The sequence below is a fragment of the Esox lucius genome, chromosome 18 (genome assembly GCF_011004845.1).
Source record: "Esox lucius isolate fEsoLuc1 chromosome 18, fEsoLuc1.pri, whole genome shotgun sequence".
NCBI classification, from domain to species: Eukaryota; Metazoa; Chordata; class Actinopteri; order Esociformes; family Esocidae; genus Esox; species Esox lucius.
Genome location: NC_047586.1, coordinates 16815713 through 16886620, shown reverse-complemented (window position 1 = coordinate 16886620; position 70908 = coordinate 16815713). Strand labels below are relative to the sequence as shown.

Sequence of the window (70908 nt, the reverse complement as noted above, 5' to 3'; positions counted from 1 at the left end):
CCATGTTTTGTTTTATGATTGTGCCATTCTGTTATGACCTACAGTTGAATGTGAATCCCATAAGAAATAAAATACATGTGTTTTGCCTGCTTTACAAATGGTATATATATATTACCAATTCTCCAAAGTATGCAAACGTTTGAGCACAACTATATATAGTACACCCCTCACATATTTGCAAATATTTGATTATATCTTTTCATGTGACAACCCTGAAGTAATGACACTTTGCTCAAATGTGAAGTAGTGAGTGTACAGCTTGTATAATAGTGTAAATTTGCTGTCCCCTCAACATAACACAACATTTTGAGGGGACAGCAAATGTACATATATCTATATACCGATCAGCCATAACTTTATGACCACCCACCTAATATTGTGTTGGTCCCCCTTTTGCTGCCCAAACAGCATAGACCCATCAAGGCATGGTCTCCACTAGACCTCTGCAGGTGTGCAAGACTTTAGCAGCAGATCCTTAAATTCTTATAAGTTGTGAGTTGGGGCCTCCATAGATCAGACCGGATAGAGATCTGGTGAATTTGGAAGCCATGTCAACACTTTGAACTCGTTGTTGTGTTCTTCAAACCATTCCTGAACCATTTTTGCTTTGTGGCAGGACACCTGCTGAAAGTGGCCAATGCCATCAAGGAATACTGTTGCCATGAAAGGGTGCACATGGTCCACAACAATGTTTAGGTAGGTGGTAGAGTGGGGAGAACAAGTATTTGATACACTGCCGATTTTGTAATCTTTATCATAGGTATATTTCAACTGTGAGAGACGGAATCTAAAACAAAAATCCAGAAAATCACATTGTATGATTTTTAAATAATTAATTTGCATTTTATTGCATGACATACGTTTTTGATCACCTACCAACCAGTAAGAATTCCGGCTCTCACAGACCTGTTAGTTTTACTTTAAGAAGCCCTCCTGTTCTCCACTCATTACCTGTATTAACTGCACCTGTTTGAACTCGTTACCTGTATAAAAGACACCTGTCCACACACTCAATCAAACAGACTCCAATCTTTCCACAATGGCCAAGACCAGAGAGCTGTGTAAGGACATCAGGGATACAATTGTAGACCTGCACAAGGCTGGGATGGGCTACAGGACATAAGGCAAGCAGCTTGGTGAGAAGGCAACAACTGTTGGCACAATTATTAGAAAATGGAAGAAGTTCAAGATGATGGTCAATCTCCCTCGGTCTGGGGCTCCATGCAAGATCTCACCTCGTGGGTCATCAATGATCATGAGGAAGGTGAGGGATCAGCCCAGAACAACACGGCAGGACCTGGTCAATGACCTGAAGAGAGCTGGGACCACAGTCTCAAATAAAACCATTAGTAACACACAACGCCGTCATGGATTAAAATCCTGCAGCGCATGCAAGGTCCCCCTGCTCAAGCCAGCGCATGTCCAGGCCCACCTGATGTTTGTCAGTGACCATCTGGATGATCCAGAGTAGGGATGTCCAAACCATTCCAAGGAGGTCCATGTGTCTGCAGGTTTTAGTTTTTTCCTATAAATTGGTTCTCAGTTCACACCTAAACAACCAGGTAACAGTAGAAACTGACCAGTTAGTAACCTATTTAGTCAATTAAGTACAAGGAGAGAGCGAAAACCTGCAGACACACGGCCCTCCGTGGAATAGTTTGGACACCCCTGATCCAGAGGAATGGGAGAAGGTCATGTGGTCTGATGAGACAAAAATTTAGCTTTTTGGTCTAAACTTTTTGGCCAACAACCTCCTTCCCTCAGTAAGAGCATTGAAGATGGGTCGTGGCTGGATCTTCCAGCATGACAACGACCTGAAACACACAGCCAGGGCAACTAAGGAGTGGCTCAATAAGAAGCATCTCAAGGTCCTGGAGTAGCCTAGCCAGTCTCCAGACCTGAACCCAATAGAAAATATTTGGAGGAAGCTGAAAGTCCGTATGGCCCAGCGACAGCCCCGAAACCTGAAGGATCTGGAGAAGGTCTGTATGGAGGAGTGGGCCAAAATGCCTGCAGCAGTGTGGTCAAACCTGGTCAAGAACTACAGGAAACGTATGATCTCTGTAATTGCAAACAAAAGTTTCTATACCAAATATTAAGTTCTGCTTTTCTGATGTATCAAATACTTATGTCATGCAATAAAATGCAAATTAATTACTTAAAAATCATACAGTATGATTTTCTGGATTTTAGATTCCGTCACTCACAGTTGAAGAGTACCTATTATTAAAATGACAGACTTCTACATGCTTTGTAAGTGGGAAAACCTGCAAAATCGGCTGTGTATCAAATACTTGTTCTCCCCACTCTATGTGTCAAAGTAACATCCACATGAATGGCAGGACCCAAGGTTCCCCTGCAGAACATTGCCCAAAGCTTCACACTGCCTCCGCTGGTTTGCATCCTTCCCATAGTGCATCCTGGTGCCATGTGTTCTCCAGGTAAGCAATGCACACGCAGCCGGCCATCCATGTGATGTAAAAGGAAACGTGATTCATCAGACCTGGCCACTTTCATCATGTTCCGTGATCCAGTTCTGATGCTCACGTGCCCATTATATGCACTTTCAGCAGTGGACAGTGGTCAGCATGGGCACCCTGACTGGTCTAAGGCTACGCAGCCCCATACACAACAAACGATGCGATGCGCTGTGTGTTCTGACACCTTTCTATCAGTACCAGAATTAACTTTTTCAGCAATTTGAGCTACAGTAGCTCATCTGTTGGATCAGACCACAGGGCCAGCATTCGCTCCCCACGTGTGTCAATGACCCATGGCCACCCATGACCCTGTTGCCGGTTCACCGCTTTTCCTTCCTTGGACCACTTTTGATAGGTACTGACCACTACAAACCAGAAACACCCCACAAGGGCTGCCATTTTGGAGATGTTCTAACCCAGTCATCTAGCCATCACAATGTGTCCCTTGTCAAACTCAGATCCTTACGCTTGCCCATTTTTCCAGATTCTAACCCATTAACTTTGAGAATAGAATGTTCACTCGCTGCTGAATATATCCCACCCACTGACAGGTGCCATGACGATGAGATTATCAGTGTTATTCACTTCACCTGTCAGTGGTCATAATGTTATGGCTGATCGGTGTTTATATATGAATCAGTACAATTGCTGTTGTGAAGCAGATATGTCTTAACACCTCTCAATATTTTAGTGTAATATCCCTTTAAGGCTAGAAATCTATTTATGCCTTAGAGTTTAGTTTGTCCCTGTTTGTCCCTGTATCTGCTTATCAGTGCAACTCGGTAACTCAAAGGCCCCTAGTAAAAATAGACCATCTGTAAGAACTGTGGGTTGCAGCTTTGCTGGCCTATATAAAAAAGTGTCTGCTGACACTTTGATGTGAAAAATTATCATAAACTGTACAGACTGTGCTGGTGGAACTAGAGTTTCTTAGCTCATTCGCTATGGAGTGTACTCACACTGTATTCTTCTTCTGGCTCACAGTTTGTCCCTTGTAATTCTTATCTCTCCATGTCTGTCTTTGTTCTCAAACTTTATTTTTCTCTCTGAATCTTCTCTTCCCTCTCTTTCTCCTCAGTGTCTCCTGAGCTGCTAGGAGTCCTGTCCTCCATCGCGGCCTTCATGGCCCTGATGGCTCTGTTTTTTCTCTACCTCAGCAACAAGTTGTCAGTGGAGAATGCCAACGACCTTTCACGTCTCGACCACTATAGGCCTGAGCAGCAAGGTAAACATGTCAAGGGGTATTGCACTTCCAGTCTCTAAGGAGTTTCTTTATAGTGATGGGCCTGGGCTAGTTTCTTTGACCAGTATTGAGCCTAATTCTGAACTACAAACAAATTCACAAGACGATTTATGTTTTGGTCCATGTTGTAGCTGAATCTGGGTCCCGGAAATTGTTGCAAAATGTAAAAAATAACATAAAATAAAAAAATATGCGATTTACTCACAAATTCTCACAAAATCTTTTGAGATGCATCCTTTTTTAACGATATGAATAGATCTTTCCCTATTCCCTACCATAACTGTCCTCCTTGTAGATTTATAGTGCTGGTTGGATTTCAGATGGTATTAATTGTCCCACACACTCTCATATGACCAAATATCCCTGCCAGAGCTGAGATAATCTGAAACCCACCAGTGTGCCAAAGCAGCCTCAGCCACCAGCTAATTCGCACAAAATGGCCTTCTTCAAGAGCTTCGGCCAGAACCTACCATCTGTCAACATCTCCTCCATCTTGGATTCGGTCAGCAGTAAAGTGGATGACCTAGCTACAGCCGTCAGTGACGCCACCTACAGTGTCAGTGACCAGTTGACTGAGCTCAGTGACCAGGTCATCAAGAAAGTGCAGACCGAGGAGGAGGAGTTGGCGGAAGCGTCGGAGAAGGGCCAGGACAGCAAGGTGGGGAGGTCCCAGGAAGGGATCGCTGACTCATTCCGGAGCAAAATCCAGCGGCAGGCTTCTGAGGCCTGCTCGAGCTTGACAGAGTACAGCTCCAAGCTCAACCACTCCAGTGACCACGGCACGAAGAACAGCCAGTCAGGTGACGTGACCACAGAGGAGTATGTTCCGTCTCAGTTGGAATGGGTGTGGAAGGACGGAGGCTGGCGAGTCGTAAAACCGGACGAGAGTTCCGCTGAGGACAAGGAGCAAGAGGAAAAAAGGAAGGAGGAGGAGAGGAAAAAGAAGGAGGAGAAGGAGAGGAGGAAGGCAGAAAAGGAAAAGAGGAGAAACGAGGAGAGGTTGAAGCGGGAGGAGGAACTGAAAAATAGCCACGGAGAGACCATCGAAGAAGAGAGTGACAACAAGGGACAGAAAGAGGACAACGGTAATGGGCTTCACCAGAATGACAAGCACAGTGATCCCCAGCCATCACCCAGCCCTCAGGGAGAGTCCAGACCAGCCAATAAGACAGGGAAGGAGAATGCAGAAGAGGAGGAGGAGCTGAGCCCTGAGGGAGAGTCCAGACCGTCCAATAAGACAGGGATGGAGAATGCAGAAGAAGCGGAGAACGAGCTGAGCCCTGAGGGAGAGGAAGAGCAGAACGAGACTGAACCTGTTGTTGCTCCCACTTCTGAGCCAAAGAAGAAAAAGGATGACAAGAAGAAAGAGAGTAAGAAAGAGAAGAAGGAAAAAGTGAAAACTGTGAAACAAAAGGAGAAAGAGAAAAAGAAGGAGAAAGTGAAGGAGAAAGTGGAGAAAGGTGAGAGGGTGTGTTGCTTCCCTCCGACCATCTCTCTGGATATCTCTCCACTCTTTCTGACCACAGTCCCCTCCCCCACACTCCTCCTCTTCATGGCTGTGGCCAGTGTCTTAACTGAAACCTGTTACCATTGGTTCAGGGTTCTAAATCTGAAATCAATTTTTTTTTTACCAATCATGGATGGATTATGTCTGTCTGTGGCTGTCCTGTTTCCACTTTCAATTCAGTCCCCTCACCGCTTTACCTATTTCTTAACTGATTTATTTTCCTATTTCTTTACCAATTTCTCTCAAATATTTGTTATAGATTTGACATCATGGATACAGCTGAATATTTTAGCAGTTAGAAATGTGATCACTTGTTTCTTTGATGTTTGGCTGAGATCAAGTGTAGTATCAGGTCTTCACAAGTCACAACCATTTATGTTGGCCAGGGAATGTCACCCTGCATTCTGTTGCTGGCTGGCCTCTTAAGATAAGCAGGGGTTGTTCCGGGTTAGTCCCTGGATTGAAGACCAGATGTGTCTGGAAGTGGTGTAGGAGAGCCAGCAGGATGCACCCTTTCCTCTAATCTAAGGAGATCCAAAAGCCCCAGGGTAGAAATTGAAGACATTGCCCTGCGTAAGGTGCTGTCTTTCAGATGAGACTTTAAATGGGGCTCCTGATTTTCTGTGGTCCCTACAGATGCCATGCTGTTTATCATAAGCATATGGGGTTTTAACCCAAGCATCCTGGCTTTGTTTCCAATCTGGCCCCCCCAGTCTTCAACTGGCTCATTCATCCTCTGTATCTATTTCCCAGGTTGTTGCTGTACATGAAAATGGGTTCAACCAGTCCATGTATTAATCTAATACGTCCCCTATCTGAAGACCTGTAAAAATAGATTATTAGAACAGGGAGAAAAAGGTTAAGAAAAGATATTTCAAAAAAGTAAACTCATTTTGACGAGGTATTATGATCTTGTGTATATCTATTTGTCCAGACCAGAGCTGCCCGGAGCATGGTTCCGAGGAGGACAGTGAGGAGGACCAACCAGGGGAACAGTCCGAATCCTCAACCCATCACAAAGCCTCCATCTGGGACAACAGACCCAAAACCCCCAGCCATCACAGCAGTAAGGCCTCCTCTGGACAAGGTGACCAACCCACCCGCACCCACCCCAGTACAGAGACACGCAAGTACAACCCCGTTGCGAGAAGCTCACCATGTCCCGTCACTCTCGTTTCACAGGCAACAGTATCCAGCGGATCAGACCGGGCTCCCCACTTAATGAGCTCCAGCCTCCTCCGTACCAGGACCAGGGTAGCCCGGTCCGAGAGTCGTCCCCGGATGGCGATGGTACGCTGCACTCCAGCGAGGCTAGCCTCGACCAGGACACTGAGAGTTACCTCAACAAGGGCTACGATGAGGATGTGCCTAGCGACAGCACCGCCGTCCTAGGGCCAGAGGTACGGTAGGACAAAGACACTCGTACGCCAACTGGTGGACAGTGGCTCACGCCTAGCCTGACCCTCCCTGGGTGTATTCAGTTGCATTCCAGATGTCAGGCATCGCTAGCAGCATAAGCCTCTTGGCTAGTCCTGTCCTTGGCTGTGATAGGCTTACCGTGGTTCTGTGCGATGTCAGGGACGAGTACGCTAGCTTTACACAATGAAACCCGTCTCATCGTCCTCCCTCTTGTCTTTCTCTCTGTCTGCACACCCCCCTAGGATCCGCCCCCCTCCCGTCGCCCCTTCACCCAATGCTGTGTCCTGCTCTAAGGGCTTTTACCCGCCCTCACTCTGTGATGTCACAGATGGGGATAGATTCAACAGATTCATGCACTGAATGCATCTTTTCATCCTGTCGTCTTCCTTTCTGTCTTCCTTTCTCTTTTCTTTCTGCCTTTCCTTTTCCCACCCCTCTCGGGCCCCCCATCCCGCAGGACGGTTCGCCCTCTCTGCTTCCCATGGGCTACGAGCCCGAGCCACTGGCCAAGTACGGCACGCTGGACGTGGCTTTCGAGTATGATCCGGAGGAGCAACGCCTGGCGGTCACCGTCACAGCAGCGACCGACATCCCGGCACTCAAACAGACAGGCAACATTGCGTGGCAGGTGAGGCGGGGGGGAGGGGGGATGCATTCGTTTTGTAAAATACTTTTAAAAGACTGTGATATGTGGTTGTACCTACGCTGCCTGTAGAACATCTGCTCCAGCTAAAACATATGGTTAAATTAAATCTTATACATCAAAATATATAACAGTATATTCAACTCTTTAGCTGTAAATCCCCAGAAGGGGTGGGGCCGCATTTCTTTAAGTGTGACTTGTGAATGTAGGTGCATCTGGTGCTGCTGCCCACTAAGAAGCAGCGTGCCAAGACGGGAGTGCAGAGGGGGCCGTGCCCGGTGTTCACCGAGACCTTCCGCTTCACCCGGGTGGAACAGGAGGCGCTGGCAGACTACGCCGTCCGATTCCGCCTCTACAGTGTCAGGAGGATGAAGAAGGAAAAGGTTTTGGGGGGGGGGGGGCAAACATATACGCAATGCTTGTTGGAATTCGCTTTTTGTCACATCAAGTTGCTTCTGCTGAATGACGCGTGTCCTTGCTTGTGTTAGGTGCTGGGCGAGAAGGTGTTCTACCTGACCAAGCTCAACCTACAGGGCAAGATGGCGCTGCCTGTAACACTGGAGCCTGGATCCGCGCTGACGGTAAGTCGGCTGGGTAGTGGGGCTTGTCGGTGGCCGCTGAATGTCATGCTGGTTGACAAGAAGTTGTCTGTTTTCAACTATGTCCACGCAAGATAAATGAACAATAACGGTACAGCATCTATATCATGAACTGACTCTTTTGGCGATTCACAGTCCAACACAATGCAATCCCTTCCTTTCTCCACGCAGGGCTGTGGGTCATTGGTCAGCGTCTCTCGCAGTGTGGGGGCTCTGTCGTACCGCTCCTCCGGCGAATCTACGCCGGAGATCTTTCTGGGCCTCGTCTACAACGCCACCACAGGGAGACTCTCTGCGGAGGTCATCCAGGGCAGCCACTTCAAGAACACCGCTTCGGACAAACCTCCCAGTGAGTAGACAGCACATATGAATGATTGTTATGTAGTAGTAATGGGATAGTATTTTATATTTTTCACTACACTGGGATCTCTGTACTCTGACCTCTTTACCTATTTTGACAGTTTTATATCCTCTTTGAACATCTGTCTCTCTCTCTCTTTCACCTTCCTTCCTGGCTCTGTGTGGTCTGTGGCCAGGTGGGCTGTTTTGTTGTATTAAACAGTTAATAGGGGGACAACTTTATATCATGAGAGGTGAGTCTTCTGTTATTAATCTGTATATATCTAATTGTTTCCATCTGTACCCCCTGTTGCTGTCTGTTTCTGATGATAATTTTAGCATAATGTTAAAAACCACAAAGTGACTGGTATGAAAAACCTGCGTGTATACTACTGTGGTTCAACACATGGAGATCATTTTGATAGCAATAGTCCATTGTTGACTGTTATGCCCATTCACCTCCACTAGATGGCAGTGTCTCACCATGCTCCGTCTTCTCTCTTTCTTTCACTTCCATCCACAGACACATATGTGAAGCTGACCATGCTCGACTCCAAAGGCAAGGAAATGTCTAAGTGCAAGACATCAGTGTGCCGCGGGCAACCCAACCCCACCTACAAGGAGACCTTTGTCTTTCAGGTGAGAGAGCAAGAAAAAGAGACTACAGGTATGAGGGGGGACCGACAGTGAGACAGAGAAATTAAGAGGAAGTCAGAGACAGACAAGAGTGCAAGAGAGTCAGGGAAGGAGAGTGTGAGACCGAGTTAGAGAAGCAGAGTGTGAGACCGAGTCAGAGAAGCAGAGTGTGAGACCGAGTCAGAGAAGGAGAGTGTGAGACCGAGTCAGAGAAGGAGAGTGTGAGACCGAGTCAGAGAAGGAGAGTGTGAGACCGAGTCAGAGAAGGAGAGTGTGAGACCGAGTCAGAGAAGGAGAGTGTGAGACCGAGTCAGAGAAGGAGAGTGTGAGACCGAGTCAGAGAAGGAGAGTGTGAGACCGAGACCGAGTCAGAGAAGGGAGATGATGAAGATGATGGAGACAGTAGGAAGGACTCCAGCTGACAGCAGCCCTGATAAACCGTCCGTCCCAGTTATCCCAACGCTGTCTTCCAGGTGGCCCTCTTCCAGCTGTCTGAGGTGTCCCTGGTGGTGTCCGTCTACAGTCGCAGGAGCAGTATGAAGGCCAGGGAGAGAGTGGGCTGGGTGTCCCTGGGCTTCAACAGCACTGGAGAGGAGCAGCAGGCCCACTGGAGCCAGATGAGGGAGGCAGAAGGACAGCAGGTGTGCCACTGGCACACACTCTTGGAATCTTGATCAGGTCTTAAAGCGGCCTGGACAGGTACCAGATTTGATCTCTGTAATGGAGTAGAACCTGGATCAACTAAGGTGAAGGGAAATGGTTAAAGGGCAGGATTTACGATGGACGAAAAGGAGGAGGACGGCGACGAGGAACGTGACAGATTACGTTGACGTCTGTGTTGCGGGGGGATTGGTTACCTGGTCTCCCGTCGGAGAAGCAGATGAGGAAGTTTCAGGAAGAACCATCCGGTCCTTAATGTGCATATCTACATGGTGTGTGTGTGAGGGGGCTTTGTTTCGAGAGCCACATGGAGTCTCCCTGTTTAATACCCTTTAATCCATAAACCAGCCACTTAACCTCAGACAGACTGGTCATCTGCAGGCTGACTGGTTCTTAGGAATGACTTCCATCTCCAGTTATTGTTAGTGGTGGGACTGTCAGACTGACATTTTAAATGAAAAAGCTGATTATCAACTGGTCCTAAAAGGGTTGTAATGGCAACTGACATTAAGACGAGGTCTGAAACTGACTGTTAAGTCTTAGACTGAGAACAATTTTGTGTCGTTCTGGTCCACAACATATTTGCATGCAAGTGTTTACGGAAGATTATCAAAATATGACCATACATATCTTGTACAATGGACCATTTCGTTCCTGAACAGAGGACCAAAGAGTGTGAAGAAGAACCACAACAACAAACCAGCCCCGTCACACTCTGGGGTTGAAATGAACATAGAAATAAAATTGCTTGAAGGAACTGAGCTACTTGACCAAGACAATTTCACTGAAACACTCGTTGGGTACACTCATTGTGGCTGGACATTGTAATTTTATTTCTATGATACTGACTTCAAATGACACCAGCATATCTGATGTTTCTCTCTTGACGCTTGTGGTCATCGGTAACTTTTACCACGACGAGCCAGCTAGGCCTGTAACCTGCTGCAAAAAGTAGGCTAGCAAGCTATGCTTATTTATAAAATGTGTTTACATTTACATGACATTATGCAATTTCCATTTGAATGAGTAATTTTTCTTCTTGTTTTAGAGGTTTCTTTTTATGGCTGTTATGCATTATATGGGTGATGTGTTTTCTGTCATAAAACCTTACGGACATACAGTACCAGTCAAAAGTTTGGACACACCTACTCATCTAAACTATGAAATAACACACACCAAAAAGTGAAAAGTGCTAAACAGATCTAAATACATTTCACATTGTAGATTCACCCTTTGCCTTTATGACAGCTTTAAACATTCTTAGCATTCTCACAACCAGCTTTATGAGGTAGTCACCTGGAATGCATTAGAATGAATGGGTGTGTCTGTTACAAGTTAACTTTCTGAATTTCATTCCTTCTTAATCCGTTAGGGTGGGTATACAGAGGTTGATGAGGTAGGGTGGATATACAAATGACCATGTGGTGCAGTAGTCCTTATTCTGACAAGAACAGCTCAAGTAAGCAAAAGAAAAACAACAACCCATCGTAATTTTAAGACATGAAGGTCAGACAGTCCAGACAATGTCAAGAACTTTGAACGTCTTCACAAGCAGTTGCAAAAACAATGACCAAACTGGATGTCATGACGATCACCGCGGTAAAGAAAAAGACCAGAGTTACTGTTGCTGCCGAGAAGTTCATTATGGTCTCCATCTTCAGAAATTGGCAATTAACAGCACATCAGATTGCAGCCCAAACAAATGCTTCACCGAGTTCAAGTAACAGACATCTCAACATCAACAGTTCATCGGACGTTGCATGAATCAGGCTTATATGGTCCAATTGCTGAAAAGAAACCGTTACTGATGGTCAACAATAAGAGGACAGGCTTGGGCCAAGAAACATGAGAAGTGGACATTAGACCGGTGAAAATCTGTCCTTTGGTCTGATGTGTCACAATTTGAGATGATCGGTTCCAGCCGCCAGGTCTTGGTGAGACACAGAGTGGGTGAACAGATGATCTCTAGGTGTTGCCCATCGTAAAGCATGGAGGAGGTCTGAGGATGTGAGCGATGAATTCAAGTCACCCTCAACCAGCATGGCTACCAAAGCATTCTGCAGCGATACGCTATTCCATCTGTTTTGCGCTTAGTGGGACTAGCATTTGTTTTTCAACAGGACAATGATCCAAAGCACACCCCCAGGCCGTGTACGGGCTATTTGACCAGGGAGAGTGATGGCGCTGCAACAGATGAAGTGGCCTCCACCATCACCCAACCTCCACCCTAATGAGATGGTTTGGGAAGGAATGAGCAGGTATATCCAAACCTCTGACTGGTATTGTATGTTTATGTACACAAAGTTCAAACTTAATTTTCATAGTGGTCTTATATAATATGAATCTCCATTTAGTATCATTTGATAATAGGAAAGCATTTTCTGAGGCTCACTGGGTTATCCCAGTCTTTTCTACATTGTTACAGACTGACAACAACACTGTAGCTTACAGCAACTTTATAAAACAGCCAGAACCATACATAAAGCTGTGTTACAGTACTACGAAAATAAAACGCGGTCATACAGTGTGCTAAGAATCCCTGGTGAGAGAGAATTATGGGTACTTATGCATAACAAGCAGCATTCCAGACAGACGTGTCATGTGCGTCGTGCTGACCCAGAAGCAGGGCTGGACACATGCACCGTTTTACAATTTTACTGTGAAACATTTGATGTTTCCTGCCGAGTAGCAGAGAACTATAGCACCACCCTCCCCTTCCTCTCTAATGGGTGTGGGGATTGGTGATCTCATCACTCGCCCCATCCCTGTGATGTCACAGGCAATAGTTTGGGCGTGTGGCCTTGACCCTCACCCCCCAACTCCTATAGGGTCTGGGTTCTTCGCAGAGCCATGGCGTTTAGTTACACGTAGGTGAGATCCAGACCACGCTGACTAAATTGAACCCTAACCAATTTGCAGTGTCATGGAATAAGCGCCTACAGTGGCTAATGAGCGCTAGGAAAATGAAATGACATGGCATCATACCTGGCGCTTTATAGCTGCAGAACAAAAGGAGACGGGAGTTGGACGACGAAAGAACAAGAGTCTGAGCCACATGTTTTTAACCAACGTTGAGAGATTTTTATTCACTGTCTGGCCTTCAGGGGTTTGTTTTATCCCATCATCAGTCATCAGTCTGGTACAGAACAGGGCAGGCAGTGGTAGGTGCAGGTGCCTGGGAACATTGCCCAGGGTCCTATTCATTAGTGTACACCCCAAAAAGAAAAAAAGATTCAAGTGTTTTTCACAGAAAATGAAAACAAGCTTTTTCATTGGACCAAGTCCAGGTAGTCTTTCCGTGTTTTGGTTGGTCTAGTGCCTAATGAACAACACCCTTGCTATGGGGTGAAACAGTCCTAAGGGCGTGACGTTTCAGAGCACAAACATACAGCCGGAGGGACAGGGAAACGCTTTGAGCACAAACAGACTCTGTTTCCCCATCCCTTTCTCTGTACTAGTGCGACAGGGGAAACCAGCTGGGCTACTGTCCCCCAAGGGACATGGGATGGGGGTTATTGGGGTTGGGACTTCCGTAGTAATGTGTGAGAACCTACCCCCCCACCCCACCCCCCCAAACAGCTGCCACAGGAACATTTTAGGAGTCGGTCGGTCAGACAGGTAATTAAGCAGACAGCATCTGGAGCACTGGAGCACAACCTGAAGCCACTGCATGTGCGAATGCACATCACTGCAAATGGACACAGCAAGTCAAAAATTGGTTTAGCGAGTTCGAGCATGCACCAAGGATCCCATTCTACTTCGAGCGGTCAACGATGAGTGGCTTATCCAGGGTCAGCAGTGCTGCGTTAGGTGAAAAGACTCCGTTGTCCGAGGGGAGAGCTAATGACCAAGATCAAATTTCATTTTATTGCAGACATCTGTCCAGTAACATAACCCCTTCAAAAGAAAGTCTAAGAATATCCTTTTAATATATTCAGTTCAATAAATATACAGAAATGACTGTGCCCATTCTCTCAGTTACCATAAAAGCAGCCTCATAGATTACCCTTCCAGAGTAAAATGGATTCCTATTGCTGATCGACATTGTTGCCTTCTAACATGACTCATATCAAATACAGATTTAGTGTTACAATCTGGACCAGGGGTAGAAAAAGGCCACCTGGTAAGTGATAATTTTTTCTGGGTCAAAATAACTTTTAATCAGCACAAACTCATCCAAAATTGTATTTTTTCTTCTTTTTTTTTTTTAAGAAATCTGTTAGGAAATATCCCCAAGTGATTGTGTCTCAATGTAATCAAGGTATAACATGAATACTTTCAAATACATTTCATTTTGGGGCATTGTCCATTTGCAGTGAACAATTATATATATATATATACACACACATTTTATAATAATTATTACAATAATCCTCTGGGAAGAAAATATCCTGTGGCTGAAACTAGATGGCCAATCCTGGTTTGGATCTGTGAGTTTTATAAATGAAATGAAACCAGGCAAGTATGTACATTAATAAGGGCTGTGGTGCAATGGTGTGTGCTTGGGGGGGGGGGGGGGGGGGCGGGCACAACAGATGTGTACCAGACTACATCCCTTTAATAAGCATTCACATTGTGCTGTTCATCAGCAAATAACATCGTACCTATTTGGCAAAGGAAACATTCATTAAGCATCAAACGTTACTAAATGATACTTGAGGCACCCGACACAGAGACAGTGTACAGACAAGGGTCGTACTTCATGATAGCGTAATCTTTTATGTAATTGGCATGAGGGGCCATGGTGATGAGTGAATGGACACTTCAATACCCCCCCGGGTCCAAATGACTGTGTTGTTCCATTTCCTGGTATTAATGTCTGATATCAATGTAGTGTTTATCCACCATGTTTTTCAACTAGCGTGTCCCTTTTGACACCATCATTTAACAGTCCAGGGAGACGTATCCCATAGATACGGATCTGGGATCAGCTTCACCTCCCCCTTTCCTAACTTTAAGCATTAGTGGGAGGAAATGCTTTATTGACCTGGGCAATTTCCCCTACTCTGTTAATGAACACTTCTTTAGGACTACATAGGAATGACTAATTGGTCATGTAACAGCAACCACACAAAAAAACTACATAAAAACGACAGTAGCCTAATCCCACCTAAATAAAAAATAAAAAAAGGTCACAAATACTCCTGTCAATGCTCATTGACTACAGAAGACCACTAAGATGAAAACACGGAAGTGTTAAGAGTTTGACTTAATAACATTGTAATCTGATGAAGCTTTGCTAATGTCAGGTAATGGATTTCCAATCAAGACGTGACTGACTCCTGGGAAGTGTTAAGTGTGTTTGGCCTTACGGTTCTTTAGTCTCCAACTGCAGTCACCGAGAGACCGTGTGACACACAGGAGACAGTCCGGGGTTAGCTTATGTCTGCCGACAGAAATTAAGTATTGTTTTTCTTGGGGCTTTGCCGGTTCTAGAAATTCTATTTCTATGGGTCAGTCACTTGGAGGCTGTGGTGACTGATAATCTCACGTCAAGATGAGGTTTACGCACAAACACCACATGAAATAAAAAACACAAAACAAAACAAGGCCATCAAATAAAAAACTTGTGCGACCATCAGTGCTTCTCTCGTGGTTTCATATACAGTATATTTATGTAAAATGAGTTTAAAAAACAACAATAACCACAAAACAAGAAGTGCAATGACAAACTGTGTGCCTATGCCCACTTGATTCTCTTCCAAAAAGCGAGAGTCTAGCTAGCGAATCAGGCCTGGCCCACTGTTAGAGTCCACTGTCTTTCTCTGTGTGTCGGTTTAAAACCTGCTAATTTACTTGGCTCGTTTGATTCAGTCTGAGTCATGTTAAATCCTTGCCCTTAGGTGTTAAGTGTCGCCACTCTCCCCCTCTTTCTCTGCAGGCGCACAAAAAGTGGTGCAAAATTCAACTGTAGTGGTTGCTGATGAATAACACATGAACGACAAAAAAAAAAAAAAAGGCTTCTTGATTGGAGGCGTTTCTTCTCAACTTCCGGCCTATCAGAGGTTGTGGTGAAGGTGTTGGGCGAGTCCGAGTGGGTTCAGTCAATTAACTGGAGAAGGATCTTAACCGCCCCTCCCCCTCCCAGAACCAGTCCTCTCCGCTCCCCCTCCCTCCTTTGTCCAGCCCGAGTTCCTCGCTCTCTCTCACTCTGGTCTGCCCAACGTTCCTAGCTGGGCCCGGCCCTGGGCTAGATGAACTTGAAGCACTTAGTCTTGTCATGGGGAAGGCGTGTTTTAAAGAGCACAGAGTCCACACGGAATTGCGTATAAAGTAAAGGCATGTAGCCGTACACCTTGACAAAGAAGTTGATGCACTTGTGGCGCTCGTGGAAGTGCGAGTCGTCATGCGACAGGGCCTGGGGACAGCCGGGGCAGCGGAAGGTCCAACGAGAGGTCACCTAAGGCGGCACGAAAGGGCGAAGGTTATGGGCCGCTTTGCTTAATCACAAAAACAACATAGAAAATTAGTCTTCAAATAACAATATTATTTTCAATGCCAATCCCTAGTCACTCACAATAGGTGTAGCTTCAGTGAGAGTGCATAATAATAAGAAATGCGACCGCTTATGTGGCATATGCCTGGAGCTGGCCCTGTGCCTAAGCTAACATAAATCCTGGAGGCAGGCTATACAGTGTAGTCATTAAAGTGGAAGCTAAGCTCCTCCTCTGAATTTAACACATGACTGTGTGTCAATAGACATAGGTAAAGAATACTCATAGGCACGGAATACCCTTGCATGATTGTATGCCGCAACATCCTAGAGGGAATAAAATTATGTTTAAAGAGTCTCTGAATCTCCTGGAAAATGGAAATGGCTCATTAGTTAGAGGGGTTAACAACTTCCACTACAGGCAATCCTCAGAAGGCTTATCCCAACCAGGACATTTCTGTCAAACACTTCTTCAAAGCATGTCATTCATTCTCTAATTCATTCCAGGAAAATCCTTGGCATAGTCGAGTCTCTGTATTTCAAAGGGGCTAAAACTGAGGGCGGAGAGGAATATTCTGTGTCCCACGACTTCCCGGGCTTGAATGGTATAATTAGCCTGGTAGCCATAAATATGCATATACAATTCAGAAACGTCTCCTAAACATATTTGGTGGGAAAAGCAAATGCAGGTTACAAGTCAATCTAGTCGCTTTGTGATTTACAATGTGCAACAGAATACTGAGCTTGTCAGGTTGACTAATGCTTCGACTGAGCGAGCGTAAATGCTGTGCGTTGCTCACTGACCTTGATCGGGGGCTTTCGTGTGATGTGTGACACAAGGAAGTTCATGGCAATGTCCTCACAGTTGATGTACTCGTCCACCATGTCCCGTATGGCCTGGGGCATCACGTAGGAGTACAGATAGGCATAGTACTGCAGCAGAGAGACAAAAACACACAGGAGACAATCACCAAACAGAGCTGTGTGTAACAGAGGTCAGGGGTCGGAATACGCGTCATGACGGCAAGGGAGAACAGGAGGGCATCTACCTTGTGAAAGAAGGCTGCTCCAGTCAGGACCATAGAGAGTTCACAGGAGTAGTTGGAGTTGTAGAGCCAGGACTGGTGGTTGACGTCCCAGGCATGGAACCTACCGGGGAAGCCCACGATGCGGTCCCTGGCCTCCCGCCACACCCTGGAACACACAACCACAACCAACCCGAGTTAACTAACCGCACCCGGATAAACAGCTGGAAATGAAGTCAGAACAATGATAGAGAGGCTAAGTCCCTATTAAGGCTTCCAGACTAGAAGCTATGGGATGGAGCGGATTTCGGCAATATAGAGCACATTCCTTGTTTCTACGCTTGGATAGAATTCCACCCCCTGCCAAGCGACATTGATGATTTATGGGCAAGTGTGCAGTAACTTGCTGTCTGGAAAACCCTTTATATACGGAGAACAATGAGCTGAGGAGAATTGCATTACAATTTGACCACAATATGTACTTAGTGAGGTCCGTGTAGGCCTATAATGAAAATCATTGAGCTGACAGCAAAGTCTCAGCAGCTTGTCAGCAAGGATGTGATTTATAGACAAGTGTTTAGTATTTGGTCCCTGTAGCGGACATCGCCCAAGCGAGGGAGGTTTCAGTGAAAAGGCAGCTAAGTTGATTTGCTTTGTGATTTTGCCCTGAGTGAGGCTTTAAAAGAAGAAACAAAAACACTAATTGGAAAACAAATGGCCCAGTAAATCAAACCAAAACCCTGTCTTCAAAATCTGCTCCATCTCCAAAGCTTAACCCTGAGTATGCCAACCTTCAACGACGACGAAAGTACAGGAGTGCATCCGACCAATGGGAATAGGCCATTTAATCAACAACCAATTAACATCAAACACTAAAACCCTCAGCACATCTCAAACAAGCAAATGAACACCCCTGCATCAATCAATGAGGAATTCTTTGCAAGCAATGAAAACCTCAAGCATGTAACTGCAAACGTGTTGAATGCGTAAGCAGCACTGTTTATCTAGTTTTGACGTAAGTAGCCTTTTGTGAGCCTAACTCAGTGGCGATGATTGAAGTACTTACATGAGGATATTTCAGTCTTACAGATGAATCCTGACGATGTGATGATTAAGAACAACCATGTGTGAGGCTATGATAACAACGCTAACCTCTCACCACTAGCGATGAATACAGAAGTTTAGCATTGACAGACAGACTACAAGGACATGGTCAGCAAGTGAGGAGTCTGAAATGCTGTGTGTAGTTATCAGACGAGATGTTCTAAATTCCTACTCACGGCAGCACCCACTCAGGAACTCTAAAAGCACCCACCTGTCAATAATAATCTCATATCAAACAAAATTTCCCCATAGACATACGCTAAATACATTCCAGTTGGGAATTTGCTGGTTTCCAGGTGAGGGGATAATTCCAGGATAATTCCATAAAAGTTCAGGATAGTTCATGACTAATGACCCCATTCATATAGTACAGCATTCTACCTGCCAGGACAAGCTGTGAGAGTCATACCCCATTTAACTATAAACAGAGATATATACAGAGAATCACAAGCCAGTAATTAGGCTATGAGCCACAGTCTGGGATTTGGAAAGCTGTTCAATGACCATTTCAACTATTATATTTAACCCATTCATTCTAAAGAATAGTAACTCTTAAATGCCTAAATGCCATTTGGTTGAGACCAAACGTCTGTTATGGCTTTATGGCTATGGCTTTATGTTTCCATTGTTGTAATGAAAAGGCCTATATGATATCTAGGCCTATATGATATACAGGTGCTGGTCATAAAATTAGAAAATCCTCAAAAAGTTGATTTATTTCAGTAATTCAATTCAAAAAGTGAAACTTGTATAATTTATACATTCATTCCACACAGACTGAAATATTTCAAGTGTTTATTTCTTTTAATGTTGATGATTATAACTGAAAACTAATGAAAACCCCAAATTCAGAATCTCAGAAAATGAGAATATTGTATAAAGGTTCAATATTGAAGACACCTGGTGCCACACTAATCAGCTAATTAACCCAAAACACCTGCAAAGGCCTTTAAAACGGTCTCTCAGTCTAGTTCTGTAGGCAACACAATCATGGGGAAGACTGCTGACTTGACAGCTGTCCAAAAGACGACTATTGACACCTTGCACAAAGAGGGCAAGACACAAAAGGTCATAGCTAAAGAGGCTGGCTGTTCACAGAGCTCTGTGTCCAAGCACATTAATAGAGAGGCGAAGGGAAGGAAAATATGTGGTAGAAAAAGTGTACAAGCAATAGGGATAACTGCAACCTGGAGAGGATTGTGAAACAAAACCCATTCAAAAATGTGGGGGAGATTCTCAAAGAGTGGACTGTAGCTGGAGTCAGTGCTTCAAGAACCACCACGCACAGACATATGCAAGACATGGGTTTCAGCTGTCGCATTCCTTGTGTCAAGCCACTCTTGAACAAGACACAGCGTCAGAAGTGTCTCGCCTGGGTTAAAGACAAAAAGGACGGGACTGCTGCTGAATTATGTTCTCTGATGAAAGTAAAGTTTGCATTTCCTTTCCAGAGTCTGGAAGAAGAGAGGAGAGGCACAGAATCCAGGTTGCTTGAAGTCCAGTGTAAAGTTTCCACAGTCAGTGATGGTTTGGGGTGCCATGTCATCTGCTGGTGTGTTTTCTGCTGGTGTGTTTTCTGAGGTCCAAGGTCAACGCAGCCATCTACCAGGAAGTTTTAGAGCACTTCATGCTTCCTGCTGCTGACCAACTTTATGGAGATGCAGATTTCATTTTCCAACAGGACTTGGCAACTGCACACAGTGCCAAAGCTACCAGTACCTGGTTTAAGGACCATGGTATCCCTGTTCTTAAATTGGCCAGCAAACTCGCCTGACCTTAACCCTATAGAAAATCTATGGGGTATTGTGAAGAGGAAGATGCGATACGCCAGACCCAACAATGCAGAAGAGCTGAAGGCCACTATCAGAGCAACCTGGGCTCTCATAACACCTGAGCAGTGCCACAGACTGATCGACTCCATGCCACCCCGCATTGCTGCAGTAATTCAGGCAAAAGCAGCCCCAACTAAGTATTGAGTGCTGTACATGCTCATACTTTTCATGTTCATACTTTTCAGTTGGCCAACATTTCAAAAAAAACATTTTTTGTATTGGTCTTAAGTAATATTCAAATTTTCTGAGATACTGAATTTGGGGTTTTCATTAGTTGTCAGTTATAATCATCAAAATTAAAAGAAATACACACTTTAAATATATCAGTCTGTGTGGAATGAATGTATAAATTATACAAGTTTCACTTCCATTTCACTTGAATGGAATTACTGAAATAAATCAACTTTTTGATGATATTCTAATTTTATGACCTGCACCTGTATATGGTGAAGCAAGTCTAGTATTGTATTTTCAGATGGGGATTGAAAGGACAATTTTCCTCTTTTTGATTTGTCAGTCAGTGACATCAGTTTGTTTGGAACATGCTTTGCTACTGTTCTGCCGTGTGGGTTGATAGTAACAATAAAATATATACACTCAAATAGACCCCAGACCTCCGATGAACTGACCTAAATCCAAACATGATCTCATCGTGGCGGAGGTGGGCATCATCGTCAATGGACAAGATGGCCTCGGTCTCAACGGTGTCCCAGGGCAGGAAGCGGTTGTTGAGGCTGTTCTTCTCCGTGCGCACCACCTGCACAACAGGAGTGTTAAAAGGCTTGTTCAGTAAAAGAAAAACATTCTTGTCATTTTAATTGGCTAGTTCACTGTTAATACAATCCCAACAATGTGCATATCAGTAGTAGATATATCAAGATAAATGGACTTTAAATTCACAGCCAGAAGTGTTTTTGCTAGCTAACCCTCTTTCAAGAGATTTCTAAGGCTAATCTCCCTTTAAAAAAAAAAAAAAAGTAAGTATAGAATGATCTATTAGCATAATTCTATAGTTATGTGGATTTCAAACAGAAGCCCAACCATGGTAAGTCTTCAAACTATCATCCCATATCACCCTTTCCTACAGAAATGTTTTTGCTGTGTTTGAATGTTTTAGTTCTTATCTAACAGCCAGACTTTCCTGTGGACATATTCTCTTTCCTTTTATATCGGCTGGTTTAATTAGGCTGGCTGCCCCGCAACGCAGTAAGGAAAGCTTCAAATTTGCCATTTCAAAGGGAAACAGGGAGAGCAGATCAAATTTGCCTTCAGCAGCGCACGCACTCACAGGTTACACTCCTCCTATTTCACACTGAGACAGACGTACTGCACCCTTCATCTCTAATCCTCCCCCATTTCCCCTTATTTGTTCAGTTCCCGCAGTGACCTCTAGGACTCACCACGATCGGCAGGCCGATGTCTGGCCATAGCAGGTCGTCCGATGGAGGCTTCGGGGAGTTCCACACCACCACCACCTTGTTGAGGTAGGGCAGCCCGTTGAGACGTTCCAGGGAGTTCATCAGCACCTCCTCCCTCTCGTACGTCAGCATGACCACTGTAAACTGCTCCCGGGGCACGTTCCCCCCTAGGGAAGCCTGAAACTCCTTCCCCGAGCCCCCGGTGCCTCCGCCGATGGGCCGGAAACCTGTGCCCGAGCCCAGGAACTTGGCCTCGGAGGGCAGCACGGGGTCCAGCGGTGTGTGGGGGAACAGGTGGAAAGGTCCCGGGGCACGGTTCCACGTCTGGTAGGTGTCGGCCGACGTGTAGGTGAAGTTCCTTAGGAATCGGGGCGAGGCGTAGGGCGGCTCCGTCTCCACAGGTCCAAGGTCCAGGTCGCCATTGTCGGCTAGGTTGGCGTCCGTGCCTGCCATCTTGCCCGCTTTGTGGGGGATCTCCTGGGCGGGCTCCTCGCGGATGGGCGCAGCCGGCACCTGGATGCTTGTCCGGATGCTGGCCAGGATGGTGTTCAGGACGTTCTCCGACGTGGAGAAGTAAGTCTCCCATAGGAAGCGGCCTTGCCGCCGCATGGCAAGCAGGTCGTTGTCCGATAGGCTGCGAAGCAGAAAGTGCAGCTCGGTGATGCGGGGCTTGGGCACCATGATGGTCGCCTCGCTCCAGCGGATCAGCTGATGGTACGGCAGCCGGGTGTGGTCCCCGAGAACCACAGGGATGGCGCCGACCTCCAGGGCCTCAAACAGTCTCATGCCGCAGCCTGCCGAGGCGACCAGCTGACCGTCCCCGGGCGAGATGACCAGGGCAAAGGTGGAGGCCTTGAGGACCTCCAGCCGTTCCTCCCTTTCCCCGCACAGAGCCCACTCCGTGGGTAGGCTGGGTCGCGGGTTCTTACAGGTGAACTCGACAAGCACCTGGTCCAGATGGCTGTCCTGCACCGCCTTGAGTGTGCCGATAATGCGGTCGTCATAGTCGGCCGGAGGGTCTCCTTCCATTTCCTCCTCGAATGACTGGGGTGGCCCCTCTTGTAAGCTGCTCCTCAGGGACTCAACCTTCTCGCCCTGGAATGTGAAAAGATACTTCCTCTTGACGGGCACCTGGGGTGGCACTTCCAGGAAGTTGGGTTCGGAGAGAGCATGGACCAGCGGGGACACCACCAGATCGAAGCCCTCGCGGTACTGCTGCTCCAGGAATGTGGACTGGGCCAGCGCCGCCCTGGCAGTGCTAACATTGTATAAGAAATTCTGTGTCATGGACTTCCTGGAGAGGTGGACCAGGAGGTGGTTGTGCCCATCAGATCTCCAGTAGGGAAGAGCCTTGAGCTGCTTCTCCAGCTCTGAAGGAGCTGGGAGGGGGGAAGAGGGAGACTCCTGCAGTTCCCCCACTAGCACCACGTAAAGACAGGCAACGCTGGGGTTGTCGGTTACATAGATGCTGCTCTTTACTGAGGCCGCGAAGGCTTGCTTTACCAGGGGGTCCAGAGACTCACCCCAGGGGTACGAGGCCGTGTCGTACACGTACACAGGGAAGCCCGAGGTCAGTGGGCAGCGGGCGTAGTCGAAACAGGAGCGCAGTCGGCATGCTCGGAACGACCTGGGCGGGGGCAGCCCAGGGTCATCCTTGTCGGGTATTAATCTCACCGGCAGCGAAAGCTTGGGCTGGTTCTGGGCCATCAGCTCTTTGTACGAGTGCTCCGTCTGACTGATGACGTTTTTCAGCTGCAGCAGGTCCTGCTTGGCACTGTCGATGCTACGCTTGCACGCCTCGATGCGCAGGTTAAGCCGGGCGATCTCCCCGTTCAGCTCCTGCCGCTTGGCCTCCAGCTGTAGTAGCTCCTCGCTGACCGACTCGCGGATGCGGCACAGGTCCTGCACGTGTTTGGCTTCGCACAGTTCGCCGCCGGGCCGCGGCCCGAAGATGCGCTTCTCCGGGCCGCCAGCTTCGTCGATGGTGGTGAGGTAGTAGTGGGCGATGAGCGGGAAGAAGACGAGGATGAAGAAGAGCATGAAGCTGAGCCAGGTGAGGCGCACGCGCCGCAGTACCCATGGCTGGCCACCAGCCCCCACCCCGCCGCCGTTACGCTGCATCACGGGCACAGGTCAGCTCAGCGCTCTACTAGTCCACAGAGATCAGCGGCCATGGTGCCACCTCGTCGGCATGGTGAAATAGTGTGACCGCTAAACCATCACAGGTACCCATTGAATTGTTTTGTACTTATATGTAATGGAAGTAGATCTACTTTATCTTGGTTTTCCCTTACGTATTAGATGCAGGGGATGTTTAGCGTTGTCCCGCTGGTGTGCCATAGCTGAGACGAGTCCACGCCATCGTTCTATGTTCCAGTTGTGTTCCGGACCTATGCGAGCAGGGTGTTGGGGAGAGGGAAGCCCTTCGGGGGAATGCTGGGGAGGATGGCATGGCCAGTTAAAGTTCTGCAGAGTGGCATCATGGGTGAGGTGCTCCTAATCTGATCGTGCCCATTTCCTGGGTCCTTGGTCGGTCGGTCTGTCAAGTTCTCATTCAACAATGAATAACAAAACCTGGGACAGACAAAGAAGAACTGTCAAAATGAGAATATGCAAGTTTACTTTGTTGCCATTCTTACATATCAGAAAGATAATGTAAAAGTCCCAAACATGGATGACTTGCATGAATAAAATTCATAGATGTAACATTGGACATGTGCAAATGTGACTGATTTTGTAACTTCTTTATTAACTTTAAACATTCTCACAGTAACACAAGCTAGGCAACGTGTGTCCCCCAAATGCATATTTGATGATTCAACAATGATACGCTGTCATGATAACATTGCATACTAGCCTTGTTCTCATTTCTTTCCACAAGCCTGACACAAAGATCAGTTACTTCTGATAAGCAGCACTGGCTGTACTTGATCAAAACTGCTGACACAAGGTAAAGTCCCCCCAACAGTTTCTCCTCCATCCAGGCAACATCCTAATTAGGAACTAAGGCATTTTCCTCTTCACTGACTTTCACAGACTAAATCACTTACAAGGCAAGTCTTCCACTTGAACAGCTTGTTTTCTAAAGAGACCACAGAATCACAATACCAACTAGGTTACTCTGTGTTGGGGGAAACACTAACAACAAAGGTTTGTATTTACAATCAGCAGACCATTAGTAGACAGTTCAAAGTGCAGATAACAGAGACCGACAGATTAAACAGCAAGACCATTCACGGAATGGAGAAGGGACCAAAAAGGACATTTTGGGCATTAGTCCTCAGACAAGAATAAAAATAGTCTGCTCTCTGGGAGGCTAAAGATATAGAGGCATGGAACACAAACTCATCAATGCTGGTTTGCATCAGTCTCTGGGAAGGCCACAGAAGACAGGAAAGAGGACAAAGCTATACCTTTTTTTCCTGAAGATAATAGTGCAGTGTAAGGGTACCTATTAAGTCCACCAAAATCTAAGCCTTGATGATCGAGGCTTTCAAAACAAAGTGCTGATAAAATTCAAGATGAATCTCTAATTTGAAGTTTGAAGTATGAAATCAACTGCAGAATATCTTCTTATCAGGTAACGATATACAGTGAAGTACGGGACCTTATATAGACACGTGTGCCTTTCTAAATCAATTGAACTTGCCAGAGGTAGACTCCAATCAAGTTCTAGAGACATCTCAACGATGGTCAAAGGTCAGAGGACGCATCTCACCTCAATTACGAGTGAAATGGCAACGGACCTGAATCCTCATGTACATGAGATATATGCCTGTTTTTATTTTCCATAAGCTGGCACAACATTCTATACATTTGTTTTTTGCTTCTTCATTATGTATTATTGTGTGGACTGATGGCAAATACATAAATTTATTCAGTTATCAATTTGATCTAGAACACAACAAATGTAGAGGTGGTGAAGGGGTCCGAATGCTTTTCAAAGCCATTACACTATGCTCAACGAGCAGTTCGTATGTTGCCATCGTCAGGCAACTACTGAATAATTCTGAATTCCACCAAATGAGCCGCCGTGTTTATTCACTTCTTGTATTATGAAGGAACCTTTTCAGTGCAATATAAACACATGCCAACCAATTAATCAACACCATGCATGTGGTTGATTTACTTAAGACAAAAATACATTGAAATCAGGCCTACATCCTAACACACATCACTTTGTGCTCTGACAGCGCTACCAATACAGAATCGTTTTCAGATAGAGTTCACACTGACATAATATCCCATAAGACAAAGTGATATTCAGTACCTTTCCTCCTTGCCAAAAGGTTCAGTTGTTGATAAGCCAGTCAGATGCCGCCCCCCCCGATAACTGAGCTGGTGCACTTATCGGGATAGTGTAAGGCCTTTGCTGCAGAATTCCCACTTCCACGGTCGCCTTCTGGACAAGTCCCAACTGGACAATTTCACAGCTCATGATGCCAAGAACATCTTTCCCTGGATTTGTTGCCAGGAATAAAAGGAATTCCCCCCACTGATTCCATCTGACTGGGCCTCCAACACACACAGCCTACCCCCTTCCCCACAGAGACAGCCTTTTGGCGATTCATATACTCAAGAATTGAGCAGAATGAGTGAGCATCTAGCACAAATTGGCATACAGTCATCCATGAATTCTCCCGTCACGGATTCACGGGATTTCCAGTGTACAAAAAAAAAATATTTATCAGAGAGCTGACAACACTATGAAGCTCTGTCTCCTTACTGTCCACCAAGATGATATAAGGAAGGGGATTGTGGATTGGTGCGTGTGACCCCCCCCCCCCCAAAAAAAAATTAAAAAATAAGTAGCCACGACTCAACTATAAACATGTTCATTAGCATGCACGCACATACATACAACTGGTCAGGTGACATTTGGCACACAAGGTCATGGATTTAAATGTTGATAACCTATGACAACTAGTGCAACTTGGACTAAACATTGGTGAATTATTTTGTCATAGACCAGCATTTATAAAATTCCACTGATTGGCCCATGGGGCAGTTTATCATTCATGGGGGATGACAGGTACACTTTTGCCTTATTTATATTGTGTTTTAGATTAGATTCTACTTTATTGTCATTGAACAGTACATGTACAATATAATGAAATGCTGTTTGTGTACAAGTGGAATGTATAGGTGCAAATGCATTACATTTGACATTTCTACATGTGCAGTGGAAAATGTACACATTTACAGAAAATGTACAGTTATTAAGTATAATGTACAAGTGAGATAAATAGTTATGAATTCTCAATGGCTTCTGAATTTGCAATCGAGGCAAACTGAAGGAGTAGGGTAGCATGTGCAACTGAGATGCAGAGATAGCAGCAATAAGGTTCCCGAGGTAGACACGTATGTGACAATTGAAAATGCAAGTAGCGTGGCAGTTCTAAATGGGCAATGAAGGCAAGTTGAAGGTGCAAGTCGGCATGTGCAAATGAAAAACAGGAATAGCAGCAATGACACATTAACTGAAAAATCTTACCAGGCTTGAAGGCAGTGACAGAGTCCAGTAGTACAAAAGGTGGGGCATGGTTAGTGATGGCAAGTCACAGAGTTCAGCAGGGTTAGAGCAGATGGAAAGAAACTGTTCCTAAGCCAGCTGGTGCAGGAACAGTGAGACCTGTACCGCCTGCCTGATGGGAGGAGGGCAAACAGCTTGTGGCATGGATGTGAAGGGTCCCTGTTGGTTTTCAATGGCTGGGAGCTGGGTGCCCGTGATATGCTGGGCGGTTTTCACTACCCGTTGCAGTGGTGAAACAACACCTCTGTTAGTCCATTCCGTGAAATATCAAAGTTGTAATTTATCACCCAAAGTTAATATCCATATATCTGGAGTCACCCTTTATCAAACAGCATTTTTATAAACAAAATTAAAATGCATTAATGGCATTCTTGGCAAATAAAACATGTTAATTCAGCTACTTTATTACCTACTTTGTCTCCTGTTGTGATTTTCAAACGAGTAAAAATAGTTGGGCTAGCAGGCCCAGTAGCTCTGAACGAACTAAAAAGCAACATAAAAGATAACATCAAAAGAAAATATTGAACATAGCAGTGACACTGAAAGTACTGAAAACCAAACCTAGCATCACTGCTATCAGCAGTTGGCCATTTCAACACAGCAACATTGGTCATGGCAGCAACATAGCAGGCTAGACCCTCCAGAAGGTGGGGCCCCCTAAGAGACTGAGCGAAGCCCTATCAGGTGCCTCAGAATTGCAGGGCAGAGTAATGCCTGGATCACATCTACACTGTCTCACATCTCCTTTTTTTGGAACACCATAGGTATTCATTTCCAATAGAACCCTGCGTTTGTCTTGCAGCGTCGTGTTGCGGGGCAGTTTAAGTGTATTCTGTGCAGAGCGTACACTGGATTAATCCCATTTTGTGCAATGTTGGTGTGATCGAGGCGTAGGGAGACAGATGTTCCAGAGCCTGTCAGCGGCAAACTATCTTCACCTCTAATCTAGGCTTTGAAACGCACATTTAAAGCCCCAGCTTGTGTTTGCTCTGAAGTGCCACACACACACACGTGCACATGCACAGTCAGATCTACAATGGCAGTACTTCACTAATCCTTAATAGTGCTTAGTATTTACCATCCACTACATTTCTTAATAATCTGTATACAGCAGAATGGGTGTGGAACACAAACATATCCCCATACAGAGGATTGCTAAAGCCAGACAGTTCGTGTGAGAATCAATGATAATCTAATTGTCAGCACCGGACCATGTTGCGAGGCAGTTTTATAGAGCCCCTAATAGGCAGCAGCGCAGCAGCGGGGTGTCCGTTTGCACGTGCACTCTGGGAGAAAGACGAGCGAGAGCACGAACAGACAAGAGGCTGTAAATGGCAGCCCAGAGCTCACTGCATTACAGCGATATTAAGATCCAGTGTCTTTGCCTTCACCTTAGCGTGGCTACATCAGGAGGAATATACAAAGCGCTCGGCTGATACGGTGTCAGAGCTTGGGCCAGCTCTATTTCTGGAAAGCAGAATTCTGCAACATTATCAAATCAGGAGGCCAGGCGCTTCTCCGGGGACAGGAGAGATAGAAGCAGTCTGTTCGATGGCCCAGATAAAACATATTCACTTAGCCACCCGATGGGGACTGTCAGCACATAGCTGCCCAGAGCTAGCTGGGGAACACAGCCTTCTATGCACGCAATTTCATTTCATTTCCTTGCTTTATAGAGGGGCTGGCAGGAAAGTGTGTGCTATTCATGTAACGCTAACTTCATTAAGAGACAGAACATGTCAGGTGACAGAGGTGAGGTAACATGATTATATAATAAATGTGATGAAAGGAGTGAATTTGGCCTAGTCGAGTCAGACGACTACTTCTGCAATCTGTGAGTAGCTACAGAGATATCTATAAACCCAGGCCAGGCACCAGGTGCCAGTTTCCAAATGTGTGAGAAAAGCCAGCATGGTTACATTGTTAAGAGACAGAATGTGTCAGACGACAGACATGCTACATGTAGCATTGTTACCAAACATTACCCAACATTGTGTTGTACCCAAGAGAGAGACAAAATTTGGCCTGGAAGACTTAAATATATTCCATACTATGAAAATGTGCCTTAAGTAAGGTCTGTGTAGCTTGGTCAAAGAATGGTGCCTGCAACACCAGGTTTCTGGGTTCAATATCCGTGGGTGGCCAGTGTATGTACAAACTCCCTACGACAAGTTGGATAAGATTGTCTGCCTAAGTGCCTAAACGTATGTTGAAGATTAGACTATGGTCCAGATCCAGACTAATCTCCACACTCAAAGGTGAGAAGGGTTGGAAAAAAGTTAAGGGCTCCACTGGCTAGTCGTCAAGACCGAGTTTCAGAAGCAAACGGAGGAACAAACTTCCTGATCCCCCCCCCCCCACAAACCCCTTGCCAGAAACAGTGCCAGGCAAGCGACAAGTGCCTCTCTAAATGTTTGAACAGTTTCTCAGCATACTGTCGGTGGGTGAGAGAGGGGGAGTCTTGATGAGAAGCAAGGCTGAGAGAGAACTGGCAGTCTGACCCATTCTGGCGGGGGGGCTCAGAAATTTGGGGAGTATTTTTAGTAAGGCCCAGTGTCCTGGGGGCACACATCCAGAAGGGTATCGGTGTAATTCCATTCTTCATATTTGCATCTGGGTGGAAAAAAAGTGACCATCGAATGGGCGACATGCAACGTGTTAATATAGGTCTTAAATTGCACCCAGCGGACTTTCTAGGGCTACGCTGGCTAACCACGAAAGACAGCGGGTTACCTTGAGGGGGCATCGTTGAGCTGATATACAGCAGCCGTAAAAACTCAACAGCACATGAGGGATTCAGGGACCCAGAATGCACAGAATGTGTGAGTTTGTTGCTTGCTGAGGCAGCAATTGTCCCAGGCCTCTGAGGTACGCTGCCGCTGAACAGATGATCCCAGCAGATGACATGGCCCACTCCCAAACAGCACCCTATACAATACAGGGCGCCATTTGGGACATTCTCCACTGTGGGAGCACTGAATGGCACTGACTGAGAACTGTATTTGTGATAAATGCCCTAAATGGGCCGGTACATGCCTGGTTTCCTAACTCTGTGTGTGGGTTTTTTCCCTGACAAAACTACCTACTGGAAATCCATTATTTGGCAGCACGGGACCCTGAGAAGATGGAGGACAGCTGCGCACCAGGCCACAGGGCTGTCCATGGCTGTGGGAAGGAGCAGCTGTTTCAGCCATGGCTCATGCCTCATCTGCAGCCGGCTGTCTGGCTGGGAGCTGCCCCGAGGGCCTCTCTCCTACAGAGCTACAGCGGCACCACAGAGAAGCTTAGCAGAGCGATACAGAGAGAACCTTGTTGTTCCAGGACTCGTCATTAAGAGCAGAAAACTCAGCGCCATTAACTAACGATGCGCTCACTTGTGATCCGACAGTGTCTGTGTTGATGCACTGGACCTTTGCCGACTAATAGTAGAAGTACTTTTCCCCTCTTCATGCATTGTGAGTGTGTATTTCCGTTTTAGGTGGTGTTGAAATACCTATTTTACGTACTGTCAAATTCTTATATTTCTACACACATTTTCACAGAAATGCAATTGACCATCTCCATGGTCACCACATTTGGCAAACAAAACAATCTACTGTTGATGGATACACAAGGTTTCACCTGACATACACTACTAATGTTTATTGAAAGACATACCTTAATGATTAAAGTAAGTATGTTGCCAAGACCTCAAGCTCCGGGCTTCAGCTCTGGGCTCTACATTAGGTTTGTAGACTTGCTAGCTAACTATTAGCTATCACCTATTGTATCAAGTGCAAAGGATATTTGGAATTCTTCATTGCAGTTGGTTTGCTTGAGCTTCAGAACATTCTAGTGTATACTGTGTGCTGCCAGAATGACTGTATTCCTAGTTATAAAAATACAGAAATCTGGAAACACAAGTGCTTCTGTCGGTCTTGCACAGTACCCTGAAACATTTGTACTTATTCCACCAAAGAAACCAGTCAGTTGTTTTAGTTTTGTTTGGTAGTTCTGTGAAACGTGATTCAGAGAGGCATGTCTATCAGTGTGTAGTCTGCACTGGGTCTGCTCCACTCAGTCAGTGCTGAACACAGTTGGGGCTGAATTTAGCTCCCCGTCACATTGCAAAGAAGTTAGCTAACGCGCTTGAATAATGCAACACACCATGTAGAAATGCTGAAACAGTTTATTGCTGTTTAGCCCTAGAAAAATGTTGATGTAAAAAGATCAGACGCACTATCGTTCAAAAGTTTGGGTCACTTAGACATTTTATTGTTGTCGATAGAAAAGCAAATTCTTGTACATTAAAATAACATCAAATTGACAGAAGTACAGTGTAGACATTTATAATGTTGTTAATTAATACTGTAGCTGGAAACGGCAGATTTTCATTGGAATATCCACATAATACACAGAGGTCCATTATCAGCAACCATCAGTCCTGTGTTCCAGTGGCACGTAGTGTTTGCTAAAGTTTCGCATTTTAAAATTCTATGTAATCATTAGAGAATCCTGTTACAATTACGTTAGCACAGCTGAAAACTGCTGTGCTGATTGAAGAAGCAATAAAACTGGCCTTGTTTAGAATAGTTAATAATAATAATCAGCAATTGCATATTGGTTTACAGGCTCAAAATGGCCAGAAACAAATAACTTGTCAGTCTATTATTTTTTCTGAGAAATGAAGACTATTTCATGCGGGAAATTTCCCCAAAAACCTAAGATCTCGTACAACTCTGTGTACTACACCCTTCACAGAACAGTGCACACTGGTCCTAACCAGAATAGAAAGAGAAGTGGGAGGCCCTGGTGTACAACTGAGGAAGAGGAAAAATACATGTCTAGTTGAGAAACAGACACCTCCATGGCAGGTCTTCAACTAGCAGGTTCATTAAATAGTACCCATAAAACACCAGTCTCAACATTAACAGTGAAGAGGCAACTCCAGGATGCTGCCTTTCGAGTGAGAGTGGGAAATATAAGCCATATCTTAGATTGGCCAATAAAATTTATTAAGATTAAGACGGACAAAAAAAACACTGCACAGAGGAAGATTGGGAAAATAAGTGTTATGGACAGATAAATCCAAGTCTAATCGAACCCACAAACGTTGATGCTAAACTAGTCTAAAGAAGGACAGTTTTACTGCTTCTTTAATCAGCACAATTCAGTTGTGCTAACATAACTGCAAAAGGATCAATTAACCTTTCAAAATGATAAACTTGGATTAGCAAATACAACGTGCCATTGGAACACAGGAGTGATGGTTGCTGATAATGGGCCTATGTAGATATTCCATTAAAGATGAATGACTAGTATATAGCTAGTCATTTAAAGCATTAACAATGTCTACACTGTATTTCTGATCAATTTGATGTTATTTTAGTGGACAAAAAAAAAAATTATTTCAAAAACAAGGACATCTCTAAGTGATTCCAAACTTTTGAGCGATGGTGTATGCTTTCATGGAATACAAGGACATTTCTAAGTGACCCCAAACTTTTGAACGGTAGTAAACACACAAGCTGGCAGATATCGCCTCAGTTGTTCTGCATGTCTCTTGATTACCTGTAAAAAAACAAGAAGCCAGGCAAACCTAGTTCAGGCGGCCCGCAATAAGAAGTGTTACCCTCTCAAACCCGGGTCTAAGAGCCAGTGTCCTTAACCACTACACCACAGTTAAACATTTGACAGCTGTCAGTATAGCCTCTGTTCATCTTGAACAAATCCTTGTTTTAACAGTTAATTGGCCATCTGTGAATGACACTGATACAGTTAAACTGACTAACGTTTCTTACTAAGTTAACCTCTGAAGTTTTAACTGCGTATTAGCCAGTAATAGGCTTTACCGGTATCTACTAACTTACTGGAATAGTCATAAGAATTGAGTAATTGCTAGCGAGTCTGCCAAAGCTATTTCATTTCATGGCATAACAACGTACTTTTTTCTTTCATTCGTGAATAACATTTATGTAACCATCAATAAAGGTGACGATAACTAACTTTTTCATCATGAAAAGACGAGAGAATCGTGGAATCTACCAGAAATAATTCATGAATGACATTGCTCTCAATAGATTCGAACTTGATGTACAAAGATGAGAGGTACTGTCCTTAACCACTATACCACAGAATTACACATTTCAGCAGTCGCTAGACTCCTTTGAGGATTGTGTTAAACTGACTAACGTTTCTTATTACGTTTATCTCCACCATAGCGTCTATGGACTGTATTGCTTTTAACAGCTTATTAGCCAGTAATAGGCTTAATAGTATCTACTAACTTCATAGGAATAATTATAAGAATTTAGCAATTGCTAGCGAGACTGAAGATGAACTATTCCATGCCAGAAACAGTTGCAATATAACCGTATACAGTTTCATTTAAGGCTAACGTAACTACTGTATGTTGTAGGCAGCAAATATGTTTGTCTATACTGACCCAAAACGCATGCACGGATGCGTACTTTGAAAATCCACCAGAAACAATTGTAATATAACCGCAAACTGCCAGCTAAGTTTTCGCCGATACGGAATAATTCATAATGCGTAGTTGGCTTCGCGGTCTGGCAAAAAAATAAGATTTCCTCTGTGCCATGTTGTAAACATGGGTTTACATTGGAGCAATTACACAGAGACATAATTTGTGGTTTTATAACACTTAGACATGAGGTGATGCATTATAGCCAATCATGTAAAGAGTCAGCAGAATATCAAATACCAATCGGACGGTTAAATAAGAAGCATTTGGCCACCCTAGGGCAGATGAGCGGTCAGACATTCCACTCATCGCTCAAGGTCCTCATACACCCCTCCAGGCGTTCAATTACCACATTTTCTCTCTCTGTAAGGAAAATAATCAAAAATAAATCTCCCTAAGCTCACATCCGACCGTGTAGCCATTTAACCTTTATATTCACATCTTTCATGATGTCACACCTGAGGGCAAGACATAAATAGTTACAGGGAATGGTCAATTAATTTGGATATAAACTAAACATTTCATGTGGACATATAAAACTTAGTTGTTTCGACAGTTTATTGCAGTTACATGATTTTATTCCACCCACTTAAAAAAAAAGTATATATATTTCACTGTTGTTTTGTCCAGAACTACCCATCTGGTATTCCTATCAACATTAAAATGCTGCTTTAATGAGTATGTGAGCGTGCGTCTCTGTGTACACACATGCCCTACTATACTTGCAAGACACACAAGTCCTACCCTAAAACTACAGCGTCCAATGGAAAATAGGACAAATTGAGGAAACTGATGGAACACTGAAAGGGGATGTTTAGAGGCTAAGGTTAGGGTAAGGGTTGTTGAGTTTTAGGGTCAACATTGGGGTTAGGAAAAAAATATATTTGTAACATCCTTACAAATACAGTTAACCTTTATGTGAGTGTATGTTGATTACAGTGGGTTTCCACTGACAGATGCCTTCTAAGCCAGCTCTATGAATACAAGACAGATTATAGAGAACTGTTTCAGTGTCAATAGACCAATTGGGAGACAAGAATAGAAGCAAAGCCATGACGCATCAGATAGTGTTGTGAAAGACTGCACCATTACCAACATTCCTGTCTAGACAGTGGTTTCATCAAATGTATTCTGAAAGTAGTAGTGGTATGATACTCCAATATGGTTGCAGTGGTAGTGATAAGTCTTCTGACACTTCAACTAAAAGCCTATAAAGAAAAGCAGTTAATCTGCTAAATGTCTGAAAGAGCGCGTAACCAAACAAATAGGCCATGCACTCAACCTGTTCTTACACGAATGTTGTAAAATAGAGTCCATTAACGAGGCATGAAATGGAGTGTGATAAGCTTCTGAGTTGGAAATGGAAAACGGCACTAACAACCCCTCAGTCAGGAGCCAAACGTCAATAAGACATGCTTTATGTTTAAAACTGTGAGAAGATGCCAGGGACAGACTGGCCTCAGGGTTCCCCCTGATTTCACAGAACAGCTTTCTTACAATGCCGTCTCAGTGTTTCCCCTACTCTTTTCCCAACAGTGGGGGGTGGGGGGTGTGGCACACCACCCTCAACGACACAAAAGGCTCGATATGAGAAATGCAACAAACATGTTTTTAATGTTTTGCAAAAATGTCCTCCCTGTACACCAGTCTCTCTTGATGGACAACTTCATTTTCTTAAAATTATTTGACAATACTTTCTTAAATTAAGTCCTTAATCATAACCTAAGCACTCCCCTAAATCGACCAATTCTTTAAAACTGTTGAATGAATCACCTACCAGACTCCTAATAAAAGTAACTAGCTAGAAACTAAGGCGGCAATATGAATTCCATATAAAGTATATTCATGTGTGTTGCATTGGGAGTTAGAGGGGGGAGAAAATACAGATTTGCTGGATGTAGTACACACTGCCCCAAGAATTCACATTATATTTCTAACTTCACAAACTTTCCAGAGTATTTCGGAAAGTTTTTGGTTGGATATATATGGTTGGATTTATAACACAATGCCTCTCGAAAGCTAATGAGCACAAGCAAATTAACAACAATAACATCAACATAGGATTTTTTTAAATATTAGATATGTTCTCTACACGAACCTCAGCTCTAACCATTTCTCAATGTGTGCCACCTTATAATATTCCTTATGTCAATTATTATTGAAATAGTAATTTTGTTTTATATTTCTCCCAGTTTTTCCTTCTACACAATCTACACAATAAATATATGTACACCGATCAGCCCTAACATTCAGACCATAGACAGGTGAAGTGAATAACACTGATCATGTCGTTATCATGGCACCTATCAGTGGGTGGGATAAATTCGGCAGCAAGTGAACATTCTGTCCTCAAAGTTGATGTGTCAGAAGCAGGAAAATGGGGAAGCGTAAGGATCTGAGGGACTTTGACAAGGGCCAAATTGTGACGGCTAGACGATTGGGTCAGAGGATCTCAGAAACTGAAGCCCTCATGGGCTGTTCCTGGTCTCCAGCGGTCAGTACCTATTAAAGGTGGTCCAAGGAAGGAAAAGCAGCTCATTGACGCACATGGGGATTGAAGGCTGGCCCGTGTGGTCTCATCCAACAGACGAACTACATTCCAGTCAGGGTGCCCATGCTGAACCCTGTTCACTGCCGAAACCGCCTACAATGGGCATGTGAGCATTAGAACTGGACCACGGAGAAATGGAAGAAGGTGGCCTGGTCTGATGAATCACGTTTTCTTTTACATCACATGGATGGCCGAGAGTGTGTGCGTCACTTACCTGGAGAACACATGGCACCAGGATGCACTATGGAAAGAAGGCAAGATGGCGGAAGCAGTGTGATGGTTTGGATAAGTTCTGCTGGGAAACCTCGGTCCTGCCATTTACGTGGATGTTATTTTGACACGTACCACCTACCTGAGCATTGTTGCAGACCATGTGCACCCTTTCATGGCAACAGTATTCCCTGATGGCATTGGCCTCTTTCAGTAGGATAATGCGCCCTGCCACAAAGCTAAACAAATTCAGGAATGGTTTGAGGAACACAACGACGAGTTCAAGTTGTTGACTTGGCCTCCAAATTCCCCATATCTCAATCCAATCGAACATCTACTGGACATGCAGGTCCGATCCATGGAGGCCCCACCTCACAACATACAGGACTTAAAGGATCTGCTGCTAACGTCTTGGTACCAGATATCACAGCACACCTTCAGAGGTATGGTGTAGTCCATGCTGCGATGGGTCAGGGCTGTTTTGGCAGGTGGTCATAATGTTTTGGCTGATCGGTGTATACACTCACCTAAAGGATTATTAGGAACACCTGTTAAATTTCTCATTAATGCAATTATCTAATCAACCAATCACATGGCAGTTGCTTAAATGCATTTAGGGGTGTGAAAAGGGAAAAACATCCAGTACGCGGCAGTCCTGTGGGCTAAAATGCCTTGTTGATGCTAGAGGTCAGAGGAGAATGGGCCGACTCATTCAAGCTGATAGAAGAGCAACTTTGACTGAAATAACCACTCGTTACAACCGAGGTATGCAGCAAAGCATTTGTGAAGCCACAACACGCACAACCTTGAGGCGGATGGGCTACAACAGCAGAAGACCCCACCGGGTACCACTCATCTCCACTACAAATAGGAAAAAGAGGCTACAATTTGCACCAGCTCACCAAAATTGGACAATTGAAGACTGGAAGAATGTTGCCTGGTCTGATGAGTCTCGATTTCTGTTGAGACATTCAGATGGTAGAGTCAGAATTTGGCGTAAACAGAATGAGAACATGGATCCATCATGCCTTGTTACCACTCTGCAGGCTGGTGGTGGTGGTGTAATGGTGTGGGGGATGTTTTCTTGGCACACTTTAGGCCCCTTAGTGCCAATTGGGCATTGTTTAAATGCCACGGCCTACCTGAGCATTGTTTCTGACCATGTCCATCCCTTTATGACCACCATGTACCCATCCTCTGATGGCTACTTCCAGCAGGATAATGCACCATGTCACAAAGCTCGAATCATTTCAAATTGGTTTCTTGAACATGACAATGAGTTCACTGTACTGAAATGGCCCCCACAGTTACCAGATCTCAACCCAATAGAGCATCTTTGGGATGTGGTGGAACGGGAGCTTCGTGCCCTGGATGTGCATCCCACAAATCTCCATCAACTGCAAGATGCTATCCTATCAATATGGGCCAACATTTCTAAAGAATGCTTTCAGCACCTTGTTGAATCAATGCCACATAGAATTAAGGCAGTTCTGAAGGCGAAAGGGGGTCAAACACAGTATTAGTATGGTGTTCCTAATAATCCTTTAGGTAAGTGTATATATATTTAGCAGCAGAAGCAGGTCTGGGGAACGTGACGGCCAGTCAATGGCATCAACGCCGTCATCACTGCACCAGAGTAAGGTCTGACGATGGGTTTGAGGATTTCATCCCGGTACCTAACAGCAGTCAGGGTATCACTGGCTAGTATGTGGAGGTCTGTGCAACCCTCCAAGGATATGCATCTCCAGACCATCACTGACCCACAGCCAAACACAGCCAGTTCAATTTCTCTGTCCTCACACGCTACATTGATACTCCGAATGTCAGAAGCGGGAGTTTGTTGCTCTGCTTTGATGCTTGTGCAAAAGTAAACTGCATGCAATGGTAAACTGTGCTCAGCTTGCTAACTGTTCTGACTTGCTTTGGAGTTCAACGGTAGCCTTGTTTTAGGGTTTCAAATAACTATTAATGAACAATTATAGGCCCATCAATGGATGGAATAAAAGATGAGCTGTAGCAATCATTACATGGCCTTGTAATGCTGTTGCATAATGAATTTGGCCTAATTAGACATACTAATGAATGCCTTGTTTAAACGACTTGGTATCTCGTTTGACGACTTAGCAAAAAACTATTAGCCTTAAAAAAGTAGCATTTTTGTTTTTCCTTTTTTCTTTTTTACCAAATCGTTCAAACGAGACTAAGTCGTTCAAACAAGGCTATCATTAGTATGTCTAATTAGGCCAAATTCATTATTAAATTGGCCAATGTTGATATGATGTTACGTAATTTCTGTACTATGTACCCGAGCTTAAATTAAATAAAGAAATATTGCTTCTGACGATGCTTCTAATTCAATAAATGCAAAATCCATAATACAAAAGCTGATTTTGTAATATTTTACCAACAAGTCTAATAAATATAAATTGTATGACAATAAATACACATTTAATTACCATTACATTCTGTAATTGTACATTATGACAAAGCCTGGATATAAAGTGTAATAAAGTATTAGATGTCAATCAAAACAAAAAAATTATTATAACAATAAAACAATATTTCACATAACTTGAGCTATATATATATATATATATATATATATATATATATATATATATAATAAAAATTACTGGAAGATAACAGATGCCTATTCAGAAGTGCAATCTGTCTGAAATAAATGATTAAATTTAAAGCAATCAATACCCATTGCCGGCAGATGTATCGTTGGGTTCCTAATTAAAAATAGCCAATAGCCTAAAAACATGCATAGAGACAGGATTGGAGATGAGGGGAGCTATGTGAATCACAGTTTATACCAGCACTGAGTAGTAGAAAGAGAACCTTTCCAGCACATCTGCCTAAAATTAATTATGACACTTAGAAACAGCAAAAACATATTTTTAAGGCCTTTTGCTTAATGCCTGATTAGCCTTGCAGGCAGCTACATTAAAATCATTCTGAATCAAGGGAAACATCAGTTACACAGGGGTTAGCGAGGACCCCTCCTGATAAATGCATTACTGCTCTACCCACAGCAGTAATGCAACATGTCCCCTCCTATCACGGCCCTCTTATTTCCTCATTATCTCAGTCTTCTCCAGAAGCGTGTGGCTTTAAAGATCAACACTAATTTCCTTAAGTCATTGAATGCCCTCTAGAATGTGTATTCTATGAATAAAAACAAAACATTACACAGAACTGTAGACGAGGGTGCTTTACCGCCCATTAATCACTAGCTATGGAGGTTTCGATGGTGCACGCGTTGCAATTTGAAGGGCAGGGCAACCTTAATTAGTCAACTGGGCTGTAATCAAGTGTTATCTCCAGCAAAGCGAAGCCAGCCATTACACCAACCCACAACCACTTCAACAGCTTGATGTAAACAGCATTACAACAGTTCATTCAGGAGAAGGGACAAGACAATTAAAGACAAGAAAACAGGGAACAGTTTTGTATTCTAGAGTGGAAGAAGTTGCAGGGGATGACTGGAAAGGTTGTCCGATTGCCCAGGGAAATTTGTCTTGAAGGTAGCGTTCCTTCGCAGTGACTCTAGTGTTCTATTTGTACATGTGCGTTAGTGGGGCACAACAGAAGAAGATGCCAAGACAATCCTCACAGCATTTTTTTCTAAATCCCCTGAAGTCCAAGTCAGTCAGTTGCGATCCAAACGCTGCACTTTCCACACAAGTGCTGATTGCCTGCACATGCTCCAGTTAGGGCCTGTGGAAATCAACGCCTAACAAAACATTTAACTGACCACTAACCACCTACTAAGGAATGGAACACGCAAAAGAGATGAAATTAACTAAATTGGATAGTTTGGTTAAAGACATAAGTGTACAGATGCATTTAAACAATGTTTCAACCCATGGCACTCGAAACCATTTATGCATGTTACAGATCATTTTATGTTTTAGGCAAATAACTTTGAACTTTGGAAGAGTAGAACATAACCTGCACATTCCAGTGCTTTTGAGAGGTTAATGTTAGTAGATATTAATATAAAACTCTCCCTGCAGCTGATTCTGGGAGAGTCCAGGTGGAACAAAAAGCCACACACACACACCACTTGGTCAGGCTTGACGTCGGCAGCGGTGCGAGTTGCAGCCGTCTGAGACAAGGCATTGCAGCAATGTGCCCAAGGGCAGAGGGCCCAACAGGAGACCATGGCTGTCTCTCTTAATGGAGAAACGGAACAGGAAGACCAGCAGAAAGCCCCACAGACCAGGTGAGAAACAGCACCGACAGCACTGCCTAGTGAGGCGTGCGGAGAATCCAGACATGCCCACAGACATCTGTCAAGGTGAGAAATATCGAACAGGCGCCTACACAGAAGAAAGAAGACGCTCTGAGTGTTAAGGCACAACGGGTTAAGCCTACCTGCCAAACAATGATAGTACCTGACTGGAGATCTGTCAACCTGACTATAAAGGTGCTGTAGTAGCAGTAACCCACGATTACATTTCAACTTAAATCCAATTTTATTAGTGGAGAACAGTGAAATGTTTACCTACGTGCCCAGTTCCAAGAAATGTCATTTAAGTAAATAAACAGAAAGATAGACAGTTCTAAAATGGAGGAGAATTTACTGGGACTCACACTCCCCCTGTCTTTCCACGGGTTCAGAACAAAGATATCTGCCCTTACAAGTTACCCTGGAGTGTCAGCTAACCACGTAAATGTAAAGCAAATATGTGAGTGTGGGCAGAGTCGAGTGTGCACGCATTTGGTGTTAGATGTGACTGACTGACCATTTTCCTTCAAGTTATTCTGACGTTTTTAATCGGTTTTCCTGTAACTATAAGGGAAAGAAGTTATGAAATGTAATTTCAACTGGCACATGTAACTTGTTGTTGGCATGTAATCACCGCAATCAAGCCAGCAGTAGACTAAATTCTTGCTAGAGCCTTCTTGTGGAATGTAATCAGCAGATATCTGGCTGACCAACGAAAGGTGGAATTATAAATGACCGTACACCGGTCACATGACCAACAAAATACAAACAAACTGTTCTCAACGCACACCTATCACTACCAATCCCAATCAAAACGAGGACCAGGTGTGCAGCAGTTTGTGGAGGTGGATGAATATGGCTGTCTGTTCCAATAACATGGAATTGGTCATCACTCTCATTTCATCTTCTAAACCAAAGACTGGAACCTTTTAGGTGGAAGTTTTCAGATAGATGATCATGTGACCGGAGAGTACCTTTATTAAAATGAGTACAACAGGCTACAGAGGCAAACAGGTACACCGGGTATTTAAGCCTAGCTAATAATGTGAATGGAGTAGGGGCAAAAAACACAAAATGTCAGACAGCTGCTTTGTAATCAGAAGACAAGACACATAATAAGCAATACATTCGTTCACCAGGTTAGTGAGTGGACCTGAGTGCTATCTCTACCCTTCTGTTCCCCAGGTTTCTGAGACACCCAAGCGCACGCTGTCGGCCTCCTTGCCTGATGCTGATCTTCTCTTGCCCGGCAGCTCCAGCTAATCTGTTGCTAATACACGGTTTCCTCCAGCAAATGTGAGAGCATTAGTTAATACGAGGTATTAGCTCCATTTGGACAATCGTGTCCTGGTGGTGACGGTTTTGTGATAACTGCACAATTTTTCATTTTGCAAAGAAATATAACAACAACAAAAAACTATACTAACCTGAAGGGAAATTACGGCTTATCTGGTCAAAAAAAGGTGAAAATCCAGACGCTAAGTGTTTTTTCTCCTCCATTCTTACTTCCAGGGCCCCCTGTGTGTTACCATAGCAAGCTGCTTCACACAGCTTTGACCTAGAAACCATCTCTAACAAGTTGAATATATTTTATCTCCTAAATTCAGTGCCATTGACTACATATTGACACAAACGGATATTTACCCATCTCGCCCCTGAGGTATAACAGAGCTTGTGTAGACAGCTCGTCCTGAGAGCACAGCATTGTAATATTTTCACAACCATTTTCAAGTTGTTGTCGGTGGATTTACCCTCAAGTTAGAGACATTCTTGCACCACGGTGGAACCAACAGTCAGTTCTAAAGTATGATCTCTTCTGCACAAACATGAGAGTTCTCAGTTGGAACTAGTCAGCAATTCTAGTGAAAAAATAAATGAAAAAAGAGCATAAAAAAAGAATAGTCAACTGTACATCGCTAGGCGTACCAACGGTGTCTAATTGGGTTGTAATGGATCAAACATTAGTATCAACCATCTGACATAGTGACCGCCGTTTGGTATGCTTTTTGTACATGAAAACTAGAACTGTCCAATGGCAAATGATGGCAGGGTCTACACTATAACAATACAATCTAAAAACAATGACAGTATGTCATCACTACTCAAAGGGGTTAAAAACAATTCATTTTCCAAGACATCTTAAAGAAAACTCAAGATGCTACATTATTTTGTAGTGTAAACACAATATTGATAGCTCAAGATGCCATCTTCCAAAGTAGCATGAACCACATTTTCGATAAAGGATAAGAAAAAAGTCAATGCATCATAATCCCCATAAAACCAAGCAACAAAATTAGATACTGGTACTTTTTGCATTTCATCATTCACATCATGCCACAAACAGTTTGACCTCCTACCATCAGGCATGCGCTAAAGGTCTCTTTGTTCCCGCGCCAACAGGCTCAGGAACAGTTTCTTCCCATCTACTTTAACCCTGCTAAATTCTGGGACCCAGAGACCTCTGTGACCAATCACTAACCTTACCCATCCGCCAACAGCTTAGTACTGCCTCTCAGGGACCTTTTTTGCACTACTCCCTTTGTACTACTAAACTCTGACACTGCTTCGCAAAGTCTGATAAGGAAGTTTTCAGCTGTTACATGTACATGTCTACCTCGGGAACCTCACTGCAGCTATCCCTGCATTTCAGTTGCATATGCCACCTTGCACATTCAACTTGCCTTCATTGCACATTCAGAAATGCCATCGTACTTGCATTTTTCAGTTGTTACATATACATGTCTACCTCGGGTCCTCATTGCTGCTCTCTGCACATGCTACATTACCCCTTCAGTTTGCCTCCATTGCATGTTCAGAATGCCATTTAGAATTGCCATTTGTAACATACTTAAAAGTCGTACATTTTCTGCCCTTTTCTATTTGCCTTAATTGCACATTTAGTATTGCCATTTGTACTGCATTTGCCTTCTTTGCACATCTTTACATTCCACGTAATATACACATACTTAATACTTATAAATGTTCAGCGCTCAGCAATTTACTTGTACTGTTCAATAACAATAAAGTTGAATTAAATCAAATTTATTTGGAAGGATTCAGATTTTTTATTTTTTATGATTATGCAAACTTGATGAGTTTATGATGAGTCTATGTAGTGTTTTATTCTCTCATGCAAAGTAAATAAGCCCAAAGAGTATAACATATTCCTGCCAAAAACCCAAAGAAGTTAACACATTAACACCAACATCACAACAGTACTCTTATGGCAGGCTAGCATACTAGCTAGCTACCATTTATTCACATCCCTATCCTCTCCCGGGTTTAATTGGCATCAATACATGTCCATTTTGAGGGGCTGGGGCAGACAAAGGCTAAAACATAAATGGCAGTATATAACCAGTCACAAGAGAGAGGTCCTCGACCCCAAAATGTCAACCAGAAGCAGCTTCATTCGCTGAGACTTGGGTTGAAAAATCTGGCTGTTGGTTTCAAGGTTTTGACAGGTGGGGATGTACTTGATACACCACGAGACCCACATCAAACCACACCTCCAAGACAACTCATTTCGGCCTGTCACAGCTTCTTGTGTGAAACTCAAAAACAAGGCAAAATCAGTTGGGTGCAGTTACTCTTCAATTAAATACAAAGTTTAGGTATTTCTTATTATGCTCACATCTGGGATTATACGGCTCATTAGCAATGCCTGGGTTCCTTTGGCATTTCATGCAACAAATGCAGCCAGTGTTGGCATTTCATTGTCTGGCTGTACCGAACCATGACATCAAAACCGCGATACGCACCGCACATGGGGGCTTGGTGACCTATGACACCCCTAATGGCAGGTAGACTACGATGCTGCAATGCAGGAGTGGGACACCAAGGCAGAGCAAGAATCCTGGATTTCTTGGTTTAGACATGAGAGGAGCGCTAATGCACACCAAGAGCGAACAAACAGAAACTATCAGCTAAATTAACATTCACACACAGCCATCCAGTTCTAACTGAATAAATCCGTCCTCTTGTTATCTGGCCCCTGCAGCAGTCCTGGTTTCCGGGGCCTCCAGAGGACATCTCTCACTGTCCCAGCCCAGGCTGCCATCACCGTGGAAGGCTGGCCCTGCTAACAGCTGCCAGGCCCAAGCCCCCCCACCACCCCATCAACTGATGGATTGTGGGAGAACAGGGTGATTACCCATTACCATGGGGGAATTATTGCGGTACACCCTACAATGGGGATGGCACCCAGGTTTTAACAGTGAACACAAACATTCACAAGGCGTAAGCCAGACCTGCATTTCATTTTTATCAGTATGAATTACGCATGCAAACACACATTCGCAGAACACACGTCAACATGGGAGCATCAGTGGCGATATTTTTTTGCCCGCGGGACATTAATCTTCACGACATTCCCGGAACACGTAGAAAAATGCATCCCAGAGCCAGAGACCAGTAAAACAAGACTGTGGCACTTCAGAATTGTGAAAAGGACCAGGGAAAATCGTGTTGTGTCCTGTTCAATGATGGCCCATTCACAGGACGTCGTTTCACGGTTCTGCCGGCGCTCTAACAGCACATTGACTGGGCTGCCATTCAAATATGGAACCTTGGCCCCCGCTAGGCTAGCTGTTTATTTTGAACTGCTTTCATCCTATCAACATATGTTTACCTTGCATGGGGATGGGATTGCCATTGAGGTACGGGGGGGGGGCGGAGACACGGGCAAACGTGGCTCCAGAAAAATGTAGCTCTGGAGAGGACGGATAAGCCAAGTAATCCTGATAGTGAAGTGGAGCCAGGATTTAACATGCGTGTGTAAGCCTCTGCTATCCACCGTCTCAGCCAAAAGCGTATGAGCCTCCCACTCCCTCACACTCCCACCCTTGGAGCAACCTTTTCTGGCACAAAGCAGTGACTTCCCTCGTCATGCTCATTTAATCTGCCTCTGATCTCGTCAGAAGTGGCGCTTGGCCGGTACGTCCCACTGCCCTCTGACAAAGTGGATGACAAAGACAAGAAAACAGATGTTGATGAGTAAGGCTTTAGAGACTACCTTAAACCATAAACAGAGTCAAACATCTCAATTTTCTGAGCTCGGGCGGGGAGGAGGTTCAGCCAGCACTGCAAAGGGCAACGCATCTGTTTTATTTGCTCGTTTGGCATTAGGCTGGCCTCAGTAAACATTGCTTACACATGCAAAAATGAAGTAATTCTCCATTATTTTGACATGCGAAAAGTGCAAAAACGCTTCATGAAAGGTGTTGCAATAAAAACAAGAGCCCTGTGTCACATCGAGGCCGTGCAATGGAATGCTGATTGTGTCAATATTATAACTAGCAGCCAGGTTGGATTTCTTGGTTACTGAGGGAGCAAACCGTTGGGAGACTAAGCAATCAAGCCCTACAAGAGGGATCAATATCCTTGTCCATTTTAAAGGCTGTTCTCCCATGTGGTACACAGTAAAGACATGTATTGCTGGGGTCTAATCTGACCACTGGAAACGATTACATCACCGGGCCGGTCAGGGTGAACTTACATTAATGGAATCGTACTGCTGCTGACTAGGTGAGAAATTGCTGAACCAATTTGACAGTCTACACACCTCAGCTTCTTGTGACTATTAAGGCATCGGGACCAGGGGTCACCGCGGTGACCTGGAGTACTGCTGCTTCTACGCTACCTGCTAGTTGCAATAACAACTTAGGTAGATGGCAAGCAACGAGGTGGCTTAGTGAACAATCGAACCAAAATATGCCAACGATATTCTGATTGTTAATGTCAAGTTCTGACTGTCCGGCTGGAGGCTGACCAGCCTACCCATGCATGGCTGTACTCTTCCTCAATAGCTCCATCTGTATGTTCTTTTCCCATGAACAATCGTGTTTTTAGAAGTAGCCTATGGCAACCGCCGAGAAATCTATTCCTGAAGGAGTTTGAAATCCAGAGTGAAGCTTGAAATTCATTGATGGGACAGATATGTCGTTGAGGAATACAATCTTCTTTCTTTTTTAAGTTTACTCTCTACCAGAAGTATGCTGTCTCTCCAAAGTATGCTTGGTTCACAAGTATCACTATTTGCATTATTTGGGAATGAGTTCAAAGAACCTTCCCATTCCATGGTCTTGAAATGGCATCTGCACAAAGTATAGTTCTGAGATACTGAATGAATGTTCACATCCCAGTACTATTTTGTTGGTAACTTTTCATTTAGTCTGAAAAGGCTTTAAATCTGCTGAAGTCTTGTCAACATGTAATGGTTGGATGGACCATAAATCTTAATGACGTTGCTCTGAACAAGGCAAAATGACCTATCACCATATTTACTGGGAATAAATTCCATTGATAATGTAAAAAGTTAAAGCCACAGCTTTATGCTGCTTGTCAAACATAGTTATCTGATACTGTATGTAGGCAGTTACAGTTGGCTTCCTGTGGTTTGTTCATGGGTAACTTTTGACCATTTGGATTTTCCACCCACTAAGTCATTTTTAAAGGGGGGTATGTTCCAAACTGAACATTGTGTAGTACAGTTAATGCTTATTATATCAACCCTATGAACTGATATGGCCAATTTGTAATCTATTAGCTTAATTTCTACAAAATCGAATTATATATTTCAACAGAAAAATGTTGCAGGAATGCTGATCACATCTTTAACTAAGTATAAAATGTAAGCAAACAGATTGTAAATGTCAAAATCAATGCATGTGCTTTGAGTTGGAATGTGTTCAAAGGACTGTCAAGGCTGCAGTGAAACCACTTAAAAAGAAAATCAAACACCCTTGGTTTGCCTCCCCAGTTCCCACTGCGAGGGCAGTTTCCTTTAGGGCTTTAAAAGGAGTTTATTACAAAACAACAATATTACAGAACTTACCACAGTTAAATTATATGGCTCACAACATTGCACATCGATTCACCCATCAGTACACTCAACTTTAATTGTCTGACTTCCAGAAATTTGCTATACGACAATTCCAGCGTGCAAATCAAATTACTGAAAAGTAAATACGTTCGGAGAAGCATCAGCATGCTAGTTATAACAGTAGTAGTAAAGTTTAACTAGTTGTTGTACATGCAATTAACCACATTTTGGTTGGCTTTAACATCATTAACAAGTATTGTTTTGTCAACAAGAAAAACATAAATACCTGTTTTGCGAGCAACAAGACGTACACAACCCACTGCTGTGCCGGGTTGATGTATCAGTCACACACGGAGAGATCAAACACTTCGTATGTCAAGACGGACAAGGCAGTGAGAGTGCTAACAAGCTAAGCTAAACGTCCATGCTAAGGCTTTAAAATCACACTACTCTATTGGAAATAAGTTAATTACCACATAGTTACAGCGAGTAATAGACGCCTCTATACAACACGAACAATACAAAAGAAGGGAGTTAAACGAAGAAGGGGAGGGGCATACGTCTCATCTGGCCAATTAGCCAGCTAGCCACAACGGGCATTTGGCTTGCTAGCAGACGAATGTTAGCTTATTAGCTTGCTACTCACCCGGTAGGTATGAAGATCCAAAATGTCTCAAAATAAAACGTTGATTTAGCTTCAAAATGTATGTCGCTTTATGCAAGTTCATTACAAAATGACATGCCCAGTGTTGTGCTTGATTTGGTAGTTTGAAAGCATGTCTGTGCCAATCGAGCGATGTACGCGTAGCAAGATCCCCCTATGTGCTGTGCACGATCAAAGCTGCATTGTTGAAGGCTAGGCAAACTGAGGCAAACACATACTGAAGCATTCTGGGAGTAGCGGATTTGATGAACTGTAGGTAAAGTGCTACACCTTGTGGTCATGAAAGTTAGCCTCTGTGTACTGACAGAGCACTTGGGGTGTAGCCAGATGTGCATACGCGGTGAGAATGCCCCCATTTCACCGAACAGCAGACACTTGCCCTACCGGGGGTGGGGTTTAATCTCAATCTTAAACCTCAACAAAATATCTTCCTCATTATTATGGCAAATTAGACTTAACAAATATAGGGAGACACCCAAACCACAGTTATCATTACAAAGTGAGAGTAAGCCCGCTTTTCTCCTTAGACCTATAAACAAAGTAAATGCATTCGCATTCTTCCTCATTAATAGAATAGAGCCTCGTGTGATTAATAAAGCCAACACTCGGAAAGAGATACGATTTGGTTAGCTGGCATAGCCTGCGCAGTAGGGGGCGATAAAGGGCTTTATAGAGCTGGAGCTTGAGTTTTCTTTTAGCTACACATAAAACAAGAATTTCCCTGTGGGCGCAATTTGATGACGTCAAGAACATGGAGAAGAAACATGTGTCTGCTTTTGCTTTGTACCAAACTGCGTTGTTAAAATCATCATCTCCTGAGGTTAAAACGTCGTCTATGCAGGTACTAGGAGTTACTGTATTGTTGTTTTTTTTGCAATTTCAGATAACCTAGTTATGTTTATTAAAAGTGTCTTTACAGATCCACATTTTATTAGACAAACACAGAGTCCATGAGTCAAGTTGACCACGGATGTCTTGGTGTTGAGAAAACCAGCTTACAGATGCACAACTACAGAGTTAACAAATCATCTAAAGTAGCTAAACTATGATAATGTAAAATTTGCCTATTGCATAATGTGCATGTGAAGTGCACATGCCCTTAAAGCAAGGGTCATCTGGTAATTATACTAGTCTATTGCAATACGTGTGTTAGATCAATTGCTCATATTCTAAAACAATGTCTAAGCTGCCTCTGCCCATTGACTGTGTTTCTTGTAGGTTACATCGAAGAAAAAGAAGAAGAGGAAGGAAAATGGTATTCAGCCCCCCAAATCCATCAAACAGGCCAAAAGGAAACTGATGGGCAAGCATGTTATCAAAGGGCAGGAGAAGGTAGAGCGACTTGCAGAGGTTAGTTTGGACTTGGCATATCAAACTCAAATCCTTAGTAAACTTTAATAGTTTGACTGGTATCCTGTTTTTTATATACAGTCATTGTGCATGTTTGAGATCACCTAGAATGTAATCGCTTATCTATGTATGCCAAAAACCTTGTTAAATGCTTATATTCTGTCTGCGTGACCAAGGTAAAGTGTGAAGATGCCAGCGTAGAGGCACTAGGAGATTTGCTGAATGACCTGGCTGAAATCAGCAACAGCAGGGAGAGAGCCAGCAAACTGTTCCAGTGGCTCATCCACCCAATTCCTTCCAAGAGTTTCTTTAAGTATGCCATGTAGCTTTTCACAGTACTGTTTTATGTGATTTCACTGGGAGATATCCTATGTTACCTTCTGACTTCTTGTTCTCAGAGATACATGGGAGAAAAAGCCTGTTTTGGTCCAACGTCAGAATATCAACTATTATAAAGGACTGTTCTCCACAGCGGAGTTCGATCGTATTTTAAGACAGGTAGTGTTTCACATCTGGCTACACACCACGAGTTTGTGCTTTAACCATATGCCTTTGCTGTAACCTTTGTTGATCAGGTTACTTTTGCAATTGACATTTTCAGGAGAACATTCAATATGGCGTGAACCTGGATGTAACTAGCTACACAAATGGTAAAAGAGAGACACACAATCCTCCAGGGAGGGCGCTCCCATTTACTGTGTGGGACTTTTATGAGGTAAAAAACCAAATGAATGTCATCTGATTATCATGGCTAGAGTGCTGGTTTGATCATAGCAATATCTGTTTAACAGTTTGAGAGTCATTAGTCCCTCAAACTTGTTTGTTGAATGTTGTCTACAGAGAGGTTGCTCCCTGCGTATGCTGAACCCCCAGGCCTTCTCATCCACTGTGTGGAATGTGCTGTCCATCCTTCAGGAGCAGTTTGGCAGCATGGCAGGAGCCAATGTGTGAGTGACCCTGTGACAATGTCTTTCCACATAAAATGGGACGTCATTGAATAAAGGTGTTGGTCATATAATTGGAATATCATCAAAAAGTTGATTTGTCAGTAATTCCATTCAAGAAGTTAAACTTGTATATTATATTCATTCATTACACACATACTGATATTTCAAATATTTATTTCTTTTAATTGTGATAATTATAACTGACAACTAATGAAAATCCGAAATTCAGTATCTCAGAAAATTTGAATATTACTTAAGACCAATAAAAAAAATTTTTTTTTAGAAATGTTGGCCAACTGATAAGTATGAACATGAAAAGTATGAGCATGTACAGCACTCAATACTTAGTTGGGGCTCCTTTTGCCTGAATTACTGCAGCAATGTGGCGTGGCATGGAGTCGATTAGTCTGTTGCACTGCTCAGGTGTTATGAGAGCCCAGGTTGCTCTGATAGTGGCCTTCAGCTCTTCTGCATTGTTGGTTCTGGCGTATCGCATCTTCCTCTTCACAATACCCCATAGATTTTCAATAGGGTTAAGGTCAGGCGAGTTTGCTGGCCAATTAAGAACAGGGATACCATGGTCCTTAAACCAGGTACTGGTAGCTTTGGCACTGTGTGAAGGTGCCAAGTCCTGTTGGAAAATGAAATCTGCATCTCCATAAAGTTGGTCAGCAGCAGGAAGCATGAAGTGCTCTAAAACTTCCTGGTAGACTGCTGCGTTGACCTTGGACCTCAGAAAACACAGTGGACCAACACCAGCAGATGACATGGCACCCCAAACCATCACTGACTGTGGAAACTTTACACTGGACTTCAAGCAACGTGGATTCTGTGCCTCTCCTCCCTTCCTCCAGATTCTGTGACCTTGATTTCCAAAGGAAATGCAACGTTTACTTTCATCAGAGAACATAACTTTGGACCACTCAGCAGCAGTCCAGTCCTTTTTGTCTTTAGCCCAGGTGAGACGCTTCTGACGCTGTGTCTTGTTCAAGAGTGACCTGACACATGAATACGACAGCTGAAACCCATGTCTTGCATACGTCTGTGCGTGGTGGTTCTTCAAGCACTGACTCCAGCTACAGTCCACTCTTTGTGAATCTCCCCCACATTTTTGAATGGGTTTTGTTTCACAATCCTCTCCAGGGTGCGGTTATCCCTATTGCTTGTACACTTTTTTCTACCACATCTTGGAGCTCTGTGAACAGCCAGCCTCTTTAGCAATGACCTTTTGTGTCTTGCCCTCCTTGTGCAAGGTGTCAATGGTCATCTTTTGGACAGCTGTGAAATCAGCAGTCTTCCCCATGATTGTGTAGCCTACAGAACTAGACTGAGAGACCATTTAAATGCCTTTGCAGGTGTTTTGAGTTAATTAGCTGATTAGAGTGTGGCACCAGGTGTCTTCTATATTGAACCTTATCACAATATTCAAATTTTCCGAGATACTGAATTTGGGGTTTTCATATTTGTCAGTTATAATCATCAAAATTAAAAGAAATAAACACTTGAAATATATCCGTCTGTGTGGAATGAATGTATACATTATAAAAGTTTCACTTTTTGAATGGAATTACTGAAATAAAGAAACTTTTTATATCAACTTTTTTATACTAATCAACTTTTTATACTATTTATATGAGCAGCACCTGTATATACTGTTATGGACTGTGAAAATTATATTCATTGGAGGGCAATCTATTCTGTTGAATTTGGGTTCCCCAGGTATCTGACACCACCAGGAACACAGGGTTTTGCTCCACATTATGACGATATCGAGGCCTTTGTGATTCAGCTGGAAGGAAAGAAGCACTGGAGAGTTTACGACCCCAGGTGCCCGAGTTGCTACTGTATTTGTACTATTCTCAAATGTGATCACCTGGGGCATCAAACAATGTTGAAGGTGTTTCATATCAGTAACCTGCTATATTATTTATTTTTTTTGTGAATGTTTGTTTCCTGTCACTTTTTAGGTCAGAGGATGAAGTTTTACCTGTTGTTTCCAGTCGTAAGTAATCCTTTTTTATCCCATGTGCCTATGAGCTGACAATGAGCATAAGTCCATACAGGTGTTTTGGTATTCCTCCTCCAGCTAACTTCAGCCAGTCAGAAATTGGGAAGCCCATCCTGGAGGTGGTGTTGGAGGCTGGGGACCTCCTGTATTTCCCCAGAGGGTTCATTCATCAGGGGGACTGCCTGCCGGATGTTCACTCCCTCCACCTCACTGTCTCGTCTTACCAGAGGAACAGCTGGGGAGATCTACTGGCCAAGGTTTGTTCATTCTAATTATTATTGAGGGCACTATGGATCATTCACCGTCTGATTTAATTGCTTTTGAATCTGAGGGCACAGACCCAATTTTGTTGAATCTTGAGCGGTGTGTGCCCGATAATCCAGCATTTTCAAAATTACAAGGACCTGTGCAACCTGAAAGCAAAAGCAATCAACTCAAATTCCCATGCATTATATCAATCGGCCTAAGGAGGGCGCTGCATCATTCATGGAAGTCAACATTTGTACTGGTAAAACTTAATAGCAGGATATATAATGAATTCTATACCACAGCATGGATTCAACTGCAATTCCTGTGTATGACCCAAAACATGATCTCTGACAGGTGGTCCCAGCAGCCCTAGAGATGGCCATGGAGGAGGATGTAGAGTTCAGAAGAGGCCTGCCTTTGGATTACTTAACGTACATGGGGGTGCAGAACTCGGACAAGGTACTTCAGACAAGGCTGTTTACCCATTACTGGTTTCCAGTGTACAGGGCACCTCTGAGCCGACACCGGGTCCAGGAAGGTGATGCTAACACGGAATAAGTTAACATTTTGTAACGCTGCATCGTCTTTAGTCCTCAAGCTACGCGTGTGTCTGTGTGTAGGACGATCCACGTAGGGTCCAGTTCCTATCCAGAATAAATGGCCTGATGAAGAAGCTTGCAGCCTACGCCCCTGTGGATGCTGCTGTGGATCAGAAAGCTATCGACTTCTTTCATGACTGTTTGCCCCCGACACTTACTGCAGGTGCCTAATTAGGTTTCACTTGAAATGCTTGTGATGTGCGGTCGTTATAACTAGTTTCGCCGCTGAATGATTCAAATGTCACATTAAATTGAATTCTGTGACTTATCCACACTCTCAGTTTAACCCGTCTGTCTTTTCTTCCAGAGGAGCTGGCCAGCAGCGTCCACGGAGCTCCCTCCAGGTGGGAGAACGGGAAGGCTGTTGATGTGGGAGCGCTCATGAAGAGCCAGACCAGAATCAGACTGATCCGTTCTGGAATCGCCAGGTAAATCTGACATGATGGGCCATGACATAAAAGCCTGGCTGGAGGGAGTTAACATTCCCGTTGGGTTTCCTCAATTGTTCTGAGCTTTTCCCTTTTAAAATAAGTGAATCTGTCATCTGCAGTGAGACAAGTGTCGTCGAAGTCCAGGACACAGCGTTACTCCACATGCCTTCAATCACGTATTACTTTACTAGCCATAAAGAGCGGGTTTCATATATACTTTTGCATATAGTGAACAATTGCTTTCCTACTTGTCCCTGCAGGTTATGCAGTGATGGAGAAGCAGTTTGGCTTTACTATACTGCAGACAACTCCAGAGTCTACCACAAAGAGGAGCCCAAGAGCTTTGAAATAAAACCAGAGGTACGACTGAATGATTCTCTATAATTGCTTTGCTACCACAGCGGTGATGTGTGCCTCTCTGAGATGCTGCACTGCAGTGATGGCTTTTGTGTTTAATATGATGGAACTGATTCAGCACACAGATGCCACAGAGTTTCTGATCCATGCATATCCAAAGTTTGTGACTGTGGGCAGCTTGCCATGCGAGTCGGCTGAGGACAAGGTACGGTTTCTCATAACTGAAGTCGAATCACATCTCTGGTGTATGGTTTTGATGGTGTACAGTGCTTGTGTTGGACCCTGCACTGCAGTTTTTTCAAATTTCTTGCTCTCTTTCAGGTGTCCTTGGCAGGGGTGCTGTTTGAGAAAGGACTTATTCATACTGCAGAACCTCTGTAACGGCCCTGAATCCTGAAGGGACTATTACAAGTTTCACAAGAAATATCTGCTCTGCCAGCATAATTCACTTCACAGTACAGTTGTGTAGTTAGAATGGTTTTCTGATTTTAGGGCAGCCATCAATTTACTGAGTAGAACATGAGTATTGTCCTCCACAACTAAAATGATCTAATAAATTACATGTTCTTGTTCAGTAGCTATTAATGTCTTGCATATTGGTGTAAATCAATCCTCACTCTGTTGCTAATGGATGTATATTGTAATAGAAACTCTACTTTATTAAAAGACTTGAGGATGTTGTAGGTGACACATTTTTATTGGTCAATACAACCTATAACGATACTGTGACAAACCTATCTGGGTATTCAATTTGAAAGCCATTGAGAAACATTCACACAACAGGAGAGGTGACTTGGGCACAGCAAGTATTCCAAGACAGGTGGGTTCACTTCCAGGTAACTTCCTCACCAGGCTTTAGCTCCCTATAAATAAGGGGGAAAAAATATTAAGAGAACCATTAATACCACATTGAGATGACATATTTCATGAGTATAAAAGCATGGTGAAGATCATGCCCAATTCCCATGGCTATGTGCCAAGCCTTATTAACAAAGCCTGGTTTCTCATCCACTACAGTTTGTAGAAAATGTGGCAGCACAGTACAGTTCACTTCTACAGGACGAAACGGGTATTGATGTTGGTATTTACAACTTACCTGCTGTACAGTGCACTTCTGTTTCTGAAATTGGTCAGTTTCTCGTCTTGTGCTCTGTCCATGTAGAAACCGATAACGAAACCAATGGGGACAAGTATGTTCATCCAATGTTCACGTACCAGAGTAGCAAAGTTCACCATGTTTCTCTCCTGTTGGTGTGAAAACATTACATTAACAACATTCAATCAGAAATTCTATTTAAAATGTCATGTAGTTTTTAATTTGCAGTGTGACAGTAGAATGTGTGCAGTTTCATAAGCAGTGTAGTTGCTGAAGACTGACACCGAGCTAGATTGAAACAGTTGAACATGACAATTGTAGCTAACTACCTAAATGTTTTACTAGTTTTGTATATGGTTTTAGAGCACGATTTAACTAATCCCCGAAAAGCAGAGGACGTGAGTCCCTAATATTAATGTACCCACATAGTACATGTTTTGTAAAAAACCTACAAATCCTGTCCTATTTGTGTGATCAATAAATAGTATTGCATGCAACAAGTACAGTAAATTAACGAATTGGCTAACATATCAAAATAGTCAACACAGATCGTATCAGCAAATACACCCAAAACAAAGCTATTTTCTACATTAACCTAGTTATCTAGTAGTACTGTTATGTTTATTATTGTTACTAGCATAACTACAGCAATACTGTAGTCAGACACAAGACACAGTCAACTCACAGTGATCTTAACGAGAACCCTGCAAGCTAGCTAACTAGCTGGCTAACTACGCGTTGGTTTGCAAGTTAACGAACAATATTCTTCGGTTATTCCCTCAATAATTATACAGTATGTTGCAATAGCATTATATACAAGTATTTCATACAAGTAAGTAACCCAGATAAAAGCATAAAGTGTGAATTTTACCTAGCCTTGGCCTTCAGCGTCTTACTCCCTTCAACATCAGAGGACATTGGACCCTACCAACTGCTGTAAAATCGTGGTGTACTCTTTTAACAAAAGAATAATACAAATCATATTTCATTATTTTTGCATTGAAACTCAGTAATTATCCAATTCGTCTGTAAATAATTTGTATTTCAATTGCCAAAACTTTCGCCTGCCCTTAATAATACAAGTTATTCTATTTACAATACAATACAAACAAGAATAGGTATACGTGGTATCTCCCAGTGACCTTTCACATTCCAGCGGCAAATATGTCCGCGTCGGTGAATGAAGTGTGTATGATCGTTCCTAAAAATATAATCATATAATGTTAGATTGAACTTTTATATCAACTTATTGGTTCAGTTGAAGTTAAACGTACCTATATGCAACTTGCTGGTATGTTACTTGATAGTCTACCGCCCATTTTGTAGAAGCATTTGTCTGTTAGCTAACTTAGCATGCTACCTAGTAACGTAGCTAGCTAGCTTGGACTGCTGCTAGCTAACAATACGTTTTATTTACTTTGCTTCCTTTCTCAAACTAGTTTTGTAAGGTCAAGCCTGTTTAGCTAGTAAATGTAAAAAATGCGGTGTATGTATATTAAGTCCTACCAATAATGGATAATATTCACATATTATAAAGTCGACCTGTACCTACTTGGTCGTATTTGCTGCATCACGTTCAAGCGGCTTAAAATAACGTTATCTTTTGTTGATATGTTCAGTTGGTAATGGCAGTGTGCCTTGTCTCCACAGTATGACAGCTGAGGAGAATGACATCAATTATCAAACTGACGGCTGTTTCGGGGGTGCAGGAGGAGTCTGCCCTCTGCTACCTGCTGCAGGTGGATGAGTTTCGCTTCCTTTTGGACTGTGGCTGGGATGAGAGCTTCTCCATGGACATAATTGATGCCATGAAAAGGTAGCCTAGAATATCATATCATAATCTCAGCCAGTGAGACAGAGAGGCACTGATCTAAGCTATGTAGACATGCCCTACAGTCTGAATTGATTATTGGAGTCAACCACTAGAACTCCTTTTGCTCGACAGGTATGTCCACCAGGTCGATGCAGTTCTTCTCTCCCACCCCGACCCCCTCCACCTGGGGGCTCTGCCCTATGCCGTCGGGAAACTGGGCCTCAACTGTCCCATTTACGCCACCATCCCCGTCTACAAGATGGGTCAGATGTTCATGTATGACCTGTATCAGGTGAGGCAGAGATGTGTCAACCTGGTCCCAGATCTGTTTGTGCAGCCTTGCCAGCTCAGCCACACGCCATTTTAGATTTGGAACTAGGCCACTGGATGATTGAGGTATCCTACACCCCGCTGAACAACGCACTGTGAAACTATTCTCACCCTTGTGATCTTGTCATTTGTAGTCGCGCAACAACACTGAGGATTTCAGCCTGTTTACCCTGGATGATGTGGACTGTGCTTTTGACAAAATTCAGCAGCTGAAGTACTCCCAGATTGTAAATCTAAAAGGTCTGTAAAGCTATGTATGTGTCCGTGTGTAATCACTCAGGAATACCAGGTAATCTGTTTCTTCCAGACGAAACACTGGTTCAGTTAACCTTTCGGTATGTTTTGACAGGAAAAGGACATGGCCTGTCCATTACTCCACTTCCTGCTGGCCACATGATTGGAGGGACCATCTGGAAGATTGTGAAGGATGGCGAGGAGGAGATTGTTTACGCGGTGGACTTCAATCACAAGAGAGAAATGTAAGTAGAGACTGGATGAAGCACTTCATCTGTTTTTATATTTCACATTTCCCATCAGATAAAGGAGAGATGGTTATAAAGGGTGTCACAAGGGTAGCAGGCCTGATTCAAACACACACACACAGACAGAGGAGGAGTGGGCTCACCTCTAGACCTCCCAGATCCCCCCTAATCACTTATCACCCTTTTGACCCTTTCCAGCCACCTGAATGGGTGCACATTGGAGTCCATAAGTCGTCCCTCTTTACTCATTACGGACTCCTTCAACGCTACGTATGTGCAGCCGCGTCGCAAACAGAGGGACGAGCAGCTCCTCAGTAAGTTCAACTCCATCTCGTGCTGTAATGCTAGTCTGGTCGTCGATTATGAATGCAACTGTTTTTATAATCTGTAGGTTATTATTGCGGTTAATCATATAAAAAACTTTGTTGTCTGGGATTTTTTAATCCTCATCTTCCACAATGTTCTCTTTAAAACAGCTTCATAGTAGTAACAGGCAGCACTAATAATTGTTGAAGTATAATCTAAAGTACACAGACAACATCCCTATTATTCAATGAATTGAGGTTGACTGGGGATGCGTTTTGCCCAAAGTTTCTACGACACACATGGCCTGATCCCTCACAGCAGTAACGTAGGGAATGACTGTAAACCTACTCCACACGCAGTAGTTGCCCACTGGTGTCGGTGGTTCCACTGCGACTGTCCTGTTAATGCTCAACTCGACAATGTGTTCATGAAGAAATACTTCCAACACGCAACTAACGGCATGATGCCAAACAAAAGCAGAGCTCTGTCAAATGTAGACACTTGTTCTAGGCTTGGTTACTGTGCTGAGCACCGGAGTCTCCTCTCTCTTTCAATGTTTGTTGATTCCTTTTCATCCTTTGTCTCACATAGAATTTGAATACATAATTAGTTGCCCGCTGTTTTTATTATCAACATTATAGATTTTTATCATTTAGTTGTTATATGCTTGTGCTGTCTGGCTAACAACTGTACTCTACAGTACTCTTTAATATTCAATTATGAATATACGATTTTTGATTCACCTATCGCCCCCACTTTAGCCAATGTGATGGAGACTCTACGTGGCGACGGTAACGTTCTGATTGCCGTGGATACGGCGGGCCGTGTTCTGGAGCTGGCTCAGCTGCTGGACCAGATCTGGAGGACTAAAGATGCTGGCCTGGGGGTCTACTCTTTGGCCCTGCTCAACAACGTCAGCTACAATGTGGTGGAGTTCTCCAAGTCTCAGGTCTCAGAAACATTTGTGCCCTTTCATTACATGATTGTACAGTGTCATACAAAGTTCAAACGTGTTTGCTTCAGCCTGCACAGAGTGTGAGATGGATAGGATTTACCCTTTTGGGGCTATTCCAATAAGGCATATTGTGATTTAGCAAAAGGCACTGACCTCTGATTGAAATGTATGATGGCTCAATTAAGTAAAAACATTGTTTGGTTGTTTGGATGAAAAAAATTACATCTAGTGGTTTGGATTAAATGGTACGTTGGGTCACTGATGTCATGGTATGATGTCATGACGCTGATTTGATTATAATAGTTCAATTATTGTTGATCTAGGTGGGAGGCAAGCTCTAGACCACCAATCAGGTCTGTGTGAAACAGATTTTTAGTGCTGTTATACGTACATTGTATCTGGGTATATGCTCTGCTACAAATTGTCTAACCTTGAAGATGAGGATGTATGTGTTTGGTTCATTGTTTCGGAAGGGGACCTTACAGAACTGCCAGGCTTTTTTTCTATAATATTTCATAATTAATAACCTGACGCATTACCTTTAGCTATTTAATATTTCCCCTGATTTTCTTGTAACATGCTAAACATGCTTATTTTAAGTAACTGTAAATTAGTGACTGGAACCAGCAATCATTTGCATGATAATTACCTGCTGACAAAATCTCACAACCGCCACACCCCTAGACACATCACTAAACACCTGGTTCAGTTTCAGCATGCAGGCTTTGTCAAGCTCAGCTAAACTATTTAAAAGACGTTAAATAACATCTGAGTCTGTGCTGTATCCAGTCTCTCTAGCTTCCTCACCACGTGTGTGTGTGTGTGTATGTATGTATGTGTATATATATAGATATACACAGGTGCTGGTCATATAATTAGAATATTATCAAAAAGTTGATTTATGTCAGTAATTTCATTTAAAAAGTGAAACTTGCATATTATATGCATTCATTACACACAGACTGATATATTTCAAATGTTTATTTCTTTTAATTGTGATGATTATAACTGACAACTAATGAAAATCCCAAATTCAGTATCTCAGAAAATTAGAATATTACTTAAGACCAATACAAAAAATAGCTTTTTAGAAATGTTGGCCAACTGAAAAGTATGAACATGAAAAGTATGAGCATGTACAGCACTCAATACTTAGTTGGGGCTCCTTTTGCCTGAATTACTGCAGCAATGCGGCGTGGCATGGAGTCGATTAGTCTGTGGCACTGCTCAGGTGTTATGAGAGCCCAGGTTGCTCTGATAGTGGCTAGTGGAGTCTGCATCTCCATAAAGTTGGTCAGCAGCATGAAGCATGAAGTGCTCTAAAACTTCCTGGTAGACGGCTGCGTTGACCTTGGACCTCAGAAAACACAGTGGACCAACACCAGCAGATGACATGGCACCCCAAACCATCACTGACTGTGGAAACTTTACACTGAACTTCAAGCAACGTGGATTCTTTGCCTCTCCTCTCTTCCTCCAGAATTTACTTTCATCAGAGAACATAACTTTGGACCACTCAGCAGCAATCCAGTCCTTTTTGTTTTTAGCCCAGACGAGACGCTTCTGACGCTGCGTCTTGTTCAAGAGTGGCCTGACACAAGGAACGCGACAGCTGAAACCCATGTCTTGCATACGTCTGTGCGTGGTGGTTCTTCAAGCACTGACTCCAGCTACAGTCCACTCTTTGTGAATCTCCCCCACATTTTTGAATGGGTTTTGTTTCACAATCCTCTCCAGGGTGCGGTTATCCCTATTGCTTGTACACTTTTTTTCTACCACATCTTGGAGCTCTGTGAACAGCCAGCCTCTTTAGCAATGACTTTTGTGTCTTTCCCTCCTTGTGCAAGGTGTCAATGGTCATCTTTTGGACAGCTGTGAAGTCAGCAGTCTTCCCCATGATTGTGTAGCCTACAGAACTAGACTGAGAGACCATTTAAATACCTTTGCAGGTGTTTTGAGTTAATTAGCTGATTGGAGTGTGGCACCAGGTGTCTTCAATATTGAACCTTTTCACAATATTCAAATTTTCCGAGATACTGAATTTGGGGTTTTCATTAGTTGTCAGTCATAATCATCAAAATTAAAAGAAATAAACACTTGAAATAAATCAGTCTGTGTGGAATGTGTATGTATATATGTATGTTTCCCTTTTTTTAGCAAAACACTGCGTTTTCCAAACAGTTCTTTTGTCTACATAATATCACCACATTGCTGCCTTTGTTACGTAGAAATCCCTATTATGGGCAGAGCCAACAACAGATTTGAAATATACCTTCTTGTATGGAGTAATCATTTTCTTGGAAAGGGTGGATAATTAGGAGGACGTTAGCTGGCTCTGACTGTTCCCCTCTGCCTTGCAGGTGGAGTGGATGAGTGACAAGCTGATGCGCTGCTTTGAGGACAAGCGCAACAACCCCTTCCAGTTCCGCCACCTGTCTCTGTGCCACAGCCTGGCCGACCTGGCCCGGGTGCCCAGCCCCAAGGTGGTCCTCTGCAGCCAGCCGGACCTGGAGTCTGGCTTCTCCCGCGAGCTCTTCATCCAGTGGTGCCAGGAGGCCAAGAACTCTGTGATCCTCACCTACCGAACCACCCCCGGAACCCTGGGCCGCTACCTCATCGACAACCCCGGGGAGAAGGTGGTGGACCTGGAGGTGAGGCTGTAGGAGGAGTCTGTAGATGTGATGAAGAGCAGCCGATTTGGCCCGGGGAAGATGGCCGTTGTCTCAGTCTGTAACAGATCCTTCTAAGTTGAAATCCGATATGCGATCGAATTGTTGAGTACTTATCAGATAGTTATTATTCTAGTGGAATAGTGGTTCTCTTCTCCAATGTTGAGTATCACATAATAATACTGGGTATCCTATTGTTTCCTCTTCTTCTTAAAGTTGCCATTTTCCAATAGGTGGCCAGAGAGGATGGAGTAAAGAGGAGGCAGGGAGGAACGTTTTTTAGTTTGAGAAAACCCCTGTGTATTTCAATAAAGTTCGCTAGAGAGGAGAACACCGTTGGGTTGGCATTTCCTCGATCACTTATGCAGGTCACGGAGGAAGCGTTAGGATGAACTTGAACAGAATGAGAACGCTGTCGTGGTTTGGATTTATCTCCTGGTTCAGCAGGTCCCAAGGGTTCCTTCTGTCTCAGTTTCCTTCTCAATTCAGGTGCGGAAACGGCTTGACGTGTTCATACCCCCCGTTTCGTTTTCTTGTCATGTTGACAGATTAGGAAACGGGTGAAGCTGGAAGGGAGAGAGCTGGAGGAATACCTTGACAAAGAAAGAATGAAGAAAGAAGCCGCCAAAAAACTTGAACAAGAAAAAGAGTGAGTCACTGACTAGCACAGTTCTGTGTTTTTATTTTTTTGGTCCATAATTAGGCACTGTGAATACTGTGGGGTTATTCTGTGTTGTGTGTAGTGACATATAATGCAGTTCTCCTGGAATACATTTTTTTGTCTTTGGTGGAAGAGATAGAAAGAGTAATGTATGTTTGTGTCTGATGTATTTATCAGAGTGGACGTTGACTCAAGTGACGAGAGTGACATGGAGGATGATCTGGAGCTGCCGGCAGTGGTGAAGACGAAACACCACGACCTGATGATGAAGGGAGACGGAGTTCGCAAGGGCAGCTTCTTCAAACAGGCCAAGAAGTCCTACCCGATGTTCCCCACCCACGAAGAGAGGGTGAAATGGGATGAGTATGGAGAGATCATCCGGTACTGTTGTCTGTTCTCTATTACCTGATTCAAGCTACAGAGCTTATTAGATGGTATACTTTACGTAACTATGAATAACTGAGGAATGATCTTTTATCTCCAGACCAGAGGACTTCCTGATCCCAGAGCTTCAGGCCACAGAGGAGGAGAAGAACAAGCTAGAGTCAGGCATGGCCAATGGAGATGAACCCATGGATCAAGACTCCTCATCCAAAGTCCCCACCAAATGCACCTCCTCTACAGAAAGCATAGAGATCAAGTAAGCGAGTTTACCGACCTACATTTAAAACTCATTCATGGAGACTCTCATTGGACATGCCGAGACTAGTAACGATATTTTAACCTGCTCAAAAAACTCCATTCTAAACCCTTGACTGGTCATTCTGTTCAGAGCCAGAGTGACGTACATCGACTACGAGGGCCGTTCGGATGGCGACTCCATCAAGAAGATCATCAACCAGATGAAGCCTCGGCAGTTGGTCATAGTGCACGGCCCCCCCGAGGCCAGTCTGGACCTGGCTGAGTCCTGTAAGGCCTTCACCAAGGACATCAAGGTTTATACACCCAAGCTCCAGGAGACAGTGGACGCCACCAGCGAGACACACATCTACCAGGTTGGTTAAGAGTGCCATCGCTAATATAGACTGTTTTGGACAGATTTTTTGATTAATGCCCAGTAGGATTGAGAATCATTGACCCATTGGCATGGAATTATGGGCCGTCATGTTTTACCAATCCAAAAACTTGGTGTGCTGTGACCAGTCTAACCCAGATGTAGCGGTTTTCTGCAAAACTGTTTCTGCAATAAATGGGTCAGCTTAGCCTGGGGGTGCAAAATCAAGGGTTTTATCATCAGAATTGTATTTTCATGACAAATATAATAATAATGACAAAAATAAATCCTGCAATTCCAGATTTCTTTCTTAACAGCGGGATTTACTTGGCAAAACTCATTGTTTACTAATCTATTGCCTAAAAGTCCCCACCCACTGTGAATATTATTTCCAGTTCTGAAACTCTGTGACTTACTAGGTTTATTTTTGGGTCTGTTTTTACTTTTCTACTGTTTGTATTTAGGAGCCAGAACTCCACAGTTTTTTTTAACTAATATTCAGGTGCAGGAACTGAAATAGAACTTGTTACTCCTACCCAAACGCAAGAGGGTATTCATGGGGAACCACGCAAAAAATATAACAAGGGAGAATTAATGACATTTGTACTAAATACTTCATTTTCAATGCAAAACAGTTTTGCATTTGAAACTTGGTCACAGATTGGTGAACAAACTGTAAAGATATTAGTTACAGTACCAGTCAAACGTTTGGACACATTTACCTATTCCTGGTGTCCAAACATTTGTCTGGTACTGTATATCTTATTTTCAACCACACTCAAATCCCAGATTAATGAATTGTTTATATGGATCATGACCTAACCTTTTTTTCTACAATCATGCTGCTTCACAGTGAAATCAGACATGCCGCTTGGTCATACTGTAGTTCTCAGCCAAGTTAAATGGTCTGTGCCACCGTGACTGTTTCAACCATTAAAATGATTTAAAAGCTTTGGACAGGAAACACCAGTACAACAAAATATGTAAACAATTTACAGCATTCAATTCAGTCCTTGAATATTCCTTTGGTGGTGTCATTCCATTAGGATGCGTATTGCGGTGTAACTAGTGCTTATAGCAGCACTGAATCAAAACGGTGTCTGCTGAGCATAGCAGGAGGTGACACCTCAGTGGTGAGACAGGAGCAAAATACAATCTGGTAATTATTATATCATTTATATAAGGGTCACATAAATATTTATGATAGAGACAGCACAAAAGCAAGTGACAATGTGCAAATGAACTAATGGATGATCATTGTTTTGTGGTCCCAAAGGTGTTAAGAATAAGTTTTCACCCCCTGTATTGACCGCTCCCTGTATTGACCGCTCCCTGTATGGACCGCTCCCTGTATTGACCACTCCCTGTATTGACAGCGGTGTATTCTGCTGCTCCTGCTTTATGGGTCAAACACCAGTGGTCTGTTGTGTATGAACTGATGCATGCTGAAATATAATGTATGGGTGTTCATCAAAACATGAACTTCAGCCATCAGCCAAACCAACGCAGCTGCAGAGGATTCAGTTAATTGTGTTTGTGTGCAGAAATGGGTAGAACCATTCCAACGTCTGGGCTTAACCACGTTCTGGTGTATGCTCATGAACAGTGGTGCTTTTCCTACCCCAGGTGCGCTTGAAAGACTCGCTGGTGAGCTCGCTGCAGTTCTGCCGCGCCAAGGACACCGAGCTGGCGTGGATCGACGGCGTGCTGGACATGCGCGTGGTCAAAGTGGACACGGGCGTGCTGCCGGAGGAGGGCACGTTAAAGGGCGAGAAGGGAGCGGGCGAGGAGACGGCGGAGGACGGCGAGCTGGCCATGGACGTGACCCCGGCTGACGACAGCACCACGGACCACAGCGCCGTGGCGCAGCAGCGCGCCATAAAGACGCTGTTCGGTGAGGAAGTGCGTGAGCCGTCGGAGGAGAGCGACGTCATCCCCACGTTGGAGCCCCTGCCCCCCCACGAGGTGAGAGGAATGGAGGGGACATCCAAATGGAAAGGGAGAGAGCCAACATTTGGGTTGGGATAAAATAATAATATTACAATTCCAAAATGTCTGTTTGTACATCAAGCAGCCAATCCAACCATTGGACCTCCATTTTTGGCTGACAAAAAGTCATAACATACTGTAGAGAGAATAGATTTTAGCGTTGTTCCCCCATAACCATCAAACCCATCAGACAGCATTACAATGTGAAACTCTTTATTACACAACTATTAGTTTAGCTTTAATTTAGTTTAGTTTTCAATCTGTGGTTCACTTTTTAGGACTATCCACAGCAAAACTTTGTTGACTGAGAATCAGCTCTTCTTTCGGCCAATTGATTCATTTTAACTTACGGCCAATGGTCTAAAAACCTGTCAGAAGTCTGCAGATTCAAAACAGACCCTTCAAAAGTCCTGTAGGATGGAAGAAAAGTGCCTGGGTCAAAACTTACAAAACCTGTATTTTTCTTTTGTGATTTAAGGATTTATTTTCTCTGCTGCAAACAGTGTAGGTTACCCTGTCTCAATTTAACACCGCTTAGATGTTTGGTTGAAGACATTCATCTCCACCTAGTCAGGTGTGAATAAACCTCAGAATCTAATCTGACATCCTCTGATCACACACCCTACAAACAGTCTTTCAGTGGTTTGGAAGTGGACAGATGGTGAGGTGGGAGGAGACGGGGGAGGAGGGAGGAGACGGGGGAGGCTTTAATCTCTATAAAAGAAGAGGGCATAAGGTGGATGCTTTGTTCTCTGTAAAAAGGAATGTGAGAGAGCTGGCCACAGGAGTATCCAAACTTTGGATACTTTTTAAATATGTTTTTATTTTTAGCTCAGGCCTTCCAATTTTGTGATTTCCAATTTGTGGTGATGACCTCGTCTTCCAGCAGCTACTCCCATCGGGTGTAGTCGAGTCACAGATCAGACATGCCGTGCTGCTTTTTAACCCAACGCTGGCTTAAGTAAATCCTGGAATGAAACATTAGGAAATGAAAGGTCAAATTCTGTGCTCTCCCTTATACAAAACATTAGATATGAAATGGATAAGGCGGATGTATAGAGCTACATTTAATGCTGAAACCTTCACTATCCTTATACATGCGTAGGTGAGTGTAAATCATATAGTTTCAATACTAGGGAGGCCAGCTGGTCCGAGGTCAGATGCACAGAACCTATATGGTTGCGGTTCCGCCAGGTTCCGCACTGTGTTTCAACAGGCAGCGCATTTCCAATATTCGACCCAGTCATTCGCAGGAGGTCAGCAGATCAGTCAAATGACCATCAGGTAGAAAAGAAAGAGAACAGCCCTGATTGTTGTCCTGTGCAAACGTCGGCCATGGTATTCAAAAGGCCTGATCTCAGATTCACGGTAGGCGTTCCCATTAATGGAACCCGTGTCAACCCTGTCTAACTCCCAGACCCCGGGCCACCAGTCGGTGTTCATCAACGAGCCGCGCCTCTCCGACTTCAAGCAGGTGCTGCTGAGGGAGGGCATCCAGGCCGAGTTCGTGGGAGGGGTGCTGGTGTGCAACAACATGGTGGCCGTCCGCAGGGTGAGTCCCGCTCGCTCGCTCGTGTTCGTTTGCCTCTAACCCTCTAACACCTCTAACCCATGTCCTGTTCACCCCGGGCTCAGACGGAGGCTGGGCGCATCGGCCTGGAGGGCTGCCTGTGTGATGACTACTACAAGATCCGCGAGCTGCTGTATCAGCAGTACGCTGTGATTTAGGAGGCCGCGCCGGCAGTGCCGCGATCACACAGAGACATTCCGTTGGGAGGGGAGCGGTGGGAGAGGAGGCCGGCCGCCCGCCCGAGGACCGCAGCCGCCCGCCCGAGGACCGCAGCCGTCCACGTGTTCTCCACACGCCTCTCCAGCTGTTTGGCTTCCAACCGCTGTGTGGATTTTGCTTTATGTTGTCTTTGTTTACTGTTTTATTTGATTTTTTCTCTCTAGTGCGTCTTTCTACCCGCAGTGAGACAGACAGGCTCTCCCGGAGTGACCTCTCCTCAATGCAAACGGACCGTGACCCTTAGGGTCTTTTTTTATTTCTCCTCAATCCCCCTCAGCTCTGGGCTGCACGGGAGAAAAGACACCAGCATAGACTTAGATAGACGTGGCCTTGTTTTATCTGCACCGTTATGGCATCTGTGAGGATGGGTGGTGACACTGAAGCCATTTTTTGGGAGGAATTATTTCATTCTACTACTGTAAACAATCTGAAAGCCTGGGCTAGGCCAACTGTTGTGTGTTGGCAGAACAGGTATTAAGACATTGTTTGCGATTTTCTGCCACCTGCTGTTATGGAATTCCTGCTCAGAGGTGTTATTCATTGACCTCTCTACGACCTGGATGGACATTTGTCACCCATAGGAATCCCTGCCCAATTGAATAATTCAAAATGATGCCAAAACCAAATTTGGGATCTATCATTTTCTATACTTACCGTAAACAGGCTAAGGAGTCAAAACATTACTCCACATAGGCTCAAATGTTTCCTAGTTTTTTGGATTTGTATGTCACATTAAATTCCCTTTTTTGAACAGTTTCATTGGTTTGCTTCCTGTATATTTGCTGTGGGTTTTGCATGCCGAGTGATTGGGCTGCTGGTGTGTTAACACTGTACTATTGTAGTGATGGTGTATATACACCAGATGGAGACATTTTTCAGCCATTCGCTTCCTTAGTAGTCAACATCAAATGTTACAATTTGACCACTGCAGAGGTATCTTGTGAAATTAGCCTAATTCATTCAGACATGTAAATAGCCGGCTAGAATAGTTAATTCTGTAAATTATTATGTTTCAGGTTAATCGAATTAGCTTTCAAGATGGTTCACTGTTGCTGGATTGTTATATCCATATCCACATATTTAACAAGTCAGTGTTATTATCCTTATTATCCTTGTTATGAATTGTAACTGAACCATATATCAGAAACTGAGATGGCCAAATCAACAAGAGACCCGTGGTTCAAAGTGGCTGTGTGTGTGTGTGTGTGTGTGTGTGTGTGTGTTTTTGTGACAGTGATGATGTTGGGGAGGAGGACGTGGTTAAATAACCTTTTCCTTGCTTGGCCGTAGTGTGCCATTGGCTGATGTCCGGTACTGCAGCAGTGTTGGCAGACATAGAGAAGGTTAGAGGCCTCTAGTGGGCAAAAAGGCAATTTTAGCATGGACATCACCATTACAGCTGTCCACCATTGTAATGTAGTTAATTATGTAGGATTTAATACTTCTTGTTGAGGCTGTCAGCCAAGTCCAGGCAGTAGTTTCAGACCCCATCATCAGATAAGTATCCCACTGGGTCATCAGGAAGGATGAAGTGGAAATATACCGGCAGTGGGTCCTCTAGCTGTCTCTATGGTGGCACATCTCGGACCAATGCGTTTGCAGTGGGGCCGTCATCGTTCCGCACATCGGCTGAGTGGACACAATACCACATGCAGCTGTGGTATGTCAAGGGGGAATTGGCCGTCTATGCAATGCTGGCTAATGCCATGTGGGCTGGTCTAACATGTCTAGTGGGCTTTTTTTTTTTTACATTACATCCCGCAAACCGTGGCCATGAAGATGAGTTGATGAAACCGGGTCCGAACAGGATGGGCACGAGTCAGGGGCAACCCGCCAAGTGAGTGAGCGGTGGGAGCAGCGAGGTCCGGCTCGTGGATGGAGTTAGTTTTCAGGCGTGGGCAGCATGGTTGACGGGCCCACTGACACGCTGCAAGGCCTGTTTTATACTGTACAGTTGCGTAACATACAGTTTTGCACTTTAGAAACATTAAAATTTCAATGCCCTTTTGTATAATCCATGGCACAGACACACACACACACACACACACACACAGACGCACAAAACTTCTGCTGCAGAAAATACACCAGGCATTGATGCCCTTATTTTTTCTCTTAATCATTTTTGCTCTCGCTCTGTGTGCATGTGTCCTGTAACAGTGAGACAGAAAGAAGGGGATAGTAGAGAGTGAGAGAGAAAAAAAGAGAGGCTCCTCTGTGCCACAGGGCATGCTTTTCATTTTGATAATTGATGGCGGGAACGCCAAAAATGTCCATCAGCTTAATCCTCTTAGCTTTTATAATGCTGACTCTGTCACAGAATCCCCTGTTTTAATGTAACGAGCAGCTAAGCCTGCCTTGCGTGGCCGTGGGACGCCGCGAGTTTCCCTGGACCGCGAAAGGCCCCACTCTGCCCACCGGAGGCCGGGAGGAGATCTGCAGGTTGTTAGCCCTTTGATGCACAACATGGGTCAAAAGTGCCCCGACTGAGGTTTTATTTTCTATATCGTTGCTATAAATACATTTCTTCATTCAGTATTCCTCAATTAACTTGTTTTTGATCAGAATTTTTTTTTTTCATTTTTCCTTTCTTAATTTTTGTATATATCTTTTTGTATCACTAACCTTCTAATGCACAACATGGGTCAATAATGACCCATATTAATTCCCTGTTATTTTATGCACAATTTAGTGTTTCTTTGTTATATCTTTGAAATAAATCTATTATAGTATTACATATTCCATGTATTCATTAAATGTCTTCTACATACATTATTTCTACATACCCTTTACCCATATGGGTAAGAAACAGTAGCAACTGTTGGTCATATATATTCACTACGGAATTTGATAGGAACTTTTTATATTTGTAAATGTTTGCAATTAGGAACATTTACTATGGACAACAATTCATAAATCATATAATAGGTCGCAACGTGTCAATGGACAACTTCTCCACTGTCCCTCTTGTTGAGAAGCTCCTTAAGAATAACCTGATCATTGTGGGGACTCTTCGTCAGAACAAGCTGGATATACCGCTTGTCATGAAGCCATCCAAATGTAATTGAATTGCTGCAGAATAGTTGAATTGCTCAGAATTTGGATTAAATGGCAACATGAACATGGTGAGCTATGTGCTGAAGAATGGAAAGCATGATGACAAAAGGAGGAGTGGACACAGTGGATCAGATGGTTCGCACTTCTACCTGTAAGTGGATCACACGGAGTTGGCCCATGGTGCTCTGGTACAATGTCCTGGATGTTGCCCCCCTCAGTGCCTACACCTTCCCTGCACAACACACTGATTACATGGGTGGTATGACCAATGCCTACACCTTCCCTGCACGACAACCTGATTACATGGGTGGTATGACCAATGCCTACACCTTCCCTGCACGACACCCTGATTACATGGGTGGTGTGACCAATGCCTACACCTTCCCTGCACGACACCCTGATTACATGGGTGGTATGACCAATGCCTACACCTTCCCTGCACGACACCCTGATTACATGGGTGGTGTGACCAATGCCTACACCTTCCCTGCACGACACCCTGATTACATGGGTGGTATGACCAATGCCTACACCTTCCCTGCACGACACACTGATTACATGGGTGGTATGACCAATGCCTACACCTTCCCTGCACAACACCCTGATTACATGGGTGGTGTGACCAATGCCTACACCTTCCCAGCACGACACCCTGATTACATGGGTGGTATGACCAATGCCTACACCTTCCCTGCACAACACCCTGATTACATGGGTGGTGTGACCAATGCCTACACCTTCCCTGCACAACACACTGATTACATGGGTGGTATGACCAATGCCTACACCTTCCCTGCACGACACCCTGATTACATGGGTGGTGTGACCAATGCCTACACCTTCCCTGCACAACACACTGATTACATGGGTGGTGTGACCAATGCCTACACCTTCCATGCACAACACACTGATTACATGGGTGGTATGACCAATGCCTACACCTTCCCTGCACAACACACTGATTACATGGGTGGTATGACCAATGCCTACACCTTCCCTGCACAGAACCC

General features: G+C 43.9%; 5 protein-coding genes across 9 annotated transcripts in view; 3 read left to right on the top strand and 2 right to left on the bottom strand.

Moving 5' to 3' along the window:
• The window catches only part of syt14b (synaptotagmin XIVb), an 18297-nt gene extending 6235 nt beyond the window's left edge, over positions 1 to 12062 (top strand). For 2 of the 3 annotated variants that reach the window (XM_010882261.4, XM_020056008.3), the window contains 10 exons: positions 3559 to 3705; positions 6165 to 6317; positions 6413 to 6630; positions 7107 to 7277; positions 7502 to 7675; positions 7781 to 7873; positions 8063 to 8240; positions 8428 to 8484; positions 8754 to 8869; positions 9340 to 12062. In XM_010882261.4, coding sequence (XP_010880563.2) covers positions 3559 to 3705; positions 6165 to 6317; positions 6413 to 6630; positions 7107 to 7277; positions 7502 to 7675; positions 7781 to 7873; positions 8063 to 8240; positions 8428 to 8484; positions 8754 to 8869; positions 9340 to 9540 — 1508 coding nt within the window. In that variant the 3' untranslated portion in view covers positions 9541 to 12062. The remainder of the gene's footprint in view (positions 1 to 3558; positions 3706 to 6164; positions 6318 to 6412; positions 6631 to 7106; positions 7278 to 7501; positions 7676 to 7780; positions 7874 to 8062; positions 8241 to 8427; positions 8485 to 8753; positions 8870 to 9339) is intronic. The other variant, XM_034287998.1, reaches the window with a different exon arrangement.
• Positions 12063 to 15475: 3413 nt separating this feature from the next.
• Positions 15476 to 48200, bottom strand: extl3 (exostosin-like glycosyltransferase 3). Its single transcript, XM_010882259.5, has 6 exons — positions 47802 to 48200; positions 21321 to 23912; positions 20550 to 20677; positions 17009 to 17153; positions 16764 to 16892; positions 15476 to 15926 (listed from the first exon to the last, which is right to left on the bottom strand). The coding sequence occupies exons 2-6, from the start codon at positions 23457 to 23459 to the stop codon at positions 15717 to 15719; spliced, it is 2751 nt and encodes a 916-aa protein (XP_010880561.1). The 5' UTR covers positions 23460 to 23912; positions 47802 to 48200; the 3' UTR covers positions 15476 to 15716.
• A 314-nt stretch (positions 48201 to 48514) lies between these two features.
• riox1 (ribosomal oxygenase 1) lies at positions 48515 to 54441 on the top strand. Its single transcript, XM_010882258.5, has 15 exons — positions 48515 to 48660; positions 49038 to 49169; positions 49346 to 49482; positions 49568 to 49667; positions 49771 to 49884; positions 50010 to 50116; positions 51836 to 51943; positions 52084 to 52118; positions 52203 to 52381; positions 52728 to 52832; positions 52994 to 53135; positions 53280 to 53400; positions 53664 to 53763; positions 53879 to 53965; positions 54082 to 54441. The coding sequence occupies exons 1-15, from the start codon at positions 48571 to 48573 to the stop codon at positions 54139 to 54141; spliced, it is 1617 nt and encodes a 538-aa protein (XP_010880560.1). The 5' UTR covers positions 48515 to 48570; the 3' UTR covers positions 54142 to 54441.
• On the bottom strand, positions 54439 to 56454 carry LOC105017559 (NADH dehydrogenase [ubiquinone] 1 beta subcomplex subunit 1). The gene is made up of 4 exons (XM_029114717.2): positions 56409 to 56454; positions 55728 to 55810; positions 54857 to 55005; positions 54439 to 54623 (listed from the first exon to the last, which is right to left on the bottom strand). Exons 3-4 carry the CDS (start codon positions 54994 to 54996, stop codon positions 54587 to 54589), a joined length of 177 nt encoding a protein of 58 aa, XP_028970550.1. The 5' UTR covers positions 54997 to 55005; positions 55728 to 55810; positions 56409 to 56454; the 3' UTR covers positions 54439 to 54586.
• On the top strand, positions 55991 to 67600 carry cpsf2 (cleavage and polyadenylation specific factor 2). Of its 3 annotated transcripts, none has more exons than XM_010882256.4 (15): positions 55991 to 56041; positions 56507 to 56672; positions 56802 to 56961; positions 57134 to 57239; positions 57349 to 57478; positions 57680 to 57795; positions 58549 to 58736; positions 61103 to 61393; positions 61960 to 62060; positions 62250 to 62453; positions 62557 to 62712; positions 62845 to 63067; positions 64693 to 65031; positions 66473 to 66607; positions 66691 to 67600. In XM_010882256.4, the coding sequence occupies exons 2-15, from the start codon at positions 56524 to 56526 to the stop codon at positions 66781 to 66783; spliced, it is 2391 nt and encodes a 796-aa protein (XP_010880558.2). In that variant the 5' UTR covers positions 55991 to 56041; positions 56507 to 56523; the 3' UTR covers positions 66784 to 67600. The 3 variants fall into 3 exon arrangements, with proteins under 3 accessions (XP_010880558.2, XP_010880559.2, XP_010880557.2); XM_010882257.3 differs by having other exon boundaries at positions 56005 to 56147; positions 62250 to 62435; XM_010882255.3 differs by having other exon boundaries at positions 56005 to 56147.
• Positions 67601 to 70908: the final 3308 nt, after the last annotated feature.

Coding starts and splice junctions, on each gene's coding strand:
- extl3 (XM_010882259.5), bottom strand. CDS start 23,459: ATGCAGCGTAACGGCGGCGGGGTGGGGGCTGGTGGCCAGCCATGGGTA. Junction 17,154..20,549: donor GAGATCATGTTTGGATTTAG/GTCAGTTCATCG, acceptor TGTGTGTTCCAG/GGTGTGGCGGGAGGCCAGGG. Junction 16,893..17,008: donor GAGCAGCCTTCTTTCACAAG/GTAGATGCCCTC, acceptor TCTCTGCTGCAG/TACTATGCCTATCTGTACTC.
- cpsf2 (XM_010882256.4), top strand. CDS start 56,524: ATGACATCAATTATCAAACTGACGGCTGTTTCGGGGGTGCAGGAGGAG. Junction 57,240..57,348: donor CCAGATTGTAAATCTAAAAG/GTCTGTAAAGCT, acceptor ATGTTTTGACAG/GAAAAGGACATGGCCTGTCC. Junction 62,061..62,249: donor AAACTTGAACAAGAAAAAGA/GTGAGTCACTGA, acceptor TGTATTTATCAG/AGTGGACGTTGACTCAAGTG.
- riox1 (XM_010882258.5), top strand. CDS start 48,571: ATGGAGAAGAAACATGTGTCTGCTTTTGCTTTGTACCAAACTGCGTTG. Junction 52,833..52,993: donor GGGTGCAGAACTCGGACAAG/GTACTTCAGACA, acceptor GTCTGTGTGTAG/GACGATCCACGTAGGGTCCA. Junction 53,401..53,663: donor ATCCGTTCTGGAATCGCCAG/GTAAATCTGACA, acceptor TTGTCCCTGCAG/GTTATGCAGTGATGGAGAAG.
- LOC105017559 (XM_029114717.2), bottom strand. CDS start 54,996: ATGGTGAACTTTGCTACTCTGGTACGTGAACATTGGATGAACATACTT. Junction 54,624..54,856: donor AGAAGTGCACTGTACAGCAG/GTAAGTTGTAAA, acceptor CCTTATTTATAG/GGAGCTAAAGCCTGGTGAGG.